Raw genomic sequence first — 72,089 nt, forward strand, 5'->3', positions numbered from 1 at the left:
CTGTTCCCCTTATTTTGGCTTGTCCTTAAGTGTCTTTACCGAGACACAGCCGCGTCCTTTCGAACGCCGCGCAGACGTTCTCACCACTCGGCTATCTGGTATCATGCACGGTATAACGTTCGCGTTTTGTCACTTCAACCTTTTTCTAGATCTCTGCTATGTTTGTCATATACTGCTTTTTCGTTGTGATGTTCAGAATTAAAAACAAACTAAACGGCCACAAAAATGCGCAGCCTAACGATTGAGTCACTCGAGGTGAGAATTTAGCTTTAAAAAAAATCCACCTCTTGGAAGGATCGAACTCATATCCCTGGGAGTGCGAATCAGACGCAGACCTCACGCGCCACTGAACCGCTTGGCATAAAAAGTTGAATTTAGTTATATATACAGCCTTTTTTAAGCAACAGCGCGCATGCGCATTAAAAGCGACGTAAAGATTAGAAAAAAGGCATGGATCGGCTGTATTTACGGCGCCGTAAATGCAGCCACTTCCTTTAAAAAACGTTTTTGGACATAGCCTACTTTGTACTTATACGAGGCGTGTCATATCACATTCCATACTTTTTGCCAACAACAATCTGCTCCAGCAACTCCTTGTTATTAGAAATTGGCAATTAGGTTTATCTTTAGGCTAGCTGTGGCCGTGGGATTTGACTGTCATTTTACTAAGTCTGTTCCTTTCCTTGGTCCACTGCGCCAAAACATGAAAGAACACTCTTTCTACAAATGCATTGCAGGGTTGTCAGACAGCTTTTGAGAAAAAGAGCCAAACAATGTCGAAAATAGGGCCAAACTGGGTAAAAAAAGAGCCAAATTTTTCAATGATGTTAATAACGTTGCTAATAAAACATAATAACGTTAACAACGTCAATAACGTTACAACATTACAACAACACAGTCTACAATCTACAAGAACCACAGACATCTTATTATAACTAGACTGCGCTTCTCGTATTTCGATTGAAGAAATTGAAAAAAGGCGGCGGCCATTGTTAGTGTCTCAAACTCGCGTGAAAGCTGCGCTGTTAACGATAACATTTCTGAGCTGGTTGCGCTTCTGCAGAAAACTAACTTGTTAACTATAATTTAGAACTTTGGTGTAATAGAGGTTTTAGTCATCTATGAAATGAATAAAAGCATGTATTAAATTGCACAGTAGCTTGCATTGATTTTAAAGTTGTATAAGCATAACGTTTATTAAAACCAAGTCTCATTTTTCAAAAAAAGTTTTGAAGTTACATCGTTTTAATTTTATAAGCATAAAATTTACAAGCATACCAATCGTAATTTTTTATGAAAATATTATCATGTCTAAGCATCCCCGTTTTCAAATCACATTATTTCAAGTGAACAAGGATTCCGTGACCGGTTTCGCTCTTCTTAGAGCACATCAGACAGACTCAGGTTTCGAACCTAGACCTCCTGGTGTCTACAGCCAGACAAGTCTGATATTTTAACTACTCGGCCCACCAATGTTCCATGTTTCAATGGTGGCAGATTAGGATTATGTCTGCTTGAACCCCTCTACTCGACAGAGCTTATGCGATCTCATAGTAGCCTATAGTATATACCCAATTAAAATTCACAATATGTCACTCTACAAATAATTTTATTTATTTGGAGTTATGTTTATGCGTCTTGCATAGCCTACAAGTCGCAATGCACATAGGCCTAAGCGTCTGTCTTCATTAAGCAGATACAAAATAGGCTACAAGGTAGGCTATAGGCTGTTTGAAAACTGGAACTAAATTCAAAAATAGCCTATCATTGGCCAACAGTGCGCATAATCATAATAATAATAGGCTAGTCGTGTTTTTATTTAAGCCCATGCGGCAGTTAACTTTTCGTATGTTTTTCAAATGATTACCTTGTTCAAATGCTTTGGAAATGCCTTAAAACGAGTGGGGACAGCGTTGTCTCGTAAAGTCACTCGCTCACCACAGCGATACATGAACTCTTCCTTGAAATGATCAGAACAAATAAATGTGTGTTTAGAAGGTGTCCAATTGGCACGCTTGACGTTCGCAATCCATAATTTTCTTCGTTCTTCATTGGTTGGAAATCTAAGCAACGTAAAATAGCATGATACGTTATAGGCTAATGTAGTAGCTAGGCTATATATTGAAAGCCCGATTTCACATTTGTTTTGTTTTTTTATAAGAAAAGCGCCACAATTTTTGTCCAAAATATAACAAAAAAAATTACAAAAATATCCGCCTAGAAGGAAAAGAAATTAGTCAGTGTCAGTCCGAGGATAAAAATTCAAAACCAACCAACCAGTGTTATCGTCACAATACTAGTATTTTCTATTTTCTCATAGCTCGCTAAAAGTATCACAATATTTCCATACCTGTGAAATGAACGCGGAAATGTTCTCTTCGCAATTGTCATACTATACTATAGGCCTAGCCTACTATATTATATGTAAAACTTGTTTGTGCGGAGGTATATAAAGCACTTTCAAAATAAAAGAAAAAGCAAGCAATTACGTACGGTAATTTAAAATTAACAAATTCCAACAATATGTTTGCGATTGTAGAACAGCAAAGGTGAAATCATATAAAGATTTCGTCATACTAGGTGAATTGCGGAGATATTTATTAGTTGTTATCTCACAGCAACTTGAAACTGAAGCTATATCTTTAAAAGTTATTGTTGATGAAATCACACGAATTTACGTCATAATGCAACGTTTTGCTACAACGGAGAAAATCGAAAGCCATCAATCTCTATTGAACAGAATCCTGGTAAAAAGCTGCGGTTGTGTTGTTGCATAGAAAACTATTTGTTTTGTCAATTATTTGTTCACAACAACTGAGTTTTTTAAGAAACGCAAATATTATAGGAGAATTACATTTTGTAAAAAGTTAAGTTGTGTTCAGTCGTGTTCTCATTGCTGAATTGGCGCTCCAGTTGTTTCAGGAACGAGGAGGCGACTGATTCTTAACTAATTAATTCATCTACTTCTACTTGTTTTAAAGTATCAGGTTTGGTGGCCGTGCTTAACTATACTGTATATTTATCGATTCATATACCGCAATATTAGATCCTTTCATGCACGTCTTAAACCATTATAGTTTTGCCACCTTTTCCTTTTGTTGGTTTTGTTCCTGTATTTCTTTTTCACAATATCATTTATTTTGCATTCTGACAAGCAAAAATAAATTGAATTGAATTAAAAACAATGAAAATTCATTACGGGTCCCTACAAAAGCATTGACAAACGCGCGGAATAGGTACACTAATAATGGCTGACGTCTGAACCTGCTTTCTTCAAAAACCGTAAACGAGAGAAGTGACGATGCGCGGTCTAGTTATAATAAGATGTCTATGACAAGAACATTTCCAAATCTTCATCTTCTACAGTGTTTCCACTCGAATCTTTGGCATTGGCATAAACATTGTCAGCTAAACACTGTCTAAAAAATCGTAATAACACTTTTCAGTCTCAATATCCGAAAGACATTTATTTAAATAGCTAGTTTGATAGTATGTGCCAACTGGTTCCAAAAGAGCCAAATATTGAAAACAAAGGGCCAAGGGGCCAAACAATTTTTTGGGGGGCCAACTACCTCTAAAAAGGGCCAATCTGGCAAGCCTGATGCATTGCTGACTGGAAAGGAGAAAATGATGCTAACCAGCATGTAGAGCAGCGGAAAAGGGTTGTTTCCGGTAAAGATCTTCATCCACTTGACCTCAGGTTCATCCTTGCTGAACACATCATCTGGAATCTTCTTGAGCAGCGTTAACAGCCGAGACCTCATCGAACATCTCATCTTTTGTAAATTGGCGTTTCTTACATCTTTCATTGCCATTAGTGGATCAACTTGCTTCGCCAACCCCTTGACTTCCACGTATTCGATTGCTTGATCTTTCAGCAGGGTTCAGATGATGTGCGTTGGATGCTTCTCAAATCGATACCACTTGTTGATATATTCCAAAGTAATGTTGTAAAACTCCTGGAAGCTCGCTTTGAGAACCTTAGCATGCTCTTCATCGACTGTTCGTAGTAGTTCGTCTGTTGTTGCTCCGAAAAACAATGAACACTGGCGTTGCAATATTTTGATCTTGAAAAATTCAATTATCTCTGCCAGTTCTGGAAACAATGTAGTTGACTTTTGCAGGAGTAACAGTGGTTTATTGAAGAGCAATAAAGCGCTGTGGAGGAAGGATACGATGATCAGTGACTCTTCTGATTTAAAGAAATCCTCCAATATTCTTCGTGGATCTTTCAGCGAAAGAAAATGCGCTTTGAGTGGTTCCCAGAGATCGATCATTTGCTCGAGTACAGCATCAAGTGTGGTCTATCGAGTCGGCGTGTGTGTTGGTAGAGTCGAGTCGTTGCTATCAAGCTCCTCACAGAAATGCTTGAGCCTCATCGTTCTACCAGTTTGGCTTTTGAAGTGGCTACCCAATCTTCAGTAGGCCTATGATTGTTTCTATGTCAAGTGTAAGGCGCTCTGATCCCTTCTCTGCTGTATTATGCAAAATATGAACAGGGCAGCCGACTGGGAACAGAGCGCCTTCAAAGAGGAGAAAATAAAGTTTGTGATCTGTGCCGAGGTCTCGCCTGGCATCGATCGCAAGTCAAAAAGACGCACTCACACTTTGGCGTTGAAGAATCTGATGACTAGAGGAAACTAATTAGACTAATTTTAGTATATTAAACGATCGAAGCTTTGTAATTGTTGAAAATAAGACAAAATAAGGACGTAAGTCGAAAATAAGGACATTTCTTAGAAATAAGGACATTTAAGTTTTCTAAGACCTGGCCCTTCAAAATAAGGACAAATCTTAGAAATAAGGACGGTATGGCAACCCTGAGTATAATCGTGTGTTTTCATTCAATCTCCTGAGTCGTAATGCTTCTCCATGTATGATTGCCTTAAATGTAGACAGGCGCGGATGTAGGATTTTTTTTTTAGGGGGGGCCCAGTAAATGTGAAAATAAATTAAAAAGTAAGAAAAACATAAAACAGATATGAACAATCAGTGGCGTAGCCAGGAATTTGGAGGGTTTTGACGGCCGGCGGGCGAAGCCCGACGGCGTGTTCGCTAAATGCAACACCCAGCGACGGGGGGTCTGGGGGGCCTCCCCCAGAAATTTTTGAAAAATTACTTTGAATTTGGTGCATTCTGAGACCATTTTCAACAAAAATATGGGTATAAATATTTCTGTAAAATGGTGCTGTCCGGTGGCATAGCAAAAGGATAAGATCATGTTTTCTTTGGCATTTTTTCGGTAATAAAGCTAAGTCTCTATGTTTTCTTGTTGCTAATTCCTGGCTGAGATGTTTGAATGTTTGGTATTGGCAAAACTCGCTCTTTTAATGCAGTTTCGCTTAAAATTAGGCAAACTTCGTTATAGAGACATAGAGACTGAAAGCATCATTCTCAATATCGTGATGTCACACGCGTGCCAAAAGGGGGGATTGTAACCCCCACCCCTTGGCTACGCCACTGTGAACAATGATACTACGACATATACGATATGCTGTAAAATAGACATTAAAACAGCCATGTCCATCAATAAATTTTGCTGGAATAAAAATTGCTAAGCATGCAAAGTAAACTTGAAATCTGGTTTAAAACCCTGTATGCAGTGTGTCCATGACCAATTGGATATTTGTATGTTTGCAGACATAGCCTATAGCCTACGGTAATTGATTGAAATTATGATGAAGACTAAAAACTATAAAACAATTTAGGTTTCAGATTGTTTCAACTGACGTCATTTGGCTCAGCGTTGGTTTCAGCTGAGCCAGCTCCAACAAATGTTGCTATTAAAATGTATAATCGATGGATAATTTTAACCTTAATAATAACAAAATAATAAAATAATCCCCCCTCCCGGATAAGTTAAGTCCGCTGTGGGACTAATATCAGCTGTTTAGAAGCATATCAAACCATTCAACAATTTTTCACAAAATTTTGGGCCCGGGCTCCCTGGGCCCCCCCATAAATCCGCGCCTGAATGTAGATGTAGGGTGATTGCAGTAGCGTAGCCAGGAATTGTGAAGGGGGGGGGGGGGTTGACGGCCGGCGGGTGAAGCCCGACGGCGTTTTTGGCAAAGGCGACACCCAGCGGCGGGGGGTCTGGAAGGCCTCCCCCAAAAAATTTAAAAAAATTACTTTGAATTCGGTGCATTCTGAGAGCATTTCAACAAAAATGTGGGTATAAATATTCCTGTAAAATGGTGCTGTCCGGTGGCATGGCAAAAGGATAAGATCATGTTTTCTTGGGCATTTTTCGGTAATAAAGCTAAGTTTCTATGTTTTCTTGTTGCTAATTCTTGGCTGAGTTATTTGAATGTTTGGTATTGGCAAAACTCGCTCTTTTAATGCAGTTTCGTTTAAAATTAGGCAAACTTCGTTTTAGAGACAGAGAGACTAAAAGCATCATTCTTAATATCATGACGTCACATGCGTGCCAAAAAGGGGGGTTGTAACCCCCAACCCCCTTGGCTACGCCACTGGGGTGATGTGATTTACCATTGAGGTACAAACGTTCTATAGCTGTTTCTTTGGTGTAGTTGGTGGTAACAAATTCAAAGTTTCAAGTTTTACAAATGCGGTGGTTAACATTTAGAAACTCAATATTTTTATCAGTTTAGGAGGTGTTGATTTCTCTGAAAGTAAGTTCCAAGTCGTGATTTTGAAATGCTGTAATTAAGTTGTGTTTTATCAATTCTGTGGTCTTTTGGCCAAATGATATCCAAATTATGCCATCTATAAAGCGTTTGAATATTTCTGCTTGTTTCAGTGTGTTGGAAGCTGTTTTGATGACGTAGTGCATGGAAATGTTGGCGATCGATACAGAATGGTTGTCACTTGTTATTATACCCTCTGGTTGCTACTTGCTTGTAGAAACTCTCACCGTTTTGCGTGATAACATTGTCAAGACAACACAACGTCAAATCTGTGAGTGTTTCTATTGCAATCCGAGGATCACCGCTAGACGTCAGGCAAGTGTCAAGCTTTCTACGCAACGTTGTCACAGAGATAAGCGTTATGCGAAGAAAGTACCGCATAAACTTCACTTTGCACAAAAAATAAAATTTCTTTGTAAATGATTGAAAATTGTTCCGGACCGCTGTTTCGTGCCACAGCCAAACGCCTTTGAAAATCGCCAGATTTCTGGAGTTTGGCAATAAAATTGCTAGTAGGCTACGGTATGGCAATCTTGTTTTCATGTGATGAAGCAGGCTACTTTTGTCGTAAATAAAATTACGTCTAATCTGTTTCGGATCCGGATCTGAGATATCTAGAGATTGCAGAATCCGGATCTCAAAAATTAAAAGCAGGATTGGATCAGGATGCAAAAAAATCTTGGATTCGTACACCTCTGCTATGGATGAATAGAGGGGGGGTTAACCAGATTTTTTCCAAATCAAATTTATTCCTGGTTTTAGAATACAACAGGACATTCTATATACAACCTCTGGATTTTTTTTTGAAATTTCCGTCCGAACCTCTCCCCCACCCACCACCCTTAAAATTACTTTTTACGTTTAATTGTCTATCATTGCATGGACGTCACTTTTTGTTTATGGCATTTAAAGTTTAAATATCATTTTTACTGTACAAAAACATCTCAAATATGTTGCAAGATTGCCGTAAAATTGTTTCTGGTCTTGCTTTCATTGTAAAACACGGAACAGTGGTCGCTTCGATTTGTGCACATGACTACGCGCATGCGCAAAAGCGTGACATTAATGTAAGCAGCTTGTATGAAGCCGATTGTAGTTGAGCCGCCGTAAATTGACCAAGACCTACTTTTCAAAAAATAAAGTCTCTTTTAGCTTGTTTTGTTATGATAACTGATAAAACGGCTTTGGCTTCTGTCTGCAAACATTTACTTTGCATTTTCGATTCAAGCCCTCATTCTGAGATTCTCTGTTCAATCCCTCTCCATCTATCCCACTTGCAGGGGCTCCGGACACTTCCTGAAAGTGGGGGGGCAGGGGCGCCAGAACGATTTTTGACTGCGCGGGCAAGATTATGAAAAAAGGGCACTTTTGTTGTTAAAGGGCCAATTTTTTTAAAGTTTCAACATAAGATATAGCGATAATGCTCATCTATCAGCTCATTGTCGAGTAATGATACAAGTGTCAGGTATAAAAAGAACAATGGCACCATGCTATGTTTTAGTGAGGTAACCTATACTGTGATACAGAATTTTGTGTGGTGAATATTATTTTGAGGAAAAAATGAAAGATTATACTGTAATTAGGCTAAAAGCGAATAGCAGAATTTGTTATAAATCAAATTGTGCACTAGCTTAAATAACCTTAATAAGGGCATCATTGCCCCCTCTTCCCCTCCAGGCTCCATCCACAGAAAAATGGAAGGCAGAGGGGGCAATTTAAGCAGGGGCGGAGCGATGTTTTGACATCGACAGGGAGCTTATTGGATTATCGCATCACATAGGCTACCCTTCTGGGAGGTCGCCCCCCAATCCCCCCTTTGCATTAACTTACTGAAAGTTTCAATTTCTTTAGCCTATACATCGTCTTCGGCGGCATGTTTAGCGCCGAAAAGTTTTGCTTTTGATCACGATATAAAATCGAAAAATTAATTCAAATTGCTAGCAAAAGCTCTTTATCATTTGCCACATTTTTTGAGGTTTTGGGACAATTTTGACTGGAAGAGGGGACGTACGCAAAAATCCCTCTCTGTATTCGTCCTTGGCTCAAGTCCTCAAAATTTTGCACTTCAGACTCTAAAAGGTTAGATTTAAACGGTTAAAAGCGTTAATGTCAAAGCTTTAATCTATAACTTAATTTAACTTACAATTAGGCTAGATGAATTGAATGCAACACGGGAGCCTGTGCCATAACATCTACAGCGAAAGGAAAAGTTTCAGCATCTAGGCCTAGAGTCTAGGCCTACGTTCAACTCATAAAAATATAAAATAAAAGCTAAAATGCATTAACTTTTAGGCTACAACAACTGAAAATAGGGAAACATCTTGATCGATACTATAGGACGGCCTACTATCTGCGCCGTGTAAGTAATAACACTAAACAAAAAAATGCCATAAAATCCAAGTAATACCTTGTACCAAAATCTCCCAAAAGTATAAAGAAATAACACTAGGCTATAAACGAACACCTCCTCAAACAGCAGAACAGTCTAAAGTCCCTAAAGACTTTAAATCTTTGTGCATTGTTGAAAACAAATTCTTTGCAGATTTCATCTACACTTATAGACAGTTCATCCAAATACACTTGATGAAGGGGCGCCGTTAATCCGTTATGTTCCTTGATATTTCCAATCAAGCAGGTTAGCGTTCAAGTTGATGTTTGTGACTTAGACGCGAAGGCTGTAAATGAAAACTAATCGGCACATATACATAACACACGTGTTGAACATCTGTCTTTTTTGCCAATACCATTACTTTCTGGTGAATCATCACAATAATCAATAAATAAAATCTAACCCATCACAGCAGCCTATGTGCTAGTTTGTAAACGGCAGTACTTTAAATTTCTTTCGTAATTTCCGAATAAGTGGGTCAAAAGGGTTTGATATCAATTCTGAAGGTCAGTAGGTCTATGTGCTTTTTTGTACCGGTACCGTAAGTGAATATTCTGTGTCGAAAATTCGTCCACCAGTCTATCCTCAAAACACGTTTTACTCAGAACTTTTTTTTGGAATTTATGGTTTCATATATAAGCCTACATCGTTTTGTGTACCGTACCGGTAGTTTCAGAAATAAATATTTCATATCCATATTTTTTGCTTTGATGCCAGGTTTTTAATTTATTTACCCCTCCGAAACTCGATCTTTAAAAACGTTTCAATATCTTTTGGCCTATTACTTCTGGTCTTCGTGAACATGTTTACACCTAAAACTGTAAGCTTATTAAATTGCAGCATTATTGCGTCTTCTTTTAGGAGGGGTTTTCTTATGGTGTTTCTGTTAGATTAGCTTACTTGAATAGTGTTTTCTAATAAGAATTAATTTTCAAGAACGGAGGCCTATGTAGGCCAAAATTGAATAGCGTATTAACTTGGAAAAGTGTCGTAGATTTCAATGTCTTTGAAAAAGTGATAAATGAAATTCTAGCAATTCTACTGGGCAACAGCACAAAGTTTATTACAGTATTGCTTTTTGTAGTCTATTATTCCAATGCAGGCTAACACTATAATTTAAGAACTAAAAATAAGTTAGGTAAATATTTTGTTAACAGTTAACCCCTTATGTAAACTGTCTTGCAAAACTATTGCCTATTGCTCTATTGTGAGGTAGCTTCGGTTGTAGTAGGCTACTATGTTTGGGAGAATAGCGTTCAATATTCACAAAGTTGCAGATATAACCAGTAACCAGAATAACCTTTACTGTGGCTGTTTATATTCGTTTTCATTTGGTACTTGTTCTTGCATTTTTTAAATTTGTGCTTTTACTTGTAAAAACTGTCCCATAATGTGAGGTTGCAAAGTTAAATCTATTCGAAAGCGTGTAAAGTTGTATGTCAAACCTAAGCTGGTTGAGAATAACAGCAATGGTAACCAATTTACCAACACAGCATGCACGTCGAATAGAAAGTGTGGTTTAGGCCTCTTGATCACAAAATCACTTTTTTTCAAGTGTGCAACATGCAATATGTACTATGTAGCCTGTAACTGACAATTGCTCATACCTTAGTCAAACTTGATTTAAGATACATAAGAGCATTTCTTCTTTCGTCAAAAATTCCAGCAAATGATATGTTTGTGCACAAGCGACAGCAACTTTATGTCACCTTCAAAAATATTTTTAATTTAAGATGTTTTTTCGTTGTCATCGCTTGTACACCTGGTTTGTGGGATGTCTAAGTGTTAATCGTTACAAGAGTGAATCACTAAATTTAAGTATAATGTAGAACGCTAGCTTTTTACTGTAACTGCAGGCTATAACATTTTTTAAACAGTGAGAAAATAAATATTGCAAATCGACAATGAATCACATTCTTCAAAACAACATTTAACAAATTTTTGTTTTTTTGAAATCTGTGTCCAAGATGACGGCAATAACTATACGTCTTAGTTCATTTTATTCGTGGCAAACCCAGCAAAATTATGATCAAAACATCATGACTGCAGAGGTCTATGTCCCTTACATTGTTCAAAGATGACGATTTCGGTTTTTCCGTGTTTCGCAAAGGCGCCTGTACGTGAGCTTGGATTGCCACCACGGTGTAATCCACAGGCAAGAAGATGAAATTCAGTGGCACTTTTGCATTTTTCATCTACCTTCACAATTATTAAAATTCTAAAAAACTTTGTTTGCTTGATGTTTTGAATCATCTCTTCCTTTCCATCAACCCAGCTAACTTGATTCTTCTGGAATCTTTTTTTTTCAGTAGTTTACAAATCTAAAATTTAAATGTCAACGAGGCAGGAAAACTTATTCCACCAGCGTAGTTTGAAAAGAAAGAGTGGAGAAAGAGACAAAAACGTCAACGCTAAAGACGGGCTCGAAAATGAAGCGAGAGCTTTTAGTAGTCTGCTAAATAAAAATATTTAGCACGTTTGTAAAACGCTCAAGAATTGCAACTGCACCATTACATCTTCCTTATGTACAGGATATTGAAATTCAGGAAAACATTGGTTTGCCAACAGTAGCCTTCGTTAAGGTCGTGTGTTATAACGAAAATAAGTCGTTTTTTTAAATCAAGTTTTGCACGGGGACAGGCATTGTTCATCATACAACATATTTTGGTGATAACTCAATTTTCACAAAGTGGAACAAGAAGCTTTTCAAGTCAGGTCTTTTATGCAATAAATGTTGTCAACTTAATTATAAGATCAGAAAGAAATGTGAAAACTTATTGTAAAATTGCTTAGTTTATCTTACGTAGCTCATTTATGAAACAACAGCTGAATGAAATACGTTATATCCGTAGCCTACTCAATACTCATATAGAAAAGTAAAAACTGAAAATAAAATAAAAGTGTAATGTAAATAATTTCAATATTTTTTCTAATTAGCCTGTGACGATTTCAATGCAGATTTTGGTCTTTTAACACGCACAGACCCATAAACTAAAAGATGACGCAATTTCTAATGATGCATGTCAGATTAATCTGCAGTAGAAGAGAGGAATAGGTTTTGGGTTGTTTTTAATAATGTATCTTCATACATTTAGACCTTAATTTTTAAGCGACGTTTTGACAAGCGTAAAATAGGGTGAACTTTACAAACAAGGTATGAACTAAAATGACCTCCTGCCACAGCGACTGACTAAGGCGCATTGTTGTCAGTTACCATCATGAGGTCGGATGCTTGTTAATGAAGTGTTGTGCCACATTTCTGTTACTGATCTCAACAAGATAAGAAGCTTAATTTACTGAAGCGTCCTTTGTTTGCACTTACCATTGCCAACACAGTTGAAACTGAATAGGGTCTATCTAACAGCAAGAGCTTTGGATGGATGAATGTACAAATACTTAATTCATTTACTTAGACTGACATTAGTTCATTGATTAGTTTAATAATTCTGTAAATTTTTGTTTTGAATAAACCAAAGATTAATTCTAATTTACAAAATGATTGAATTGATTAAAAAATCCAATTTTTAAGAATCCTCGTTAACCTTTCCTTTATCCTTTCATTTTTTAGTGTCCCATTCATTGCTTCAGTGATTGACATATTATTTTGGGACGGACTATTAGGCTACCTAATGTACGTATGTTGTTTTGTTATGTAACTCAAAAAATATTTCAGAAAACTACGTTTGTGCATTGTGCTACGTCTTTATTGTTTAACATCAATTATTTAAAATCAAAAAAGAAATATTGTGAATTTCAAAGTAATGAACAAAATGTAAAAATATGTGGCATCTATGAATTATAAGAGAGAGACTCTTTTTAATTTATGAATTTTCGCAAGCACAATTAAATAAAAAGCTTAAAGATCAAGATATTTTTTCACAAGCAGGATATGTAGTTAGTCTTGCGACATTACGAGTTGTAGGGGTCTTCTTTCACATATGAATTCTATAAACAATAATCACAAGAATGAAGTATCTCCTGACAGGTGTCAAACCCACAACAATGTTTGATATGAACGACTCGGTTACATGTTTTGTAATACAAACGAATTTATTTTCGCACGAGTTAGTTCAATCATAAACAACTAAAATCGATTTCGATCAGCTAGCAGCTACATCGTCTTCAGTTAAGCTTATTCAAATAGAATATAAACTATAAACAATAACCTTCCTTTCTTTAAAAGAAATTAAAAAAAAATTGTTTCTATAACCTTTTTTTTTTAAGCAGACAGCAAGAAAAAAAACCCAAAAACAATCATTAGCTTAAGGTTTCGGTGGACAATGAGCTGTCCTGAAATTGAAAAACTAAAGGTACAACTCTATTATCACGGTTTTAAAAGTTAACTTCAAATTGAAGTCGAAAGCTATCAGGCACCAGCCAATACAAATTCTGATTGAACGATTTTATGGGGGTAAACCTTCTCAGGTTATTCCACTAAAATATTTTCTTTTCAAATATCCACTTTATAAATTTACTCCTTTAACGTAAAGACCCCGACTCCACGACTCCAACTTCACAGCCCTGGAGATAACTTGAATTATGTGATTGATTATAACGATAGCTTCCTGAGTGGCAGACAATTGAGTAACAAGCATCTTTTGATGAAAGTGATATATTGAATCTACCTGTCAGAGTTTTTATTTGATCCATTTAGACTGGTAGGCTATATTTTGCTACTTTATCGATTCATTTCGTCAATCTACAGTGGCTTAATTTGTGAAACAAATTGATCGTATTACCTTTATTTTGCAAAGTTTTCAGTTGCAAACAAAATACTAAAGAACCTGCTTCTTCATTTTCATTTCAGTCGTTTACCTATCTGAAATAATTTCATACTTGGATATCTTGCGTGCATTTGGTACCACCGTTTATGCTTGAACAACAAAGGCCACCCAACATAATTGATAGTTGTAAAAACTGTTCTTGAGATGTAAATTTAATATTTGTTGATGTAAATCAAACTCAAATTAGTAGATATTCTATCCAGTACATTTTTTATGGCTTGCTTCATTTTGCTTTTTAAATAAACTTCACACACATTTGACGAGCTCCATGACTATTCTCATAAGCTGTAAACACTTGTAGCTTTATATTTATGTGAATTCACCAATGATGGATGGATGGTTGGTTTATTTATTGTTTATCAAGATTGTCATCCATCCATTAACCTTGCGATGTTTGACTGTAGCTTGCAAGTATTTCTTGTTTACCGAGGTCGATCGTACTCACTCCACCTTATAAGTTATAATAATTAATGTTAAGGCACAGTAGTGGCCTCGAAATTTACTCACAATTAATACAATCTCAAGATTTTCGGCAATGAGTCTCTCCAGCAGGTTTTCACGTTTGAACTGAATGAAATTCTATAAAAACAGTAAAAATTGTCAAATCATTTTAATGTTGGTTTTTATGTGTAATTCTTTTATTTTTGTGACAATGTTTGTATGGTTTAATCTCCTCAAACGTCATAGATTATTCCTGTATCAGTTGGACGTCATCTGAGATACTTTGGATATCATATTTTTGAGAAGATTACTACCAATGAACGACCAGTTCAGTTTTTGCAACACAACGCTTTTAGATGATGATAGAACGTCGTTTGCTGAGCAATTTTGCATGAAAGTTTGAAAACGATTTAAATTGACGTGGTCATGGGAAATGCATTGTAACATGCGGGTCTTGCAATTCGAGACGACGTTTATACTGACATTGGTACAGCAGAGCTACCTGCTCGATATGAAATAGGCTAGAGAATGACAGCAAAAATTTATAAAACTTAGAATGTTCTCTTGTGATGCTCAAAATCAAAGATTGATGCAAGATCGATATTTTAACAAAACGATTAATTCACTCTTCAGTGTTATTGCATGACCCTATGTTAAAACTTGTGGCCCTTTAAGCAAATGAATTTTTCTAAAGAGTTGTATTAACAACAGGAGTAGCTATCAAACACCGGAAAGTCAATAGGCTATAACAAGAACATTTTGCAACAGTGTTCTTGCTGTATTCTTTCGTAGATATCGAGTGGTGGATTAATGTCTGGGCGAACGTCCCCCATAAAACACTCGAAAGCAACTTTATTTATGGTGGATTTACAAGGTCGGATTAATTTAAACCTACAAATCAATGTGTATGGTTAAAATCCCCCCCCAAGGCTGGTTGCTGGATCTGTCCCTGTAGATATCACTTGTGTCTATCGCCTTTGCTTTCATTGGCAGTCTCATCAGACAATGCATAGCCTAATGTTGCTTCTCTTCATGCAAAAACCCTGTTTTCTCTTTTATGAGGTAATAGATATACTTGGGCATTGTTTTAGTTTGAGGTGATTTTCACACTAACTTTTTATGCGGTGTAAAATTACAAATCAATGCTTTGTTTTTGTTTGAAGAGCGTTTTTATAATACTTTCAAAACGGGTAACCGTTTGACTCACAATGTTTCGAGATAAGTGGCTGAGTCACACAAACTTGCCATCGGAACTCTTACAAGTGTAAAAGAATAAGTTTTCCTGCCTTTTGCAAAACTATGCAATCCAAAGTGACTCACTACTGGAATGCATACATTACTTGATGTTTCGTTAGAATGGAGCTATTATTAAATACGAAGACCTTCTAACTTGCATGGAATGGCGTTGTTGTAACGCTCTGATATTTATATTCGCCACATAAAGAGTGTTACGTTTAAAAGTGGTGATGATACACAAAACTAGGCTTACGATTGCTTACACAGATAGCAAAATTTTTCATTTATACATTGATTCTACGTCTGCAGACGTTGAACCAATGTAAAAATGACGGATTATGCTGTTGGGTAGAAAGTTTCCCATAATTAGCAAGTAACAAATTCCAAACACGTGAAAAAGTGTTGATGATGGTTTTTAGAGCAATTTTGCAAATTCCAGTGGATTTAACTAAGAATGGCTTCACAGGTTATTTTAACAAAGACAAAACTAAGAGAAACATAATGACGTGGTGTTTCTTTTTGTAGAATTTCTACGTTTTGCTACTTACTTTGTGTTACCGTACACTTCATTTCTACCTTTCCATATTGTTACTGGCACAACTTGAAACGAAATGCGTGCAAACTATAAATAGCTTGACTTTCTGGTAACTGACTATGGGTTTTTTACCTTACCTATCACAGAAAATTGTAGGGTATGACAGTTGAAGTCAAACCAACCTTTGACGCGTTAGACAATTCTCCACAGATAAATATACGACTGATGTTTTAACTACAGTACAAACTTAAAAGTTAATCTTAGAAAAGTTCAGCATGCGTTGGTTATCTGTTTATTTTTATTCATTAATTTGCCGAGTTTTGCTCTGACAGTAACAACGTTTATTAGATCGTTTTTAAACGCTTTTATGTGCAAGTAGTTGAAACGATATTTCATTTTTTTATGCCTAAGCATTTTGCCATATCCAGCATATTATCTACAGCAGTGGCGTAAGGAGAAAATTTTCTTGGGAGGTAAAAAGTGAAAACAAAATTGCAAAAACTTCAAGAACTTTACTCTGGCAGTTTCGATGACCGGGCCTGCATCATTGGTTCAAGTCTTTACATGTATGAGCAGCTGTCAGGATTAAACTTTCAAAAAGGCTTTCTTAGTCCGAAGTAAAATTTTCCGGGATCATCAAAACAACCTTCTATGCCACTATCACTATTTTTACGTTGTGTCCAATTCTGATCACGTAGTCAGTAATCGCCGAATGCTGTCTTTACTGTAAAAGCACAACAACCTCAACCAGTGGCGTAGCCAAGGGGGGGGGGGGGGGGGTTTGGGGGTTACAACCCCCCCTTTGGCACGCGTGTGACGTCACGATATAGAGAATGATGCTTTCAGTCTAAAAAAAAATTGCCTAATTTTAAACAAAATTGCATTAAAAGAGCGAGTTTTGCCAATACCAAACATTCAAACATCTCAGCCAGGAATTAGCAACAAGAAAAGACCGAGACTTAGCTTTATTTCCGAAAAATGCTGAAGAAAACATGATCTTATCCTTTTGCTATGCTACCGGACAGCACCATTTTACAGGAACATTCGTACCCACGTTTTTGTTGAAAATGCTCTCAGAATGCACCAAATTCAAAGTAATTTTTCAAAATTTTCTGGGGGAGGCCTCCCAGACCCCCCGCCGCTGGGTGGTCAAAACCCCCCATTTCAACATTCCTGGCTACGCTACTGACCTCAACTCAAATAGTATTGAATTGTTTAATCCGGCGAGCACTTTAGAGTACAACAACTGCAATACAAAAGTAGAAACGAAGTAACAAAGAAGATCTAAAAAAAATCAAACGCTCCTAATCGAGGGACGATAAATCGTCTATTTGATACATAAATTAATCACCAAACCAGCAATTACTGTTATTTTATGTAATTTTAGCTTAAAACAACGCAGTTGCTGGCTGATTTGTCTGAAGTAAAATCACAACGGATTTCAGTCAAATAACCCAATGCATCGCACTAGTTGCAGCAAGATGGGAGACAGTAACACTTCAAATTGCAAAGTAAAAAATAAACAAAATGATTGCAGCACAAAGAACGAGGCTCCATTTTTTTTTTGTCTTGACAAGGCCACGACGTCATTTCATTAAATATGACACTGCATAATTTAATTGTCTCTAATCCGCAATTTATAAGAAATAATCATCACACTCACATTGCAATGCACTCCACCAAATCTATAATCATTTAAGGAGTGAAAACTTCTGAAAATTCATAATTAATGGTTTGTCATCTTGATTATGACATGATCCAGCAATGCAATTGATGAAGCATTGAGGCAATAGAAGCTGAGGTTAAATACGTAGCATCTTTTTAGGCATAAAATATTAACATCAATCTGAATTTGATTGATACACTTTATATTTTTCCCAAAGATTCAAACAAATATATGTGAAATATGGAGTTAAAGTACATATATTTCTTGAAGGTTTGTTGACACAGGCTTGCAAGAATATTGAAAAATAAAACAACATAAAACATTATTCAAAAAAAAGGTTTGCTAATCCTGCTCAACAATTGCTTATAAATACCATCACACCATTGTACATAAAAACAAAATGAACAATAAATTAGACGTCACGATTCAACAGCACGTTTTTTAGAAAACTGTTACAATTCTCGCACAGGTCTTGGAGGACAACCCTCCAATCAGAATTGCTAGCCTCTCTTGCATCGATGAAATTATACAAGGGTTTCAGAATACATATTTAGCATATCAACTGAATCGGTACTATGCAGCGAACTTAAACCAGTGTCTGAGTCATTGTCATAGTTGCCAGGCACAACGTTCGACCTTTTAAGGTCGTTAACTGAAGATGGAGCATTATTTGCTCGTAGATCTCGACGGTTAATTTTCGAGGTATTACTTCCAACAAATGGTAAACATGGTGCTGAAGCAGGAGAAAACAGAGCGGGGGCCGCAAGTCCTGATTTTGGAAAAATGCCCGACGACGATCGACAACTGTTAAGATGTTTTTGTTGTACATTGGAAAAACTGAAGTTTTTGTCAAGTTTATCACTAACAAGATCGCAATGTGAATTGTGGATCACTGGCTGTTTTACGAAGTTATTCAAGTGACTGGGAAGGGAAGGAAGTCGGATTTCTCCTTTGCCAAAGCTGCTCGCTCGCTTTCCAAATGTTTGTGGAACAGCAGGAGCAGGTCGTTTGTGTCGGCTACTATTCCTGCGAATGAGCCTTTTTTGTTGCTCCAGATGATTTTGATCAAAAGTCGATGATGCGTTTATTCTGGGATTTACTGGCGTAGAACTTTGAATTGAAAAATTACTTTGATCTTCGGTTTGATTTACACTTGAAGGCGATCGCAAACTCTTCAAAGAAACCTTTGCAGCGTCTTCTGAGGTAGTCTTTCTTAGTAGTGGAAAAAAGAATCTTGATTTTTTGCTTCCTCTCATAACATTATCGCGGCGAAAGTACGCTGAAGAATGAGCTGTGTCTTGGCTTTCGTTGCCAATGGATATAGGCCGAGGGCTTCCGCCGTCGCAGCTGCTGTTTCTGCTTCCATTGTCGGTACTCGCGCTATCGCTGTTAGTGCTGCTTCCAGCAGAAGCGTTTCCTGAATCGTCAGTATTGCAGGAACTGTGATTGCGTGTGGAAGATAAGAGATCTTGTATTTGTTTTGAACTGGGGATGGTTGATTCTTGGTCTTGTTTATTGGTTAGAAGGTACCTGAAACTGACACCTGTAGGGATGGCATCCTCAGTGGAAATGATTGCTGACATTTCTTTTATTGAACCAACATTTAAGTTTTGAGATAACTCATCGTAATCACTGTCATTGCAATCGGGAATCGGGGGCATTGGTAAAAGTGATGTCATAGATTTGACAGCGGGTGGTGAAAATGGCATCTTTATTGAAGGAGAGGAAAGAGGAAGTTCAGAAACATTTGATAGAATTCCAGCGTGTTTTAACCAATGGGGTGGCATGGACGGTACATCCGTACATTGTGGATGAACCTGATGCTGCAGTTCCTGTTTGCAATGTTCACACCAAAGCCATGGAGATAATGCATGATGCAATGCCGTGGTGGTAGGTGACATTGGATTAAAATTTTGTAAATTATGCTCGCTGCTCAGTGGCTGGTGAATTTCTTTTTGAATAGGTTGACTTTCACTACGCATGTGGTTAGTGGTGTCCATATCTGCGCATGACGCTAAGTATTGTTGTAAGAAAACTTCATCGTCATAAGCAACCAGCAGTTCCCCATAGTCTTCCCATAACTGAGGAGGAATTCCCTCTGAAGATTGTGCAATTTCCCGAACCAAACTCAATAGAGATTCTCCCTTCGACTGTAATGTAAATAAACAAATTGGATATTTGCAAAAAACTCTAGCATCTCCAACCCCAACTGTTAAAATCAAATAACTACCATCGTTTGTGAACAACAGAGTTTATTTGTAAAATAGAAAATTAATGGCTATGTAGCATGAGAAAATGAACAGTTTACATGTCAGTTTTGTGGTATATGTATTGAAAACCAGTGATACCGCTTTATAGGTTGAAGCAAACGGGCTTCATAACATTATAAACTATATAAGTAAATAAATAATTGTACAACAATAAACCCGCTTTTGGAATTTGGAACAAAACAGATGGTTAAAAAATTATCTTGGAATATAAAACCTGATTGTGGAAGCCAGGGTTTTACCATTGACGATGAAAATGTCCAATAAAGTAAAAGTACAAACAATGCATACCTGCAATAATCGTTGGGAAGAACACATCAGTTGATTTACTTCCTCCAGTTCAGTAGAGAGGCGCAAGTTCAAGTACAAGTTTGCTTCTAATTCAGTTCTCGATCGTTCAACTTCCAAAGCTCCTTTGACGTCACCTTGATTGTTCTTAGAACTGTCCTCAGATAGAGAACTAGATGTCTTACTAGTGCCAGTGGATACCAGCAAAGAACCTTCTTCCTCGTCACTGGAATTGGTTTCATCATCGGCAGTCTCTAGTCCTAATGTTGTTGCCGTTGATTGGTTCTTTTGAGGTATCAGAAGGTCACTGGATGATTTCCACGGTTCGTCTCGGATGTCTTGCAATGTAATCTCGGCACGACGTTTGCATTCCTCGATGCGCATTTGAATATCGACAACACGCTCACAAGCTTCAATGTATTCTGCGAGAGATTCTTGGTCTTCACATTCGCTTATCCATTGGGTTGAGCACGTTGGAGACGAAACTGCTTGACTTTGCTGATCTGGAAGAACTCTGCAAGGACCAGCTTCTTTGGAATCAACGGATCCAGAAAGATAAGTATCCTGTAAAATGGAATTTATGTTTAAACTTTTGATTTGCTTTCACCATCATCGAAAAGGTAATAAATTACGTATGATAACTCGCTACATAAATAGTAGGCTGCATTATCAAAAGATTCAAAAAGTTTACAAACATACCTGTACATAGTTTTTTCCTTGTGTTTGTGTTCTCCATCTGTGCACTTGAGCTTCTATTCTTTCAATTTCTTCATCTGTTGATTTAGTTTTCTGATCTGCAGATTGAAGAACTTGGTCTTGTGATAGCACCAGTTGTTTCAACTGTTCTAACGTCTTTTGTGAGGTCGATTCTGCACAAAAACAAACACGGGATCATTGCTTTGTAAAGTAAATACGAATTGCGTTACCTAATATGAAAGAAATATGTGTGGAGTTTAATCCTTTCCTGCTTATCGTGCATTGCAAACAATGAGCTGGAATAATCCATGATAAGCTGCCAGGTAGGAACGTGCTTTATCGAAATGTCCATCATCTCTAGCTACTGGTCGAAATCATCAGATTACTTCAGCACACACATATGTTGATAAATGAGCTTTTTAAAAATACGCAATGAAAAGAGCAACCATTCTAATGTTTGCAAACAGTGTGCAATCTGCTACTTGCAGGTTTGTAAGAAAAACGTAATGCAACATGATGTTCTGCATTGCTGCTCACCCCACAATAATGAGAAAATAAGTGAGGTCAATGTGATGGAAGTAATAAGAAACAAGTTACTATTGCAGGCGAACAGTCATATTTTGCGTTAGACTAAAAATTCCACTGGTTCTTGTTGCTAAACACTTCTCGCGTTAGAAAGGAATTGAAAATAATGGTTAATATAAAGTAAAAAAAAAAAGTTTTATACACTTTTACACCGCAGTAACAGAATTTTTAGCATATCATTCTAATGCAATGAAGCCTATAACTTCAGCTAATATCTCTGCAATTCATTTTACCATCAAGAAATATTTGGTTACGTATAGTCTACGTTCACCTACTTGATATTGGTCTCTATTTTGAATAGAACACTTAATGTAGCCTACTTGTGAACTTTCAACACAACTTTTTTATCATTTTTCACATGACCAAATTTATACTTTGGAACTTTTACATTTTTTTCTTATATGAAATTATCGTTACACCAACGTGTATAGCCTACACCCTGTCATCGATGTCGTTGCAACAAAGAGTGAAGATATTCCGTTGCGTGCAACAAGAGTTAATAATGGTAAGTGCTAAAATATGTCTTATCAAAACCACGTACTGTACTTCAATATTACTTGACACACAATGGCCGGGTTAAAAAGGCGTGGACAGCGCGCCGCTTATAATTTTGGTTGTTTTTTGCCTACACGCATACAACAGATCATTGATATGGTTATGTAGACCAACGTGAGAATCTGTAACATAGCTATTATCTCCATTTCAGCAACCTAAATGTACATTTTAGTGGGATCGCTTGAGTATTAAGAAGCTCTAATGAAAACTCTATGCATGTGTATGACTTCTGAAAACGTTTGGTTGTTGGGCAATGACAACATTAGTTGCTCTAACTGAGCATGTAATACAAATCTAAAACCTTAATTCTTTGTTTAAACTTACACTACATCAAAATAAACTTACACCATCTTGGCTTTCTATGCTACTTATTGCAAAACTGCTTAATCTAATGAATATTAACGGAATTTGAAGCGTAGCTATTGTGCTAAAGCAGTTATCATTCATTTGTGGTTAATCTAAATTGAAAATTAAATAAAATGATCATATATCAAGAATTTTAACTTGAGCTTTTTTAAACTGAAACAGCGCAAACTACAATAATTCTATTGTTTTCTAAAAAAAACGCTTGTTTCAACCAAAAGTATATAACATGGTTCAAAACGTAACTCTGTGAACACATAAAACTTGACTAAGTTACGATCTTTTTCATCGTTTGGAGAAACAGAATGATAATTATACGATATGGTTAAAGCGTAGTTGTTGGTGTACTGCGAAAGAGTTAACCAGGGTGGAAGAATATGTTAGCGAGTTTTTCACACAGTTACACAACGAGCACATAAAAGCGACGAAAGACGTTCTTCAAAAATTTAAATTGCCGTGCCCCACTAAAGATCTGCACTGTCGATAGCGTTTTACAGCAAGGCTTTTCCATCATTAACCTCACATGAAAATCAACACCTACTTTAAAAATGTTTTCCTTTTTATAGAGCTTTTACTTTTTCAGCTAAGTTTAACTTCTCATGAGAAAGTTTATTAAGAACACCATAACAGAGCAAAGTAACTGAAAAGACCTCCGCGTATAAAGTATAGGGTTGGGTTGGTGTTAAAAAATCGAACTTTAATCCGCGTGTTCTTTTAATGGGAAGTGTTGACGTATTGTATCGTTTCTTTTGAAATATTTTGTTATGCCGGATTTGCAAACGGATATCCATGTTTAAGCAGAAATAACTAATGTTTAAAAAAAAAAACTGCTAAGTTTTGCAAAAATATTAATTTTTATTCAAATTTTAAGTTGATGTTTTTCCTTTATACTTTTTATACAAGAAATAGGTCACAAGCCCATAACAAACACAACTTCAATAATAGCGAATAATAATCTACTTGGAAGTGTCTGAATTATTTGTTTTCTAACAAATAATTGCAGCATCTCACTCAATACATTGGCTGATACCAGCGATAACTTTATCTTCACTTTACTATAGCAATATCGTGTTTGATTTCAGGTAATCCCGGTAGCTTTTCTGGAGAGGCAAACACTAGACAGCTGAAGTGCCACAAGCTAACAAATAAACTGTTAATTTTTGCACTTTTGACTTGTGTTGACATCCGGGAATTTACGAAGCCACATTATCATCCAAGAAATAACTACAATGTAAAAAGAAAATAATTGGGTATCACGACTTGCATATTTTACAAACAGCAAAGAGTGCAATGCTAATATTTGAGGTAGCATGGTTTGTCAATTGATGATAAGCTGTTTTTTAACTACAAAATATCGGCTTTGGTGAAGCAACGTATTCCAATGTTGCATTGGCCTAAAGTTTTAAACTTTCCATCAGCGAAACTCAAGTTCCTTAAATCACTACTTTTTTTAACAGTTCAAAAGCTAGGATAACCTACTTGCTTGCAGAAAGCCTTGTACTCTTAGCGATAGATATTTATTAGGGGCAACAAGGTTAATAGGGATGGGGGCGCCAATACGTGCTTAAGCCAAATAGACATACAGTCCACTAATGGAAATACCTAAAAATCAATATCTAAGTAAACTATGCTGTGACATATTTGTAAATGACCATAGTGTTTGCATACGGTTATCACTGAAGTGTTTACATTTATTTTACACCAGAAATACTGCTGAATTTTAGTTTCATAAAGAACATCAAATAGGTAAAATATTAACAATTCAGTTCGTGCATTTTTTTGAATGATGTTTTACTTCTTGTTAATTCCAATTGCAACAACGCATGAATATTTTTTTGTGAATTTTTTCTATTACATAAAAAATGAAGGTTTATTTCCGTTCCTTAGGAGATGGACTGTAAGCTGCCCGCCGACACTTTATCTTTAAAGTTCTCTAGTGATACGAAGTGCTCTCACTATTGTTTTTCTTGCGTTAATAAAATCGCCTACGTATGTTATTGTTGGCAAAGGAAAAAGTTGTCTCCTTTCGGATATGAACGATATCAAAGAGAGTTACTAAGCGATGGAAGACTGTTATGACAACCGTATCAGGAAATATTTCATAGGTTACACATGGCCATAAACTTGCGCAAGATTAGCTGTAAAGTGTGGAAATACAAAGCTTCGATATGTTTAAGCACACACACCATATCCGCCAAACTTCCCACTACACTTTCTCGAGTTACTGAGGCAACGGTAGCTGTTGTTAACATCGAGTATTACACGCTTAACTCAGACATCAAAGTCTGCGCACAACGAGATAGTGTAGTTTGTTATCACATGACGGGATCATCATTTGATAGGATCATGGTTTTTCGTAGACTCACTTTTGCTGTATATGAATTAGAAAAACGTTTCCACAACAAAATGATACAAACGCAGGACTTCAAGGAGTCACTGATCAGCACATGTGTTCTCGAACGGCAACACGCGTAAATAAATAAGCAAGATATTATTAGAAAGATACCAGTTGTCCACGCGCAATCGCTGTTTTCAACAGTAAAGATGCGTTGTACTTTAAAACAGAACAAAAATTTGACTTTTGGTCTTTGAAACAGCCAATAATTTTATAACAGCAGGCCATATTCTAATAAATGTAATTTAAGTTTTATAGGGCAGCCATACAAGGAACTTAACCTTGCTCTGGTGGGCTCAATTTGCACAAATTTAAAACAAAACGAAGAAGAGAACTGCAAATACTTTTCTGATCTTTTGATTAGTGTTATTAATAGATTTGTGCAAAACTTCTGACACTTATAATAAGTTCGTTTTATACTTATGCTGTGAGTCATTGCATTCTGCACTTGACCTCTTAAATGTCTCTACTTATCAATCTTGCGTTTGTGTTAAAGAATATTTGTTGACCCATCGCAATAGATCAAGATCTGATTGTTTCTTGCCTTATTTTAATCTGATACCAAAGCATAACGAATTACGGTTGGCTTGTTTTAGCAGTTTTCACGCTTGATCTAACTAGCATTGTCAGTGGTCAATCAAGTAAGCCAAAGCTGCTTTTCTGTCACCATTCCGCCATTGCAACTTGGAATATTTTTACAAGTTTAGGCCTACCATGTTTTTTAAACAGGCCATTTTTTTCAGATAGGCTACCGTTGCATGTCTCCCCTTTGTTTCATTCATTTGTGTTGTCAAAGAATTTCAAATGTGTATTTTTATTGATATAAAAAGCTACCAAAGCTTCCAATCTAATCCCACATCTACTGTAAAACTGATTGAATGAAATGTATGTCTTCATTCGTTAGATGACAGCAAAGCATCTAAATTACAATTTGCTTTAGTTGCTTCTGAAGACTTAAGATATTTTGATTTGTGAAAAGTATATTATCACATTTTTTCAATTCAGTTGTATTTAGGCGTTTCTCTGCCTACCCTTAACAAACCCAATGTCTTATTGCATCAAGAATTTATTACCTTCTATTTTTTTGTAAAGAAATGACAAAAAAGCGTAATTTTGTTTTTTGTAAACGTGAGCTGTTCCTTTTCAACCACACAATTGCATATTCACATTTCAAGATTGCTATTCTCTTGGTAAACTCAGCGGGTAATAATGACTAGTTTTTGTTCTACAAGATATGCGTTTTAATGACGCCTAGATTTAAACCTTCGGTTGATTTACACATAATTAATTAGAGGCGATTATTATTGAAAATATTCATTGAAGTTAATTGGATTGCTTTTAAAGTTTTTTATCGCATTTGTTCACAATCCCATTTAGGTTTTCATTTTCACAATTCTAGACCTGATGTCTGAAAGAGGATGAAATAACGTAATCTCTAATCTGGTCAGTGATAAACAAAGGGACAAATTACAACTAGCGCTTTGATTAAAAAAGACTACAAACTGTTTTGTTTATCGATTACGTCTCAAATCTTTATTTTGTATGCTGTCGTTATCCAAGTTGCAGTTGTGTTTGTGGATAACTCACATCGCTTGCCACACACGAACACACACGTAACATTTTTGTTATCTTCCTTATTTCCAGCCAATCAGGTGCCTTGCAGATCGTACCGCTTTCTGATTAATGGCAATTGCAATAAAAAAATTGAAATTTACTAAATTTAAAAAATGAATGACAGTAACTAGAAATTTCCGGTAAGATACAATAATCAACGCTTTTTCATTAAAACTATAACCGGAAATTGATACGTCTTTTTACAGTAGTATACTCGTCATTTGGTAAAATCTGCATTTAAGCCGGAGGCAGCCAATACCAAAATAACCACAACTTACCTTCCATTGAATTAGTGGCTTTGCAAGGCATTGCTTGAGACGACTTCTGACATTCCTTAGTTGCTGATACTCCGTCTTCCACGGGTTCATGTTCGGACGTAGTGATGGAAGCTTGTGCGGTGCGTTTGTTTTGGTCTTGTAAAGCAGTTTTTTTACTTCCAATGAGATTTCCTTTTACTGGTGTTGGTTTACTGAAAAGTTTTGCATTGCTTTTATGTGAGGTATTGGCATCTTTCAAACTATCTCTGGTTTTTAAAGCAGCAGATTTGGAATGAGTAGCCGATGGTTGTGAAGTCTTCTTTTTTTTCTTAAAAGATCCAATGAAACTCTGAGAAAGTGAAGGCCCAGTTACTTTTTTGAAAAGCTTTGAAGCTTTTGATTTTTCGCTTGTTGCAGCTTTTGCTGCTGCCTGCGCAGCAGCCGCAGCAGCCCGTTTGACAAAAAAACTTTCATTGTAAATATCAGCACTGCTTGAAGTCTCGCTGCTGCTTGTTCCACTAAAACTGCTTGCGTTTGAAGTTTCACTGCAGGTTGTTGTACCGCTGCTAGAGTCTGTGCCGTTTGTGATGCTTCCAGAAGTCTTTGCGCCACAGTATCGATTGACATAAGGACGAATTGACATCGGGTACTGAGTGATGTGTTCTCGGGAAACCGATGCTCCAAATTCGGCCAAAATGGAAATTTCGTCGTCGGCATCCTCTCCTTCGCTGTGAGACTCGCAATCAATTTCTGACACTGTGCTGGGTGTCCCCGTGGATGTTGTCGTACTATCTGTACTATATCGGCTGCTACGTGCTCCATGTCTGCGGGATTTTGATACGCGACCATGCCGTTTACGACTGTGATGTCGCCGTTGCCTTGAACTTGACCGTTGTTTTGATGGTGATGAAGGGTGGTGATGAATTTCGAGTTTTTGCTGGGCAGATAACACTACGTTCTGGTCTGAAAAGTCATCGGAATCCTCTTGCATTAATGATCGTCGTCTGTGATGTGGTCGGCGGTAAGTACAGCGTTCTTTGTTAAATTTCTTGTTGTCGAATGCAGTTCGCATGAATTTACTTTCATGCCTGAGAATGCATTCGGGGCCTGTTACAACACCATCCACAAATTGTTCTTTGCTCAAAGTGATGTTGGAATTGTCATTTGTCTTTTGGCGGGAAGACGTGGCTCTATCTCCAACTGTGCCGTTTCGCTCAGTAGAACGCGGAGATTGCTTTCCGGAGTTATTGTTATCGTCGATATTTTCTTTTGTGTGCTGATTTAATACCGCCCGCTGATATTGCATTATACTTCGTCTTATACGCTTTTTTTGTCCGTGTGAAAGCTTATGCAGGAAATGAGACGGATCAGCCGGCGATCTCTGCTGTTCGTGGCTCATCATATTGATCAAATTGTTATATCGGTTTGGTGAAATATCTTCACTGTCATTCGTGACAACACGAAAGCGTTTGTTTTTATCTTTTTTCAAAGTGAATTTCACGTGACATTGTTCTTTTCCCCATGCTTGCCAGACTGCCAAGATCCGGGTCTGAGGTGGCAATGACTTTTCGCAGCCACGCCAGTTTTCAACAATCACATGGCTTTGTATCAGCTCGTGAATGTCTGTTGTATCGCTGATATCAAGGTCACCAGGATGACAGTCTTCGTCCGTCTTTGTCGCGATGTTACTTTCAGTTTTACAGTCTTTCAATAAAGCTTCCAATACATCCTCACATGTGGTCTTGCGAGTAAGTCCTGATATTTCTTTATCTTCGCTGCCAACACGAACTGTGATTGCAGTCATAACGTAACTTTTTATTCAACTAATTTTAGTGAAGTAGATGTTTTTTATAATACATTTAAATTACGTCTTCACAAGACAAAATAATAGAAAAGGTCAAAACGTATAAAAAAGTTTATTAAAACAAGAAAAAACTTTCTTTTACTGAACTGACAAGCAACTAAATCGTTCACTAGTTTAGCTTTGCCGAAACTGGTTAGCTGCGCTTGACCTGTCATAATCCGTTTTCTGAAATAAACCGCATTTTTAAATAGTTTATTTTAACAATATTGTTTGGTACATCCAGAAAAACTTTAGAAATACACTCCGCTGTCTAATGCTTGTTAAGATGTTTAAACTTTAAGCTTGTTTAGTTTTTACGAGATTACTTCCTGTTCTTGCCAAGTACACTTCGTATATTTACGAAATATACTGAAACACCAAAAAAACAACTTTAGCACTGAATTTAAAGGCAACCAACGACCAACTTATAACTTTCAAACTGACAAGACAAAGTGTGTGAATCGCAAAATAGTGTTCAGGCTTTGCCTTTTTCGTCACAATTCGATTCGTTTTTCCCATTCAAGAGAGAATGCCTTTTTCGATTTTTGTCCCACGTAAACCGCCGCATTTGATTTGATCCGCAATTTGGTACTTGGTTCTTTTGCTCAATAATTGTCAGCGTTCTAATTATGCTGTCTTAAATTTGGCAGAAAATCAATTCTTTTTGTCATTTCGTATGTGTGTGCATTAGTGTGCTGTATGTACATTGTACAACAGTGGCGTATATTTAGGGTGTTCAAGGTGTTCACTGAACACCCCAAGGAATCCAGAAAAAAAGAAAATTTCCATCGGTTGTCGATGTTCTTTACTTTCATGATATTCTAACATCTTGCTGCATGCTGATTGCTTTCTTTTCAATTGCAAAACTCGTTCCCTTCTAATTTTAATACTCCAACGTTTGAGGTCATTGCCTTTAATTTTTTTCGGTCATTACCTTTAAGCTGGGTGTGCACTGACAGCTTGGCGAGTGCTATTTAAAATAAACAATTAAGAAAAATGACGTCACAAGGCAGCGAAAACAGCAATGGTTTTAGGTCAGCCAGGCTGTGCACTCGCTGATCTGAACACCTTAGCGCGTCATTGGGGGAATCCCACGCAATAGCAAGTTTTAGCTTGTTTAGATTAGAGTTTGAGGTGATCAGAGTTGGAAACAAGATAAGATAAAATGTTTTTTATGCACCAAGTGCCAGTAAATTAGGACTAGCTTGTCTGAATCTGCAACAAAGCTTATGGCAACAGCTTTATTTTCTTGTTTATTATCGAGTTGCTTTGCTATTGTTTTAACTTTCACCTGTTTGTTTTTAATTCGTTTGTACATTTCTCAAGGTGTTGCGACCGTGCCTAATCCTTGCATGAAGTAAATCATTTCCATCTCGAGCACGTTTTAACTTTTGCGTTTTTTCAGACTCCTGCTGTGTTATGGCAAGTAATATTGTTCGTTTTGATGGTCGGAAATAAAAACTGAACTGAAGTATGTGACTTATTGATTTATTGATTGAATCTTTATCCTCGGACTGGGAAAGCTTCTTGAAGAGCTTAATCCTGGCAGTTTCGCATACTTGTAGAGGCTTTGAATCATTGACGCAGGCCCGGTCACCGAGATTGACAGAATGAAGTTTCCGATTGTTGAATTCTTGTTGCCAGGGAATTATTCCATCCATTAGATGCCGCTGAATGGAGAGCAGTCCTTAGAATGCGTTGCTCAAGCGCACACCCCGAGAGTCGAACCAGCGCCGCCTGATCTTGAAGCTTCTTCGTTCCAGAAGTCACGCGCTAACCAACTGAGCTATCGGGGCGGGGCGGACTTCACAAATGCAACTTAATGTTTGATATTATTAAGTCTTTCATTCAATAGGCGCTGTCAAATAAATATCTATTTTGTATTCTTCTCCATTCCGACAACATTATTTTTGTCAGTTCTGTTCATGTTCAGAATTTGTGCTGAAAATGCTCTCAGAACGCACCAATTTCAATGTTAATTTTAAAAATTTTCTGGGAGAGGCCCCCCAGACCCCCCGCTGTTGCTTTGCCGTCACTGAACACCCTGTCAAAGTGGTCACGGTACGCCACTGTTGTACAATTACACAACTGCACATTCCATCATCTGTTTAATATGTTGCAACATAGTTCCGCATCAGAAAAATCTTTTCTGCAACAAAACAGCAACATTTTTTGTTGACGTGGAGGCTTTATGAGAAGTCTACATGCTGGGTAGGGTGGAGTGAAAACACTTTTTTCCTCATTTTGCTTAGCTTGGGGTTGGAAAACTTGCCAATTACTACCAAAAACAGTTGTGCAAAATTAGAATGTAATCTGACGACATCTTGATCTGCCACCAGCCACTTGAAAATTTACTATTTCCTTCTACATTAGGGTGGATCAATTTAGGGGGTGTAAAAATTTTTTTCTCATTTTGCTTAGCTTGGGTAGCCAAAACTTGCCATTGGGTATATAGAACACTGTGTTAAAAGTATATTTCGATCGAACAAATTTTTGATCTGCAACCAGGCCATTACTTATCGACTAAAAACGCAAAAATACATGCAAATGTGTTTGAATTTGACGTTAGCATAGAGATTTATTGCAATGCAATGGACATGATAATATGCATCAAACTTCCTCGCTTTAGATCAGTGGTTCCCAACCTGGGGTTCGCGGACCCCTTGGGGGTCCGTGAGAAAGCATTTGGGGGTCCGTGATTACCTTGATGAATTTTGGAACAAAAAACGAAAAGCGATCTTTTTACTTTCATTTCTCTTTTTAAATGCAAATGTGTCAAGCTCAAGCCCGCGAGAATAAATTGTAGGCTACCGGCATGCATTCAAATAAATCTAACTGCTGTTTACAGTGTGTACATTGACCTTAAACTACATCTCCACAACGCATGTCGATTACAGTCAAATCAGGATTGGCTCGTCTATTACGTTATAGCTCGTGTATTATCGCCTGGACGTTGAAGATGACATGCGTGTTGCATTGTCAAAAACTCAACCACAGTTCAGTCGTTTAGTTCAGGAAAGGCAACAACAGCCCTCTCATTAAATTTGCTTACGTTGAAAAAGTTTCGGCATGGCACTTTGGGTCACCTTAATATTCAAATACTGCTAACATTTCTTGAACAATTCATTCATTTTTTTATTTGAGCAACTGTTTAACCTGATATTTGCCGCAGGAGTCATAACGGCAATGCAATATGACACAGTACAGTAGTTGAGTAGCATAATTACAATAGTCAATAGTATGTTAATTGAGTTTCAGGCCAAATTTAGGTAGGGGTCCGCAGAATTAATAATTTGTCTAAAGGGGTCCGTGACAACAAAAAGGTTGGGAACCACTGCTTTAGATGAAATACTCACGTTTCGATTCGAACTTGGGCATTTCTTGTCGTGATTCAATGCGTGAGCGTATAAATCCATCTCGCGAATTAACCCCGCACACCGCTGCTGAAGCTTCCGTCACCAACTTGACGCACCTTTCCACCACCAGTGTGTGACACGGAAATTGAGGAAATAAAAGTTCTGGAGTGTCCTTAGCTGTCGTAGTTCTTTGTACCCATGTTTCTTGTTACAGGAGTCTCGGTAAGATTGAGAGCCTGCCAGTCAACCATATCGTAGGATTCGTTGGCGTCTAACTTTAATGGGCGGAATGCAGAATCGTCGCATTGTTCTCTATTCGCGATGGCTTGATCGAGCTTTCTGAATTTACTTGAGTCCAAGCTCACGGACTATCACTACCAATGGAAAATGTAAGGTGGCAAATAAGAATCACGCCCTTGCAGTGAAGCAGGAATTCAGCTGGCTCTGGAACGCCCCAAGCGCAGATGTCCATTTGTCAGCCCCCTTCAGCACCAAGAGAACTTGCATCTGTCATTAAACAAGTTAAAAATGGGAAAACACCAAGGGCCCGATAATATCCCTCCAGAATTCTTAAGGCACTGTGGTCCCAAATGTTTGGCACGGTTGAAAAGCTTCTATTCTGCCTGCCTGACCCTCCAGACCATACCTAAAATCTGGCGAAAAGCAACTGTAGTGACACTACTTAAACCAAACAATCCAGCTGATGATCCCAAGAGCTATCGTCCAATATCACTATTCTGCGTCCCATATAAGATCCTAGTACGGCTCCTGCTATCTAGACTCGAGCCAGTTGTTGATCCCCAGCTACCAAAAGAACAAACTGGATTTCAGCACGGACGCTGTACGACTCATCAAGCAGTGATGCTGACCGAGAATATAGAGAAAAGTTTCCAGAAGGGCAACAAAGCAGGAGTAATCTTGATAGACCTCACTGCTGCCTATGATACTGTGTGGCACCAAGGGCTAACCCTAAAGCTCGTCCGCATGATCCCAGACAAAAAGGTAATGCGATTTCTCGCCAACATTCTGGAAAATCGGACCTTTTTGCTGAAGACAAGTGATGGGCAGTGCAGCCGGCCCAGCCGTTTAGGAAACGGTGTTCCGCAAGGATCATGCTTATCACCTCTACTATATTTAACATTTACATCAGTGACATGCCAGAGACTACGTCACGCCAGTACGGCTATGCTGATGATCTGGCACTACTCCATTCTGAATAGTACTGGCATGTGGTAGAGGAAGCAATTACAGATGACATGGCCAAAATCGCAGACTACCTGAAGCTTTGAATGCTTAAACTGAGCCTGGCAAAGATCTCTGTCACACCTTTTTACCTTTGCAACATTTAATCTACACACCAATTGTCAGTCTTAACGGAAACCCACTCCCACACAATCCATGCCCCACCGACCTAGGAGTGAATCTCGACCGACAATTAATCTACAAATACCATGCTGAAGCCTTCCATGCTAAGCTATCAGCACGCAACAACTTGCTGAGATGCTTAGCTGGAACATCCTGGGGTTCTAGTACATCTGCACTCCATACCGTACAAGTGCTCTTGCTTTTGTTTACAGCACCTCCGAATATGCTTTCCCCACTTGGAGCCGCAGCGCACACACTAGCAAAATTGACACTGCCCTCAACACCACCATGAGAATAATCACTGGTTGCCTGCTTCCAACTCCTACCGACTTTTACCGGTGCTATCCGGCATCGCCCCAGGTAGACTGCGTAGGGAAAATCACGTACTCAGTCTAGTTTTACAAGCTATGTCAAGGGATGACCATTGACCACCTCCTCAACTAGATTGTCCTAAATTCGCACCCTCAAAAGCCCCAGGGCTTGAAATCTCGACACCCCTTTTCTCGACATGCTGCAGCTATCTGTAAATCCAACTTCCACATTACCGAAGTTTGGAACAGTGAATGGAGAAAAGTTGCGAGACCAACCCAATTCACAGTCCCTCCCAATACCAACACTCCACCCGGAGCAGAACTACCTCGGAAGGAATGAGTGAAGCTCAATCGCTTGCTGACTGGAGTGGGCCGTTTCAACAGCAACATGTTTCAATGAGGCCTCACCGACTCACCATCTTGTGCATGTGCCTCAGAATCTCAGACTGCATAACACATTATCTACCAACGTCCTGTATATCGACCCCAAGACAGGTCTCATGCAAATACACGATACTGTTCTCCAGAGAAATAGATACTTCGCACACTCAGAAAACATTACGTTGGCCATGATCACAGATGAGAGGCAAATAATCCGTGAGCTTGGACAAGTGAATTCAGAAAGCTCGATCAAGCCATCGCGAATAGAGAACAATGCGATGATTCTGCATTCCACCCTTAAAGTTTGACGCCAACGAATACTACGATATGGTACGATACGATATGGTTGACTGGCAGGCTCTCGGTCTCACCGAGCCTCCTGTAACAAGAAACATGGGGGACAAAGAATTACGAGACATGATTGCAGCTAAGGACACTCCAGAACTTTTATTTCCTCGATTTCCGTGTCACACGCAGGTGGTGGAAAGGTGCGTCAAGTTGGTGACGGAAGCTTCAGCAACGGTGTGCGGGGTTAATTTGCGAGATGGATTTATACGCTCACGCATTGAATCACGGCAAGAAATGCCCAAGTTCGAATCGAAACGTGAGTATTTCATCTAAAGCGAGGAAGTTTGATGCATATTATCATGTCCATTGCATTGCAATAAATCTCTATGCTAACGTCAAATTCAAACACAATGCATGTATTTTTACGTTTTCAGTCGATAAGTAATGGCCTGGTTGCAGATCAAAAATTTGTTCGATTGAAATATACTTTTAACACAGTGTTCTATATACCCAATGGAAAGTTTTGGCTATCCAAGCTAAGCAAAATGAGAAAAAAAGTTTTACACCCCCCTAAATTGATCCACCCTAATGTAGAAGGAAATAATAAATTTTCAAGTGGCTGGTGGCAGATCAAGATGTCGTCAGATTACATTCTAATTTTGCACAACTGTTTTTGGTAGTAATTGGCAAGTTTTCCAACCCCAAGCTAAGCAAAATGAGGAAAAAAGTTTTTCGCCTATCTAAATCGATCCACCCTAATGCTGGGCTTACGAAAATTTCAATTTTTACAACCATGTTGCAACTAGGCTGAACTCATGAAAGGTCTTTGGGAAAATTTATCACTTAAGAAATAAACTCGTTTATTGCAACTGATTCACTTCATAAACTATGCCAACATTTGATTAGTTGAATAACTTTTCTTGCAAGTGTTGATAAAATGTTCATGTAAAGTGAAGATATTTATTTTCGTAGATGAATCAGACCTTCATGTCTATCTGATCAAAATTGTCAATCCGTTTTCCACCCAGTTTTATCAATTCCGTTTTGTCAATTCCAAAACAGCAGGTGAACTAATCTAACAAAGACTGATTGACTGGCTGAGCGGAATGTAGATCTGATTAATCCGATGCTAATTGTATCAAAGGGCTGTGCTAAGTATAAAGATGGGAAAGCAATTATTTATACACTTTTGGATTTATTGGATTGTCAGCATCATGGTAATATCATAGAGCAGATTAAATAGCGGCGTTTGAAGACTTTTTTTTACTTTCACTTACTGTAACTTCGTATCGCATCTACAATAGTGCGCTGTACTCTTTATCAAGCTGAATATCCAATAAAGTTTTATGATATTTTCTTCCCTGTTCTGTAATTTAACAACTCAAACTGAACTTTTTAATAGAAAGAAAAAACGTCTTTTGATTTTTACTACACGTTCGGGAGCTGAACGAAATTGGGACACCATATGGCAGTAAACCTTTTATTGGTTTCAGTTGGGAAAGCGATTTGCGTCTAATGGAGAGTTCAAATTAATGCCGTTAATTGTGACGAACTGTCTTGTTTGAAGATTCTGTTGAAATATTTCTGTCAATTTGTAGTATGGTAACGTTATTGCAACCAAGAATTTGGTCTTTGTCAATTCTGCATTTTCTCACGTTAGTCGCAACATGCCAGCCAGAGAGGCCACAATGAGTTCATTTACTGCTCTCAAATTCACCACCCTAAAATTATTCAGTTTTAGTCAAGTGGTGAACGTGCGTGTGTTTTATTTTTGTGTTATATTGTTTTAAGAACTCAAATGAGTTTTATTTTGAAAACCTCAGTTTTGAGACGAAAGCAATTACCTTCAGCGTCCCAGTAAGTACCAAGTTGGAAAACTAAAATTACTACAACTGTCGCTGTAAAAAACAACACGAGAAAAAAACAAATGATGTGAGGAAAACTGAATAAAGCGGTTTACTTATTTAAGTATAAAAAAATTAAACCTAACAGCACATCACGTCGGTCGACACATTTCCATTGGTTTAGCTGTAGATAACTTACTTACATTGCCGAACGGATTTTCAGATTTTGCTGTCTGGGAAGTCATCTCTGGTCAGTGACTCATTTGGTTGGGGGGAGCATTCCAGAAGCAAAAATATTTAACTTGACATGAAAATTTAGCTTGGCTTTAGTAAACTTTTGGACTATGCCTACATGACGTTAGAACATTACCCATTATTCAATAAACGCATTTGTAGTAAAATCTTTTCATTTTTAGCTTTCTAACTTAGCCTATTTGCAAACGTATACGACAGAGTTTCTTAACCTTTTTCACGCCCAGGGCGCACCTGCAGACCGCTGAAAATAAGGTGGTGCACAGGGCGAGCAAAACGAGGCCGAATGGTTTTATTATTTCGGCATTTCTTTTGCATTGCTTGCAAATTTTTCATTACATAGAAACACCCTTCAACGCAGAAGGCATCGCGCGCTTCTTTAAATTAAACAAGCCAATCACAATGTTGGCAAGACGTAAATACAACACTTTGCATGCAAGCTCGCTCATTTTGCACTTCGACGCTTTCTGTGTTGTAACAATTTCCTGCATTTTTCTTATTTTTTAAGAAACCAATTTGCCACGGTGTTCAAATGAAAAAAGGAAAAATAATTTTTCTTTGGCATAAAACAAAATTTTGTGGTAAGTCTGAAAGCTTTTCAACATAAAACCAATAACTAACTCATCAAAATCAAATATTATTGAAAAAAGTTGGTCATGTTGACAAGTGATAAATGTAGCCTACTAAAGTTTAGATTAGCCACAGGTCAAAAATAAACCTATTAAGCTTATTCAAGCGGATGGTTTACCTGGGTCTACAGTAGTCTATATTGCTTCATACAGCCCAACCATAGGCTCATAAACCAAAAAATTATTAGTCGGCGAAAAATTAGAAGTTTGGATGCCAGCTATAATTGCTGCTTTCAAAACAAGATTTCTGTCTTTTTCAATCTCAGTGCAGAATAAAATCATTCAGTCTAATAGTTACATTAGCTCTGATAAAGAATAATAAATAATGTAAGAATGCCATAATGACAATAACAAAACGATAATATTCAGATATTTCACTCAATTGGTGCAGTTGACTCCTAAACGAGCGAGTTTCAAAACAGAAAAGATTTAAATACATAAATTGCGCAATCTAAATGACCGGTGACCTCCATAATCTCTACCCCCCAACACCCTTGATAGTTCAAAATCTACAAAACTTTCAAACCAATCTTATAAAAAAAATCTTTAAAAGTATTTAAAAAATTGGCACGGCAAAGGGGCACGTGCTCCCCCGTGCCATTTAGACACTACGCTCCTGACTCTGGTATAACCTTGAACAAAGGATTGCACTGTATGTGATTAATCACACAAGCTGCTGCATTACGGCAAAATGATCTATTGACGATTTATTTCGACCACTAAATATGAAGAAACTGAAACAAGACTTGAAGCATTGCAAACTAAACTGCAAGCTTTTAGGCTACTGCAATATCCGTGAAAGATCAAAAATAAACGTAACAGCTGTAAAAAGTTTTTAGTTGGGAGGTCAGATTTATCATATCTTTAGAACCGCACTGTCAATCGAATTAGTTCTGTATAACATCAAGTCTGTAAATCATGCTGTAAATAGATTTCATCAGACTCACATTGGCGAAGCACGACACAAAACACTTCAAATTGTAAACTAAAACTGCCAGTCGGGATCTCTGGACTTACGCAATCCGAACGTCAGTTCTGATTAATAAAACCAAATGCTGTAGGCAGAAGCTTTTCTTACAATTTCAGATTGAAAGCAACGTATATCTTACAGCTTAGAATCTTGTAATCTTGAGATAAACACAAGCTAAGCTCCGGCGACTGCATTACGTATGCTTAGTGAATGCAGGGAAAGCATGCAGTCAAAGCTAGACAGCCTATCAATCGCTAATCCTCACCATGGTTTGTTTTGTGATAAAGTAAAATACTATGAAAATCAACGCAAAAACGTTTTATAGTCTGACTGCATGATTGAGTAAAATACCGAAGTTAAAGACCTAAAAATGATGGAGCTGTCAGGTGGTTTGAACAACGATAACAATCTTCCATAGTGATTTCAACAATCAACAATTACCCAGTAGTTACGTCAATGTTCGGCGTTTTGGCTTTGTACAGACCTCACAGCTTGTACAACCATAATCCACGTTATAACATGCGCTGAAGAAATATGCACAAACACTAAACGAACTGATTGACTGATGTCATATGCAAAACCATCTCTTTACTGAAAAATGCATGAATAATAATCTTTCTGCAGTGATGTAATGACAGAAGTGTTGACTTTTACACTGCACATTTACAGTACGTTTGCACAAAATTTGCACAACGTTTGCACTACGTTTGCACAACGTTTGCACAACGTTTGCACAACGTTTGCACTACGTTTGCACTACGTTTTCACTCCACAAAAGGGTATTGAAATTGCAACGGGAATAGAAATGATGAATCAGAAACTTTTCTCTGTTACCTACTTAACCAAAGTGCACTTACTGCAGCCTAGAGTACTACAAATTCAAAAGTTTTAAACTTATTTTAGCTTAAAATAGCAATACAGAAGTTGAGTGACACAGAAAATACACAGAAGAAATGCGAAAATTCACTGCTCTTAGCATTTACGGAACATTCTTTGAAATAATACCATGGTGTTGTTTAATTTAAAAAAAATAATACAATTGTTTGCAACTATAGTACTGTACATTGCGTTTTTTTTTTTTTTTTTTTTTTACAAAACAGCAGTATTCTGTATGAGAAAATAGTGCTTTCAAGACAAATGTATTTAACAAGTTATGGATATCTCAGACTTGGTAAATAATAATAGAATTGTTCAGCTTGAAATTTACGCTCTGTTAACCTTCCTTAGCACTGTACTGTTTGTTTTACCTTTTAAGACGTTTCAATTTGACGGATAAGGCAATAGAATAAATCTTCGTTATCAGAGTAATTTTTACCTTTTGTTTTTGTAATGGTGCTAGAGTGTGTTATGTGCTAAGGTGCACACTTCGAACCAATCCATTTATCACCATTTTTTTCCAACTGAGGTGCCAAAGCAAAACGACGTAACATTCCACGGAAATTAATGCAATTGGAAAACTGTTGACCAATTTCAGCATTAGATCGGCTCCAACATCAGACGTAACTTTGGCTTTCGCATGTGTGTTGAGGCTGGAAACTGGTAAGTTTTATTTTTCTCATTTTCTAAATTAATTCAGTAATTTTGTTAAAGTAAGTCAGCATTTAACTTTTCGAAGTGATAGGCTACTTGATACGATTTGGAATGTAAATTATTTAAATTGTTGTTTACTCATATCATACTAATCCTATACTCCAGTAGAAAGGAATCTGAAAAGGGTCGTTTATAAAGCAAGACACCTACGTCTTACATTACAAGCAGAAGCGCAGACAGGGTGTCTAGGGAGGTACTTTTGAACTTGAGCCCGGAATGATTTTACGGACCGGAACTTTTCTTAGGGAAAAGGAAAGTTTAAAAAAACACTATACAATATTTAGATATAGTGCGTTCGTATCCAATTTCCTTATTGTTTGAAGACAATTTCCGCATATTTAAGGCAAAACCACTGCAATAATCTCTTTACTTAACAGTTTGCAGAAATATTACTACTACGTAGCCGTTAAACCACAAGTACAGACAGCACTTGCGATGAAAAGTGTGTAATTTCCGAAACGGTTCTGCGCTTCTTGGGTTTTGCTCAATAGGGCTGCGGGCCTATTTTTTTTTTACATTCTACCGGATTGGGATGATATACTCTTTAACATGACGTAATTGTTTCAAATCGAATCTTGATTAAACATGTCGGTCAAACCAATAGACACAAAAGAAATAGACCTATTGCATTGTAGGTTGTAGGCTACTGTTGCAGTTGAAAACCAAACCCGATTATTAAGTGTTAATATTTGAACTTTTACCTACAGTAGTGTACAAATTTGTGCCACACACAATCATGCTTTAAAAAGAGAAAGGAACCAGCTTCATGTTAAACTAAAAGCCAATATGTTATAAAGCTGATACTATTTTCCGCTACATTTCCCCTCTAAAAGGACCTGAACAACTCCTAGGTCAATACTACGTTTTTCGACAAAGGAGAAACAACACTTTGTGTCAAAAACATTTGTTATGTTTTGTTGTATTTTGAAACAAAGTCTGCACTATGCGGTAAACGATTCGAACTGTGGTACTCTCCGATGTCAATTTTAAATCATGAGCTAATGACTGCTCTCACCTTTTCACCTATCCTTGTATGGGTCCTTAACAGTTTTAAAAATAAAAAACGCAAAGAGTTGAGAAAGTAAAGAAAACTGCGCTTCATTTAGCTTGGGTGGCATGAAACTTGTTCTTAGCAAATAGTGCGGTCTGTTGCATATTTGATACAAATTGATTGAATCACCCATTAGACTAGTGTTTTTCAACATTTTTTGAGTCACAAAACACTTTATATGCATTAGAATAATCTTGCGAAACACCAAACAAAATTGTATAACAATGCAACAAAATAAACAATACAACAACAATTTATCCACTTTTAGTTTTTCTCAGTGCAATATCTGGGCCTGTTTGGATGAGCACAAAGTTGATACTCGGGCAGAAATTGTAGAAAAACAAGAGCGAAGCTTTTGTACAGTGATTTGATTTTTGGCCCGTGTTTTATGGGACACTAGTCAAACTAATAAATTTCTTGCGGAACATTTATAAGACAACCAAAGCAACAAAATATATCAAGACATAACAGCTGTTGGAAAAAGTGGAATTTTATAGCTTGTGCGTTGAAAAGCAAGCAATCAAAAAGATCTAGTGTAAGCAAAAAATGTCGTGTAGTATTGTAACACACAGTAGGCTACTGTGTGGTCATAATAATCTTGCTAGGCTTTTGGAAAAGTAGAATTACATCACAAATGAACCTTGTTATGTAACGCAATCTAAAAAGTACACTTCAGCTGTAAGTTACTTTGAAAAGTTATTAACTATTACGGAAAAGTTTCAATTTACGTTGCTGACACACAATGAACTTTTTTTACGTTTAAGCTTCGAATACAACGCTGCGTGTTTGAATAGCCACATCAGCAATTTCAACACTAAAATATTGAAATTGTTCTTACTTCGTAATATATTTACCTCATAATATCAACCTGCAAGATTTGGTGTTTTCTTGGTTAAGCTGCCTTTTGTCGATACCAATAATCCGGTGCAATTATGATTTGCAAAGTATGTAATGGCAGGTGTAGCTGGCAGAAAAAAACTAATACATCAGCCAGTGGCGTACGCAGGGGAGGCCATTGGGCCATGCCCCCCCCCCCCTGAAAAATGGTTTAGTAGTTAACGACGTAGATTAAGGTATTTAATATGTTTTGCATTGCTCTGTCAAAGCAATTACTGTAACAATGTTGTTTTATAGACTAAGCCAATATTATAGACTAAGGTTTTAAGGTTTTAATATTATAGACTAAGGTGTAAAATCAGCCATTTCGAAGATAAAAATTGCAATACTATCCGACATGGTTGACATAGCATTGCATATGCGTGCTTACAGCTATACATTAACATACAATACCATTTCTGACCTTGAAATCTGCAGAGACTAGGGCAGCAAACTTAGGATGAATGTATTGCTATTGTTCAATGTTCATGACATTAAGAAATACCAACTTCAGTATAAGAAATACGAACTTCATATAAGAAATACCAACTTCAAAATATTAAAAAAAATTTATGCAAAATTGACCTTAACACGCAAATTTAAACATTTTATTGGCCCCCTGAACGCAAAAAAAATGAAAATATTGTTGTTTAAAAAAAGGGCATACCCATGAGGGGCCCATTCAAAATACAAAACTAATATTCATATAAAAAACAATATTTTATGCAAAATCAACCTGAGCACCAAATTTAAACATTTTGTCGGGCCCCCCTAAATTCAAAAAATTGAAAATTCTGTAATTTTAAAAAAGGGCATAGCCTAGGCTACCCATAAGGGGGCCCCATTCGACATACGGAACTAATATAAAAACAATATTTTATGCAAAATCGTTGAAATCAATTTTTTATTGCCTAAATTTAGACATTTTGTCGGGCCCCCTTGAATTCACCGGGCCCCGGATCAATGCACCGGTTGTCCCCCCCCTCTTGTGGGCCCTGCATACAGTAGCCGAGGAGAAAGGAAGCCCGCCGAACACTGTACGAGAGCAAGAGCCATTTTTCTAATCCATTTTTTGCGTCACTGCGTCAAAAACCTCCACAAGCATGCGAAACTACCAGGAATAACCTATCAAGGCTTTGTCAATCCGAGGATAAAGATTCAAAAAACAAAAACCAAACCAATTTTCCAAATAAAAAGCGTCAACGTGGACTTTGAGGTAGGCTACAATATCAACACTTTGAGAAAAAAAATTCTCGTCGAAAGTGAAACTATTATGAGTTTAATGAACCAAACAAGTGAGTATAGAGCTCTGTGCATTCTGCTTAAAACAGCAGGAAATCGCAAAGTGATTATAAGCCGACCACAACAAAATAAGCACTGCAAAGGACACCAGACCCACGGAATGTCAATCTACCACAAAACTTGCCTTGGCAAAATCCAATGCCTGAGTATTTGGTCAGTAAGTTTCATGTGAAACTCGTATTTTGCCAAAGTAGACAGTGTGGCAGATCGATGTACCAATAAAAACAAACAATGTACTTTACTGAACTATATACATTCAAGTCGACTGTAGGTGTAGGCTACAATAGGCAGAATGTAATTGTACCATAGATACATTTCAAAGCCTTAAGATTTCGTTTCAAATAGGCCTAATAGTTTGTGGCTTTTGGATCAAACAGAATGCCTTAAAAATGCTCTGTACGTCTGCTGTATTTGCTTCTTGTATTACTTGCCAGACATTCATTAGCACGTGGTTATTTACGTTGAGTTTAATACACCTGTTAAGCAGTCACCATAATTTCGTCAATGACGTCATTCGTCTGCTGTGGTTGCGATGGCTTAAAATTGTTTTTTCACAGCATAATGCGTGTAATCAAATATTGTCACCTTGAATACACAATGTCGTAAATCACGTTGATTTTCATCTGTATAACCGGCCGTGCAAAGCAATATAGTGACACAAAAAGTACTAGTGTGCCATCAGTGAAATTTTTAATTGCTGCTGAAAGTTTTCTCACGATGTTCTCGTTATTAAAGTTTGTTTTTGCCAAGGTTATTGCTGCTTCGTTTTTACAAGTAGGCTACGTATAATTACTTTCAGTGATGCCATTTCAACAAAAGAAAGATCTACCCGTTTCAACAAAATGCGCATTTTTGTTTGGTTTACGTTCAAACAACCTTAAATTTATCCTGGCAACTTATTGCAGTAGACACAGCTGTAGGTTACCAAATTAAGATTTTTAATAAAACGAGACGCTACTATAAACATTATGAAGTAGCTATTTTAAATGTATCTATTGCAAGCCAGAAAACTAGTCAAGGGTAAAACTATCTTCAGACTGGTGCAGAGTTAATTGGGTAGTGAAACAAAATCACCCTCACAGCAAAACAAACACAATCATGGCATACAGACTGGAAGCTTGTTGTTTCAAGTAATTAAGCTTTAAAATTTATCACGTGCAATGGTTTAGAATATATTGTGCTATGTGTGTACTATAATTGCACTACTTTTAAAGTTTCTGGGTTTTTTCATCACTTACTTGTATCTAATAAAATTTAGTTATGATATAGCGCCATAGGCTTCATCAAACAAACGCATTTAGAGCGAGAAAAGAGGGAAGAGAGAAAACTTTTATTTCGTCTGTTGCGAGAATAGCACGTTACAATTATACACAATACGCATATCAAAGCACCATAGCAATCTGGATACCACAACAGACAGAGTATTTTGATCATAGATAGTTTTATTTTCCTATCCTGTTGGAATACAGATTTTTTTCTGTGGTTGCATTGGATTCATTCTTCAAGCGGGCAACAAGAAGATACACACACACAAACAAACTCAAATAAAATTAAAAAATGAATTATCTACCAAAACGCGCTAATTCTCTTGCTTGACCCGCCATCTCCTAGTCTGCTCCAAGATCAGCAAGAGGAAAGTCGAGACAGGCAGATCAGCTTGAGGCAGCCACTAACCAAACATTTACATCCACAGATTATCATCTACCGCGGTGGGTCCCTTCGGTCGTAGTGAGTCCCTCGCCTCCCTGGTAGGTATCTTCCATGTAAGTATGGTGTGCCTGCTGAGTGTTTGGGTGTGTGGACGGCTCCCGGAGCGGACGCACTAATGATGAGACAGGAAACAAATCCATTTTATATGGAAAATTGTAAACCTGCAAGATGTAGTGGTATCCATCTTGAACTCTGAGCGTTGCGCAAAAAGAAAAAAAAAAAAAAAATTGGATTCATTAAGTTTTGAAGATTTCAATTTTCAAGTTGTCAGCCTTTGACGTGAACGTAGTTGAACTCTTGCAAAGGTTTCCATTAAAGTTTAGAATTGTTTACATTAACATTAGTATATTAATTTACGGTTTTATTGAACTTGTCATCACTTACATGGGTAGTCTGCCATTTGTATGAAATTAACAGTGCATAGCCCTCAGTTTTTTTTGTTTATACGTTTGATGGTTTCACAAATATACATTACAGCATTAGGTTTCATATTGAGATGCAAAAATACAATTAACTATATTTTCAACATGAAAACAAACCGAAGGTGTGAATTAAGTTTACTCGAATTAATTTCGGTTGAAGCACTACAAAAGAACATAGACCTACGTATTGGATATCTTTGAACAATCTCCACACAGTTTCGCCGCTTTGGGTTTGTTCCTAGACTTTTTCTAATAACTCACAAATGGTTACATTGTTTTACTTCCAATTTTGTGAACACTCCTTCATCAAGATGAAGAGATAAACAAGCACACGACCTTTTAAAGCATAAAACTTAAACGAAATTGCGTTTCTTAATTTTGAATAGAACGCACGACTTGTTCATTATCACATGTACGCCATAATGTGGTTTTCCAAATTTTGATGATCCTGCGAGCACATGAGAAGAACACTTGTTCATTTTTTCTCTAACCGTTTAATTTCATGAATGTTCTGTTGTGACCGATGTTGCTTGGATTATAAACAGTAAGCAGAAACTCATATTTCTGTATCATCAATATATAGTTATAAATACGGTCCGGTCAGCAATGAGAAAGAGTTAATTTTTTACTCACATATTTGCAAAAGTTAGGTTACGTTGCTCTTAAAAAAATGAAATCGTTATTGTATGTCCATGGAGTAAAATAATTCTAAAACTTTAGTGTTTTATTTTAATTTTAGATCGATAACAGCAAATAAAAGAAAAAATTATGTTAAATGATCTTGCAATCTGCATGTATTTTGCACCTGAAACACGTTTGAAACACATCATTAAAACCTTCCTCATTTCAAGCTTGAAAGAAATCAGCAATAATGACGATTGCTATTTATTGTTGTCACAAAAAATGAACTCCTTCTGATACGCATGATATGCAAAGGTTATTTTGTATCAAACCTGAACGTGGCATTATTGAAAGTGATTATCACTTTTTTTGAACATTAATCACTAATCAATATAAAATATATGAATCTACAACGATTCGCCGCCACTGCCCAAGGGTGGTAAAAGGCAAAGCCCCTCGACCTCTGAAGTGGCGAATATATTCAGTTGCATTTTTGTAAAACGTTCCGTATAATTGTAGATGAAGACGATACTATTGTCCATGTGTGTTAAATATACCATCAAATTCCAGGGCGACGTCAAAGGTTCCAATGAAAACCTTTAGGTAGTTTTATTTCAGTTTTATAAGTTTGCCTGGCATTGCAAAAGAGGAGGTCAATGAACGTTGCCATTGACTAGTCACATTCATGCGCGTTCAGGACTTTTCACATATGATCTCGTTTAGTTTAGGCCCATACTATATTATGGTGAGGAGGCCATGGAGGTATTTATTTACTTCAATCACTATTGAAGCAGTGCAAAAGATACAATGTACAAATCCCCATATACGACTGCTATCCCTCAACTAAGCTTCTGGCCAGGAACAAACTTTTATTTGTCCTACCGCGGGTTCTTTTTCACCTATCTACCATTGATGATCGAGAATAAATATCGTTTAACTATGTCACTGTGAATAAACATACTTTTTTGACTGGGATAAAGGACAAAAAAAAAATTGGTATTCCATCGTAGAGTATAGACACTTCTGCTCGCTAAATCACGACAATCGAAGGTGATAATAATATTTCCTTTGTGTGAAAGCGCTTTGGAATGCACAATATGTTTATGACAACAACAAAATGATGTTGGGATTTGGCATTTTGTAAACAATCAATCAAATAGACTTCGAATAGTAGCCTATCTCACAGCACATAAGTTAGTTTGGTTTTGTGTAGGAAGTGCTATTCGTTGTCATATCCCAGGCAGCAAAATCCGTCACTTTTACATTGATTCAACCTCTGCAGACGTTGAATCAATGTAAAAATGACGGATTTTGCTGTCTGGGATCTTGTCGTGGCCGACTCCTACTTTTGTGCAAAACACAGCATTGCCTGGAGCAGAAAGCATTCTCTTCCTTTGTTGAAACTTTGTTCCAGAGCTTTGAAATTTGTATCATGTATCACCACTTTTAATCGTTTCCTGTTAAGATGCTTGATAAGTTCAGGTATATTTTATCAAGTAAGGATTGATTTACACGTTGATACTGTGATTTGGTTTCCCAGCAATCAAATCTTTTTACTATCATAATGTCATGTGACAGTGGAGAAGTTCTATCAATCATAAAGATTAGATATGTTTTACCTGAAGCGACAAGCAAGACTAAGACTGACCTGTTTACAATTTGCAAAACGTTGTGGTTGCTGTTGCTACTGAACTGGTCTTGAAAATGCTGCAAGTGAAGGTTGGCACTTGAGATAAGCTTTGCAACAAGATATCGTAAATTACATATCTCAAATGACACTCCTCCTTCCGTTACAATTCTTTCGTGATAACAGCAAAATTTGCTTCAAACGATAGTTTAATTCACAACTGATGGTCGATATGAACCAAGTAGTAAAGTTATATACAAAAACCACAATATGGGCTAATGACTAAATCGTGTTAAAATCTTGAAATAGAGATAAATCAAGTGTTATCTGCGAAAAAGGTTGCGTTTTACAATTACATCATCATGACAGAATTTTATCTTGGCTTGCAGTCATTAGGCTTGTGTGTAGCTTACAAACTGCTAAAGTCTGATGTTTTATCTCAGCTGTGTCAACCGCTATGGGTGAGACTTGATTCATTTCACACTTTTAACGTTTATGTAACGTCAGCGGGGTATAAATTGAAGAAATACGCTCCTTCAGTTCACAATCTTCGTTCAAAAATCAAGAAAAAATAATTCACAACATTGCAGTTCCACCTATCGTTGGTACGCATCTATATTTATAGTTTTAAAATTAGCAGAACAGAAAAAGCCATAACCTACCGAAGTATTTTAACTTTGAAGACAACGTCAATAAACGTAACAAAGAAATTTTGAAAATTTTTGTCAACGACCATTTTTGCAAAAATATAAGGCATTTATTGTTTTTTGAAGTGCTGTGTGGCTTGTTTCATAATTTAAAGATAAGTTGAATTTATCGATTGTAGTACTCTACAGAGCCTTTTCAATAAAGTTAATTTTTTCCTCAATAAAGTTGCAGAATAATACTACAAAAACCGATAGCAGAAAACAACATCATACATAAACTGCAGTCAAAATGTAGTGCGTTTTTTTGGGTTGGAAACAGCAAAATAACATGGTTATTGAACGAAATGGTCTCTAGCAAGATGACTTTTACATACAGAAGACAATTTTCAAAACGTAGGTTAATTTCAATATCATTTTAGTTGGCCCAATCATCTTTGCCTGGATTCTATTAATTCAGTTTGTTTTTAATCCTGACCACTATAGCAAAAAACAACACATGCCAAACAAAGCAAAGGTCCTGAAAAAGGTAGAATCGACAAAACTCGAATATTATAGCGTGCTTGAGCCAGACCAAAATCAAGGTAATAAGTGAAAAATTTTGCACGGTCGCAGCACGGCCAATATAGGCTATTGATTCTTTTCCTCTTACGGTATTCAAATCCCTAGAAAAGATAATTTGCAGGATCAGACATCATCACCTGAAAAAAATAAATTTCTTTTGCAATGCGTTCAAGCTGCTCAGTGCTCATCCTCTTGGTTGCACTGACGCAACCTATTAAACATTTTAAGTCGTTTAAGTTTGAAATTTACGTTTTCTAGACACTGTCTTCAAATAAAGAGGCAAGCGAGTTGTTTTGCAGATATTTTTTTTTTTTTTACCAGTTATGAAACATTGCATTTTGTGGATAATTGCTCAAACTTGAATATTCCTGAGTTTGTCTACCGCAAAATAGAAGCTCAGTAGGTCACGCAATGCATTTAAAGTGTTACGCACTCCAAAATGAGTTTATTGGAATTAGCCCACTAAACATCAATTAAACTATAGTGGTTAAACCTTTACACAAAATTGATAGCTACTGCGAACACTGGCAGCTTCCATCAACTCTGGTAGAGTAAACGAATTCATGTGATTTCCATTACCAAAAACGGCCACCTAAAGCGACTTGCTTTAGAGAAAAGGGAGTAGGACTACTCTTTGCTGGGGAATTTTTTAAGTTTGGTTCTGGATATTATGCGATTATAGATATTTTTTGGGAAGATTTACCGATTAGTCATTTTACTTTAGCACAAAGTAAATAATTGAATGCTTTTACTTCTGCAAAGAGCACTTTGAGATACTTGCATGAATGATACGGGTTTGAATTGAAAGGATTATAACATCGGAGACTCAAGATGCTACGTCACTCATATGCAATCTGACGATTCTCTACCTTGCAGTCAGCACGATTTGTAATCGGAGCTATTAATTTAAATATTTTCGCGTCTTATACATGTGATAAGAAAAATCAATTTATTTGAAATTATAGCCTTCACAGATTATAACTCCATTCCTTTACATGCAATTCAGAGATTCAGCAGACTGTGTTTTTTTCTATGTGGGCACTTTTATTCTAACAAAAAAAAGAAAGGTTATCGAGAAATTATAACTTTAAAATTGATTTTGATATCCAGGTCTAAAGTCAAGATTTGTTTCACTAAAGGTCAAGAACTCTACTTTTACTTAACCTAATCCGCATGAAATCAAAACATGGAAGGCCGAATTGATTTTTGAGAAAATGCTGTGATTTGTTTGTAAGAGAAGTCTAACAAATGAAATATATTTTTTATCATTGCGAAAAAATCTCACGCTTATTTTCATTGTAATAGCCTAAACAATTAATCGATAAGACTTCTAGAACTTATGACTGTTTGTCTACCCTTAAAAGGAAAACACGACTGAATTGCAGACAACGTTTTCAAGGACTTGCTTATCAAAAACCACTGAAGTTTTCCAATGTAGGCTATCACTAATGCCTCAACTAGGCTAAACATGCAGTTATGGTCCGATATTCTTTAACTAGTATAATCGCATGCGTTTATGAAGATTGCGTTTGTTGCATATTTGCAACCGCGGAAACCCCTTGTAAATACGGTGGTAAACAAAAGATTAGCTTTAGGTGTGGACTTAGCATGGGTCAGGTAATTGTAAATTCCTACACCACATACAACTTTTGTATGGTTTGTTGATTCTGATTGGGTGTAGGCGATTTAGCTACAACAATAAGCCGTGTAAATATTTATGAAAATATATATACAAGTAAATCAATACCACAAGCAGCCTACCGTAAAAAAATTTGACTTGTCTATATTGTAGGTGAAAGAAATTAGGATTAAATTGGTGGCGATATTTACCGAAGTTTTAACAGTTTGTTTAAAAACATAAAAAAAAGAATGTTTTCACTTTCAACTAACGTGTTTCTGTTTAAAAGCTAAGAAGCGCTTTTATAAATTTAATTGAATAATGGAAGCAAAAATCTGTTTTATCTCTAGAATCGTTTCACGATATCTTAGTATATCTATATGCCACACCCACACCTACAGTAGTGGGCCAATGTAGTCATTCTGCACCATGGTGCGTAATCATTGCACAAAGTCCTGTTAACTTTTATCGAAGGATTTTACCATTTCAACGTTTTTAGCAGTCGCATAACGATAAAAATGGTTAATACATTGAAATTAGTCCCTTAAACGTATTGATTCTTTTGACCTGCAGAGTTGACATAAGGTTTTGTTAGATGTTCTCCATTGTAGTTTTATTTTGAAAGCTACCGAATCGCAAGCGACAATTTCTTTCAGTAGATTAGAGTTTACAAAGGTAGACTATCTCACCAGTCTAAGTTAAACTGAAATATTTTCAAGTTTTTACACAGGATACACAGCTTTTACAAGCCTGATACATATATATATAATCGATGTAAAAACAACCGGAAATAGGCCTGACGGCTTGGAAAAGGAAGACAAAAAAGCCATCGACTTACGAAAATTGACGCTCTTGGTTTACTTGTTATCTACATTTAAATCAACATAGGCTACTGTACATACAATCAAACCAACTTCATTTGGAAAAACCATATCGGTTTAACGAGTCGTCTGATGATCAGGATCGATAAAAGGAGTAAAACACATCAAAATTTTTTCAGATGTCGGATGATTTTTCATCATCCTCATCATCAGAGGTGGTTATAGGCGAATTTTTCGTAAACAGTTCTTCGTAAAGCAATTCTTCGTAAGCAATTCTTCGTAAAACAATTGTTCGTAAACAGTTGTTGGTGAAATGAAATCCGTAAAAGAATTTTTCGTAAAGCATTTCTTCGTATACATCAAATCTCCATTGCATGCACGAATAAATGCTTTGGGAAGAATTGTTTTACAAAGAATTAACTTTACGAAGAATTGTTTTACGAAAAATTGCTTACGAAGATGTGCTTTACGAAGAACTGTTTACGAAGAAAACGTCGGACACCATCAGAGGTCATGTTGAGAGCCTTCCAGAGGCGACTTCCGTTAATAGTTTGCACAAGACAAATAGCAGCACAACACTTCAAACATCATGAGGATGACAAAACGTTTAAGCTAAAAGGAAGGATAAATAATCGGCTCAAAGATGAAAACAACCAGTTACGGAAAACTTGATGAAACCAGTGACAAATCTAGAAAGGAACGACCGCTCCTCTCAAAACACAGAAAAGTAACTTTATTTACGATGTATTTGCAAGGTCGGATTAATGTAGAATTATACTTTATTGTGTTTTGTTAAAATCGCAGCTCCTCCAGAAACACATTCTTACACAACAGTTCTCTTTTCTTGTTTCAACAACGACACGAGTGTTACTAACAACAATTTCATTTGGCTCAACAATGGCCTGGTAACCTGTAAATAAAGCAACGCAAAAAAGCGGTGTAACCATCAGGTTGACTCATTTTTTATTTTCTTCCTAATATTTTGTTTTGAACTGTAATCATGTACTGTAAGAATTTTACAAAGTGGTAAGGATATACTCACATTGTTCAAAAACGCTTTTACCGAATGGTAGGGTCAATGACTTCCACATTCGCAATCCAACTTCCTCATGTGAAGACGCCATTCTTACACAATGGCTTTCTTGAAAAAGATCGCGACTTTCACCATGCTGGAAGGTACTTTAAACCAAAGTACACAGTCCGGTCGTAAATACCGTAACATGAATGCTGACTATGTAGCTCTTAAACATGTTAAACTTAATTAAGGTTTCAGTTCTCTTTCAATAACGCTATCTTAAGAGTAACGCTATTGGGTCGGTACAATGACTTAGTTACAAGAGCGGCCTGCACAAGTCTAAACGAAATTGGTACTTGATTTAAAAAGTTAATTTCACTATAAGAGACTCTATTAATTCGTTACACGAAGTTAAACTATAGGCCTACAGTATAATGTAATTTTTTATTTGCTTATATCGTCAAACATTGTCAGTCATTTACTCGTTATTTTATATCTACGTCAACACTGAACTTTACCTTGCCCCCTGAAAGTGATCAGCAGTTTTACTACGTTAACTCTTCGCATATATTTTGTTTACTCAGCAGTAAAACTGAGATATAAATTTAATGAAATATGCGGTGGTATTGTTCAGTGGAAGTAATCAGATTATTTCTCTTTACCACAGGTCTGTTCTGATGGTCATAAAATGAACTGCGTATGTTTCATGGAACTGTTAAACACAATTCACTTATAATCTTTTGCTGGTAATTGCATTCTTGCGTTTTATTAAATGGATGACCTAGTATCATACGACTGTTCAGCAGTAATACTTGTTGCTATGCAAATGGGTTAAGGTCGCCACGTTTTTCATTTTGTTAAGTAAATAAACTGATATATATTTGGCGGTGAAATCGATCTTATGACGAACGTATTGCATCATAATTACGACTTACAATACTGTTGGTCTAAAGTTTGGATTCATCACCTGGCGGCAGGCGTGTCATTCCTTGTGTTACATTTCAACTCGTTTATTCAAGAAATACTGAACCACGTTTCTGTGGTTTATCATAGAAAGTCGTCCAATAAATTAACTTATTTATTTAGCAATGGAACATTGCTAAAGTTGGCAACCACAACGTGATTCTATTTAGACAATGTAAGTGATAGTATTCTTCCGTTGACGGCATTGTGCAAACATTGCTATGGAGAAAAGCTTGAATTTGACCAGAAAAGTTAATTTTGAATTCTAAAAATTTCCAAAACCTTCCAACAGTCCAATCGATTTTTGCTTTATTGTTTTGCTTTCAAGGTAAGTTGCACAAGGTAATCTACAAAGCAAAATAAGTGAAATCAATCAATTTGTTCTACTGTGTTACCACAAATTCAACAAAGTATAGTTTCTAAAAAAATATACGAGGTAAAAATTAAAGCTCAAATAATTAAATAGTTTAATATGTGGCCTGGGTGTGTTTGCTTCTCACCTATTTTTTAACAGATTGTAGCCTTTTTATGGCTTTTGTGCATTTTGAGGCCCCATAGCGTTATTTTTATTTTCAAGATACACACTTTGCATTAGACTAACTTTTTCATATTAAAACTAGATTTATGTTAAAGTTCTAGTTACAAAGTTTGGTTTGCAGTTAAAGTTAAGTTTAAAATATCGTTTTTTTTTTTCATACCACAGAAGGATTTCAGCATAATTATTTGTCCACGAGAGTTTGTAACCTAAAATTTCGAAAATCCATAAGTGTTCCCACCTTCTATAAGGCACATTTCATCTCAAACTCTAACAACACTAAAACACTGGAATAAGTTAATTTAATAGCTAAGTATCCTACTGCAGGTAAGTGAATAATATGCTTACTTTGGAATATTGCATTGCTGTATTTTTTAGTTTTTGAGGGGCACATACTTCTAAAATCTTATGCTAAAAACGAGTGCCCACTGTCTTCGGGAAGGTTAATAAAATGTGATTTAACAAACAAAGCGAACAATTTTTTTCTGAAAACGGTAAAAAATACTTTTTTTTCTTTTCCTTTTTAGGAGTGAAGGGGAGGGAGATACAAAATTTAGCTCCTCTGGATCCGCAACTGGATGTTCCTGTATTAGAGAAAACATTCTAGCTTACATAGCGTAGATTTTGGTACACAACAGTAGAGGTTATCATAATATGCTTTTCAGTCGATCCTTAGGATTTAAAATTCGTTTTCTAAGTTTGATGGACTTTTCAATTTCTCGTTGCTGGACCAGCAGGCTCTATAGAATTTCCTGTTATTTCCTGTATAAATCTTATCGTGACGTCACCAAATCAGTCATATCTTGAAGAAATTGATTTAGAGTAAATATTTCTGAAGTTCAGGTAATGATCGTTGATATCGCTCATGCAATGAATACCTATTTTAAACAATACTTGCAGTCAAACCTTGCTTAGTTATCCTTTTAAATCTAATCAAGCATTTGGAAATATTCTCCTGACTTCTTCCCATGATTGAATTAGATTTTTCCCGAAGCAGCATACGTTCGGATTTAGAACAATCAGAAAAACACAATTTCCAGTTCAAGCCCTTCGTCAAAATGTTTGAGTCCATATTTGAAGTTTTTAGTTTTCAAAAACACGTCAGAGCAACTTATAAACAACATGGCAAAAGATTTATCTCGAAAAGAAGTGGGTTTTAACTTCATTGCTGCCTGTAGGCCTACCTTACCAAGATCATCGAAAGACCAATATTTGTAGATAGCTATAACGTGTGAAAAGTCTTAAACCAAAAGTTCCTCAACACGATTTCAATTGGTTATAAAAACAAAATTTTCTTGATTTATTTGTGACGTAATAATGCCATCGGGGCTAGTTTGGTTAAGTCAAGCGTACTCAACTGTGACTGATTCGTGCCTTTCAGTCATTGCACAATGTGCTATCGTAATTTTAATCCTCTTAATAAAACTCATGTCTTACGTGATAGATTAAATTGATTTGAAACTATAGGCTTCGACGGCTATCATTGTTTTTGATAATTAGATTTTGTCGGTGCCAAATTGGAAGACTGATCAAAAAACCTTAACATCCAAAGCTTCACGTTTATCACTGCACAATAAACCACTTAGTATATGTCACATTAATCTCTCTTAATCCAACGCAATGTCTCACAAGCCGACCACCAGGTAGTCACATGCAGATTCCATCATAGACGTTTGTTCTTTTTTTTTTCAATTCAGCTGAGTATGATCGACATATCCACTTTGAAAAACTAAATGAGACAAATTGGAGACATCTCACGTTATATTCAGATGGAGTTGTAAGAAGATTTGTAAATATTTTTAATCGTCGTTTATTTTTAAAGTTTTCAATCACAAACATTTTTTGTGCTGGTTATTTATAGGTCTTTCAATCTAATATGGCATTGTTTACTTCAACTTTAGAATATTTATAATTGTTTGTTCACTATGATGTGAGCCTGATTATCTCAACAATAAGTATTACCCCTATTCCAACAAATTATAGGCTACTGACACTGCTACTTTAAAGTATTTCCAGAAACGTATTTCTTCAAGCAAATTCATAGGAATCGCACAGTCTAACACAGTGATTGTATGATTGGTTGATGGCTTGGGCTGTTCGAAACAAAATTTTTCATTAATGATTTGATTTGAAATGAAATCAACATGAATTTTGCGGTAAATACAGAATGAGACTGTTCTCCGGACATTTTAATTATAAATTAACTCCTTGCATTCTTCCGGTGATCGTGAACTGGACTATCACTAGTCTACAATCAACGGAAGAAGGCAAGAAATTAACTTATAATAAATTTTGTGTCAAAAAAAAATAAATAGTTTTGTTTTGAAAAGCTAAAGCAATTGGCAAATCGTTTCGAATTCGTACGGTAACAATAAAAAGATTTTTCGTCCGAACGAAATATTGTTTCAAATTGCCAAAAAGCACTCAAAATATTTTTGTGTCGATCATCATTCGTGATTATTTTTCTTCTATTCATCAGTTTTGCCAAAAATTCAAAGGTTCCTGTGAGCTTTCAACACAACAACGTTTTATGTCATTTTCTTTAAATTGAAAAAAAAACTTTGTGTGTTTTGCAACAGGACGAGAAGGAACCGTTTCAACAATAGACACTCTTATCATTTCTAATTTACTCTTTGAACCATATCCCATGAACGTATTGTAACGAGTTAATGTACATGCACAGCAACAATCTCTATCAAGCAAGTAGCCTAACTGTCGAAGGATCAATTCATTTCACTTCAGATTCGTTTGGCTTTTTAAAATGACCGTTGCCTAGACCGTGGTCGCCATGTCTATATCGAGCGGCTTTATGTAGATATTTATTCAACATTCGATCAAAGGCCACCTGTTTTCACTACCAAGATCAAAGAAAACACCAACACCCTTCACGCACTTGAGGATTCAAAAGAGTTCTGAATAGATATCGCTGTCAATCTAGACATGGAAGCTTTTTTGATAACAAGGAGAAAAGTTATCATTGTCATCGACAATTGGCTTGGTTCTACTTCGTGGGAACGATCCATGGCTAAGGCTAAATAAAGCAAAAGTCAAGCATATTTTATTTTGATTTTAGCATGCAGATTTAGTTCAATGTAAGCTTAACTTTTACAACTGGTATCAAACTGATCTAAATATGTAAATCCTATCTAGCCTACTTATCAAAACAATCTACTAATTAGGGAGCCTGCATTGACTAGTCATATCTAATTAAAAAAATAAACTTTTATTAAACATTTTGATTGTTCTTCCTTTGTTTTATTGTTTTTCGTACCAAACTCATGGATTTCTGTATCAAGCGGTCCCAGTGCTTCGTCCAGAAAAAATCTTCAATCGCCGTAATCCAGCATAGGTCTACAGTACGATGGTGTCGTATTTTGTTGGCTTTTGTATTATGCGATATATTTTCAAAGAGTTATTATCTTAAAATATTAACTAAATACTGCAAGAGAGTTTAAATAAATAGAGTCATGACGAAAAACATACTCATAGATTAGTAGATAGTTCTTTGGTGAAACTGAAAAGGTGCAAAAAAGGTTCAAATCCGTGCCACAGAAGCTGATTAGACAATGGATTGAAAATTGCAGCTGCAGTTAGTTCTAGTTTAATCATTGAACGAATGGCGTTGTTTTATTCTAGGTGTAAAGTCACGTCATGGCTTTGTTGTCCACAAAAGCACACACACATACAAACCCTGATTGTCAACATGTCCGATATAGGCTGTTAATAAACTGATTTAGCTAAATTATCATTGCGCATTTGTGGAACATGACATAAGCATAAGCCTATTCTCGAAGCGTATGCAGGCTTTGTATTGTTCTTCGACATCAATCGTGCAAGAGAACAAACTCGAAAAAAATCTCCCGCCTCAGAAAGATCGTGGGTGGGGTGTATGTAAATGTCACACTTTAATGCGAAATACTGCAAACAATTGTGTGAAGGTGGCAAGTTAAACATTAACATTTCCTCTCGTTAAATCATTGTATGTGACCAAACTGCTTCGCCAATATGTCGCGGACCGACGAAAGAGTAAACTAGGATTTTTTCTACTTCAGATATGAGTCAGTTATGTCTGTGCTTTTTTACGTTTATACATTATATAGATTTCATGGGTTCTTGCAAAACATTTCCTATCTGAAAATGCTGACTGGCTTTCTTGACAAGCAATTTGTTAAGAAACTGATATTTTTGTTTTCGTCTTCTGTAAAATAACTTTTGTAAACAGGAGAAATGTTACAGAGCTCCACTTTCTTTGATTCGTTTATTCGTAGACTAGACTGCAGACTTTTTCCGACCGTGGTTGTTGGTTAGCTTGGCGATGCTATTATCGAATTATGGTTGTAACTCAACGTGGTGCAATGAAATGATTAGGCAGAACTGACCAAAAGTAATCTTGCTTAAAAACAAAGAAAACAAAGTTTACTTGAGTTTATTTCAGATTATGTCAGCGACAACATGTTTTTTAAGGTGCGAAAGCAATTGTGTTATTTTTTTTTATCAAACGATGTCAAAAATAGTGAAATCCTCTGTGAATGTATCAAGGCATCATTTTCAATACTTTGGTTAAGCTAAACATGTAATTTACTCAAAATTAAATTCAGCAAAACAGCCATAAATGTGGTAGCACTCGCGGCATGTGATCTTCATACGTGTTTGGGGTTGTGCTTGTCGTTTCCATTAGTACATATGGTAGAATTCTTAATAAAATACACTAAGAGGTTAGATTGTTGGGCAAATGCCAGCATTTGATGATGCAAAAGAGCAGTACCATCCATATGGTAGGCTATAGCTTGCGACCCAACCCACAATCTTTATAATACAGTGACAACCATTTTATTTTGCATTCTTTGTGACAACATTCAGTAACACACGTGTAGTACCATTACAATCGCAAAACAGCAATGCATATCACAACACATTATGCATAGTCTACCAGCGATAACTTTGCATACATTCTCCATACGTTCAGTTTTAACAGGTGTTCACTTAAGTAATCTGATTTTTTTGCCTCTATTTATTGCACATTGCCACTTTAATAAAAATCCTTTGCAGTTTTCATCGAATAAAAGAATGGGTCAGATTTTCCTCGAAAAGCCGGTTCGATTGCAGATCGTGGTTTTAGTGCTTTGATGCTGTCTATTTCTATCGTAGTGGTTATAATCTTGCTCACAGCGGAAATTATTTTGTGACTTTGCAATGGACACCTCCAATCGCTTATAGAAGCTACGCCTTGGTTTCATCATGATCGTCGTAAACACTTATGAACAAGACCATTGTGGATGACCTGTAGCATTGACAGTTCGGCACGATCTCTCGGATGGGGTAATTCTAGAAGTTTGCAATTAAAAATGGATTTCTAATTTCTGCTAAGTAAGTTAAAATCTTCAGTATCCGCAACTGTGGCACATCAAGTTTGTTTCAGTTTAAAGTTTATGCCTTAAAGGTTGAACGTGTTAAAGTAGACGACTGCATGTAAAAATAAATACCACAGTCCATGATCAGTTAGTAAGTGCTTTAAAAATTCTGTTATTGTCAGTGAATTTTGTTCAATCTCCAGTAAATGCTCATTCAAATACAAACTTTAAATCGTCCGCACAGTGCATGTCAGATGCGCACTGGAAGTAGGCTCTTGGGGGCTCACGAACACCGCGTATTCTTTTGCTATAGCATTTTTGCATCCAATCCATTTGTTTTAAAGACAGTCCTTGCTCTTTGGTGGGAAACTACTTTTTTTTCGATATCTTCACATTTATCTTTCAATTTTTTCTTTCTTTGAGAAGTTTCTTGTTTTTTTATTATATTTTTTTTGTAAAGGGGTCTTGTTTTTATAGGTCTGAAGATCTTATTGCTACGGATATCAGGATATCGGTCGTCACTGCAACGTGTATCAGTGAAGTTTGCAAAATTAATGTATTTTTAAACGATTTTATGTTAGTCAATGCTCAGCAGTTTCTTTGGCATACACATGCTGTCAACGCTGTTTTTGTAAAACTGTGAAATTACAAAGCTAACTGTGTGTCCAAGATAAGCGATTTATATGTGGGTCTACTTCAATCACTGCATGCTTGAATTTCAAGAGACATTGAGTTGGCACAGTTTTAACTTATCAAAACTAACGTCTTTATTACGGTGTTGTTTTCAAAGAACAGTGCAAAGCGTGAATGCCTTCACGCTACATTTGTCTGAACAAAAGAGCAGAAAAATCGTTGAAAGTCTTTTTGCGGTCAATGACGATTACAGTTTTCAGCACATTGGCTTTTATGGTAAGTGCCTTCATCTTTCAACAGAATGAACTAAGTATCACTCGTATTTTTCCCGGTCTTTGGCCAAACATTTCTACACAACTCTAACCCTTCATCGACACATCGTAAAAAAATATGAAACGATATTCGCATTCAGGAACTTTTATATATTAAAGATAAGCTTATGAACGTTCAAGAATTGAAAATTCAAGTTAGAGTTTCATGTTTTATTTTCAGTCACAGGCGCTACATACAAGACTGCGAGTAAAAAGAGTGTGCAACACTATGGCGATTTTTAGCTTGCCTTCAGATCCCGTTTCACGGTGTTGCTTCACTTTTCTTTAACGTTAAGTAAATATGTGTTACCTTGTCAGTTTCCAAGGAAAGTAGACAACGTCGGCTTGTGAATTTGGGTACATGAGCCGTAAGGTGATCTTTGAACGGACGTCTGTGACGCAGTTAGGAAATAAGTTGCACCTAATTATGCACACTTGAACTACTTTGTTGGACAAACAAACCAAGGTTATGTTTTTACAATTCCTTTTTCAGTTACTTATCTCTTCAACTATGCTCGTCGTAAGTTACGAACACTTTTACACCAGAATACAAGTTTGAGCTGGACAACTTTTAACATTTGTTTCTAAACACTTTTAGGTAAGAAAGGTTTTTGTTCGTTTGACCAAATAAGTAAGTTTTTATGAACACTTCTTTTGCAAAAGGTTTCCAATACAATGTTTCACCATCTTGTGTTGACCACACGGTTGATTACAATAATCTTAACAGCCGAGTTAATTCAATGGGAATTGAGATTTAGGATGAAACGTTCACTTGACAAGTAAAGCTATTTTCGAATGCAAATATCCCACCAACGGTGAAGTCATCGATTAATTATTTTTGCTGACGCTAGTTTACTTCAAGTAAACTTTATAGAAACAACGTTATGATGATGTTGTGCAAAAATTAGCATGACAAGAGGACATCAAAAAGATATGGTAGCCGAACAGTGTGCCTGCTGATAGGGGATCAGTAAAACTAAATAAAACCCATCGCAGGCTAATCAACCTGAACAATATAAACTGATGAACAGCCGTAACAGAAATTGTAAGTAGATCAATTAAGTGATTCAAAACAAAAAAGTGAATGACACTAATCTGTATCCTTATTCTTTGACTTTAAGATTATTTTTTGATTTTAGTCTTATTCTTGGAGAAAACGGATGAAAAAAATTTTCTCACTAAAACATTGGATTTGAAGATGGACGAGAAAAAAAACAGTCACTGCAAAAATTGAGCGCCCCAACAAGAGAAAACTAAACCGAAATTAAATGATAACAATTCTTCAATTGCGATAAATTATATTTGTTGCAAACATAAAAATACCATTTCCAACAATTGTGCAAACTATATGTTTGGGAAGATTCGTTTTAGTATTTGTACAACTACACTTGATGCACTGTTTGTCTTATCATTGCCAAGAATTTATCCAAGTACAGTTATAATTTTGTCACTTTGTCTTTACGTAACGTGGTCTCGAGTTTAAACGTTCTTCTATCAACTCTATGCATTTTTGGTCGTAATCTCCTTAATATTTGCTGGGTCATAGAGCAAGCTTACAAAGTTTAAAGGTTAATATAGGGATTATCCAAGCTTGGACACGCCATTAGCTTGGAATTGATCAAAGAAGCTTTGTCACGAAACTGAACTACCAAAAGTTACTTGATTTGCATAGTGAGTGTACAGTCTTTTTTTAGTAACCTGTACGTTTCAATAGCCTCCCCTTGTTCATAATGGCTTACCGGCCTAAACCTAAAGAAAGTAAAAAAAAATAATAATAATAGCAATTAGGTTAAAGCTAAAGAGCGCCACATCCATGAAGTAAACTATGATTTTGAGTGCGGTTGCTTTCTTGACGACTGTGATGAAATAAAAAGGCTTATTGTGACGTTGTAAATGCGCAAAGCTACCAAAACGTGTTGGATTTCCACCTAAACTGTCGGAGATGTTTAGAAATGAGATGACCTGTTTCCAAATAAATTCCAAACTGATGAATTCTCTCATTCCGATTTCAGTAAAGCGTAACTACTGTAAAAGAAAAAAAAAATTTTCTTTTCAAAGTTTTGAAAATTAAAAGATATGATGGAGTTAAACTCTTGAAACCATTGCAAGAAACAATTAAATCTGTTTGTTATTTTGTTGTACAACTACAGGTTTACGGTACATCGGGTAAGCAAACGTCCTTACTGCAGACAACAACTGTTAACCGTACAACCGTTTATCGTATAAGACTAGAATGATCCCAAGCTACTGAATGAGCATTTGTAAGCGATTCGATTAATCGTATAGAATTGTTTTGTTCATTTGTACCTTCTGTTATATAATCGCATGAACAGAAGGTGTGAAACGTGCAAACTGAGCACCAAGTATAAAATTGCTACAGCAGAGTAGCCTAATTGTTTGGTAACAATAAGAGAATAGGAAGCTCATGATGCAAAAAACTAGTTCCCATGACTAATTAACAGTTGTTGTTGTTGTTGGATTGCGCTTAAGCAAGCGATAATTAAATTATCACCTGCAATGATATGGAGCGCTGAAAAAGTGCAGTTTCCATATCGCCTAATCTGGTCTGGTCTATACTTTTAATTGTTTAGTTACTTTAGTTTAGGCAATAAAACATTGCAAACTTTTTCAACCTAAAATGTCTGGACACAACCAGTAGATAGATTCATCATTTAATTTGTTCTGATACCAGACTGTTCAGTTTTAATTGTCGAAACTGAGCTAGGTTGCCTCATTAATCTGTTTTGTTGCTTTCAGACTGCAGTCGAGTTTTAGTTTTCTCAACGGAAGTTGTTTGTATGAAACCATTGCGCTTGGTGCAACCCTAAATTACTGATTGGGGCATCTGTATACATCGGTTAAACGGAAATTTAGGGTTTAACATAATTTTAACGTAATTAAATGTATTGTTCACAAGAATTATCTTATTCTGCGTCTATTGTGGCAACATACACAGAACATACACAAATAGAAAAAAGCAATTCCTTAACTGTAAAACAACCTCAGTGGGGAAGCAATGGGAGACTTGTGCAGTCATCAAGTGATTGTTTTGATTTTAACAATTTATTTTGCCAAAACCGAAACATGTGGCCTTAATTGGTGTAAAATAGACGTCCTTCTCAACGTCGTGCAGACATTCTCACCACATTGTTACCAACCAACAAACATCGTCAGCTCAATGGATCACTGACTATGTCAATTCCAAATTTTGGTCAGCAAGTAGTCTATCGTCAGAAAGCCCGAAGTCTATCATGAATCAATACGGAATTTGCTTTCAATAGAACAAACGTGTGCTTTTACAGAACTTTAATAATATATTTTTCAAACATTATAAATTTACTTGTCAGTCAAGTTCATATTTGTTTACTAACTGCTGTTCATATTGATAAAAAAGCGCTTAATTTTTTTATGAAATTCTATTTTTTTCTATTTCAATTATACTTTTTGTGAAATTTCAAAAATTCGTTCAAGTTGTCCCCACATTCTCCAATAGTACACAAGGCACGTTTGCTATATAATCTATAAGATATGTTAGTGAATAAAAGTTACTTTTCTGTGATTTAGTGAAAGCGATCTCCCCAATTTCCCCTTTCCCCCTGGATCCGCCTCTGCGTTAACACTGGAATAGACTAAATTAGTTGTTAACTATAGTTGAGAGAGTAATGTATTTACTTCGAAATGAAGCAACGTTATTCTGCCTTTAAATTCACCTACGAAAACACGTAAACCACTTGGATTGATTAAATGTTGTTGAGCGAGCAAAAAACAAAATCGCAAAAAAAAGAAGAAAATTACATGTTGTTTCTGTGTTTTGAGTTCACGTGACTAAGTGCACCCTGGATCCGTTCCTGGCGACTGTGATTGAACAGACTGGTCGTCTGCGTCGACTTGCAATCAAACGTGTAGAAACGCCTGAGCGGTTCATTCTTAATTATCTATTCATTATTGTGTTGTTCATTGTTAGTTGTTGCTCATAGCGGAGATAGAAAACGACGCACACAGAAAATCACCAGGTGTGAACTTGATTCATGACGTCACAACACGTAAACTCATAGATCACGTTTTTGTAAAGATAACAAACGCACAACAGGCATCTTAAAGTGACGATTAGCGATGACGTATGGAACTATCTTTGGGAAAGGGTTAATTTTAAAGGTTACATTCAACTTTGATATAACGTTTTGGTTATTTTTTTCATTCAAAATCGTTTTTTCAAAAACTGACAAACACTTTTTTCTTTTGAAAAACGTTCAATAGTTATCTTAGAAGTTAATTCAAAGTGTTTCCAATATCAAAGTTATGTCAACGCACAACGTGCGAAGAACTACATTAAAAGACAGAAACACAATGTTTTATTTTTCTTTCTCGGCAAGGTATGACAAAAACAATGTCTCTTAAATGTCTTTTTCAGCAGGTTGTGTGATACTCTGAATACTTGTTTCAAACTTTCGCATTTTTATACAATGCAAGTCTTAGCCCATGTCCAGTTAAGGTGTAGGCCTAAATACTTTACGAAGTAGGCCTACCATGTGCTTTAGCAACACGCAATTTCCCTGATACGCTATGACCAATTGACCATGTCATCAACTGAGAAGCATGACAGAAATAATTCACTTTTGTTAAAAAGTTGGTAAAGTTGTTGTTAGTATTTTCAAATTTATTAGACTGCAAAAAGTTCCATTATTTTCTGAATGTGTTTATTCCTCTATCTAAGCGATTTGTTGAGTAACAGCGATGACACATGTAGTTTTTGGTGCAGCAAAGCTCTTGTCAGAGTGTTACAATTCAAGACAAACTACCGACGGCGACAAATCGGTGTTTAGTTACAACAGGTTTTAATCCAATAACCTATTAATCACATTCAGAACGTTTGCGTCATTTCCAATTGCGTTTTTGACTCTCGGCGAATATCGTAAACATTGATGAGAGTGCAATAGCAGATTATTTGACGAAAAACATGTTATTTCACATCTTAGAGATGAATAAAAGCTTTATGCTAGTTCATGAATTTCATAGCAACCACACACTTCCAAAAGCTATATAACAAATGTGTGACTGATTACGTTTTTAATGAGCTTACGTCTTTACTATGTGACGCAGTTTTCACCAAAAAAATTTTTTTTCATAACTTTTGATTTAATTTGTCTTTCCACATCAAATAAGAGGATATAACTCGTTAAAGCTTTCTACAAATTAATGTTGACAACAACATTTATCTTTACTATCTTAGTCATAACTTATCGTTTGCATTGCGAAATTTTAATGTGACGTGTGCATTCCCAAATAAATTGTTTCTAATGATGTGAAAGCCACCTGTAGGCTATGAAACATAAATAGATGTTACGCATTTTAAACGTTTTGCGTGCAGATTTCTTATCACTACGTAATATTCGTGAAGTAGAAATAGATTAGGCTATACACACACTAGAACGTTGTGTAACATGACAATTATTGTAATAATTTGCTTTTGTTTGATTTTGGGCCCAGTACCAAAAAAACAATAAAATCTCAGAGTTATCATTAGGCTACAACATAACAAATCACTTCTTAAAAAAGCAAGAATTCCCTGTAGGCCTACATCTCAAAGAATGGAAAATTGCGAAAATACCAGAGCTTAAATTTCATCAAAAAAGGAATACCGGTAGTTGTTTAGAACAAAATGGATTGGATGAAACAGACTGCAGTAGCCTATAACAAAAATTACCAGCTGTTTCTTAAAGGTTTTGATCTCTTTTTAAAGCGTAGGCTAAAAGGAACTCTTTAAGATAGAATATTGTTGAAAAATGTATCGCAATTCTTTGTTCTTAAAAAACATGTTTCAGAGTCAGGTAGTCAGAGGTTTCCAGATTGGAAAGGGAAAAAGACCTATAGTACGATATTCTGCATGTGTAGCCTATTACAGTATTACGCTCTCATACAATCAAAGACAGGGTTTCAACGGAACGAGCTTTGAACTATATTCAAAACTAGGCAGTTCCCATCTCCAAATCATTTTTTCATCAACTGCATGTATCAAATTTGTTGCAGTGTGGGTAAATGCAACCAGAGTATTTTCGTGTTTTTTCGTCTTGGATGAAGGAAGTGCGCCACATATCGACCAAATCTTTATACTGTATTGACAAATTAAAGCTTATTTTGCAACGTTCCCATAATTTCATACAAACCTTTTGATACAAAATTGCTTCATTTTGAATAAATATTTGTATTGTTTTTTCGCGTTTTAGTTGCAACACTCATGCTGAACAAGTCTGTTTTAATATGTACCATGCTATGGTTTGCTGAATACTACCATGTTGGGGAACAAACAACTCTAAACGATGTCACATTTACTATCAAATTTTCAAGAATTATAACCACCAACTTGGGTGGCAATTTAGCGTTGATGTGTACGGTCAACAAATTTTTGTCTTCTTGACAGTCAATAAAGCTAGGACCTTTTTCGCAGTTTCACCAGAGCCTTGATGTAAAGTTTGGCTTTTTCTGAAGTGCAACTAACACAGTTGACTTTACCAATATAAGAAATGCTCTAAATTCTAGCCACAGTTATTGTATTTGTGACAATACTCAACACTGTCACCCACCCAGGTAGCGTACAAACTTGAACTTGTTGACTTCTTCAACGCCGTCAGAACTAGTCTTCCAGTAAAATTTGTATGTTTAGGCAATCGTATTGTTTTCAACTCAAATTTATTCATCACAGCGATGATGGAGGCTCTTGTTGGGTAGTTGATTTGCTCAAATACACATAGAAGAATGCTAAAAGATAAAGGCTAAGTCAGTTTCAAACTGATTGGAATTAAATTAAAAGTTGGAGCTAAAATGTTTGCACATTTTAGATTTAGATAATAGTAACTTAATCGTGATTTTCGACCCCCAAAACAAAAGCGGCTGCAACACAAGAATCACACGCAAGTGAAAGTCAATCAACACGGTATGTGACTGCAATGCAGCTCAAATCAGTGTTTTCGAGTTTATAAATGCAAGAAGAATTTATCTTATATTTAAAACTATTTGAAACTGTTTTTGAGCATGATTGACCTACTGGTAATTTGTGAGAAAACGTTGTGGGATGTGTTGTGTATATTGCTGGGTGGTTCAACATTTTGCATATTTTTTAATGATTATCATTTTTAGAAGTTAAGGGAGACGTGCCCTTTCGTCCTTCTTGAAAGCAGGCCGTGTTGTGGATCACTTCAGCGACATAGAGACTGTATCAAAAATTGTTGAAGGAGTAGCCTAAGTTCTTTTTTCGATGAACAGTGATTCAGATTGACTGCGATAAACAGGTGAAATTACAAACCGTTTTTCGGACAAATGCTTTGTGTGCTAATTTGATCGTTGATGGTCTACGTCTCAAGAGATTATAAAGTATGTAGGCTATGAACGTTTACAAAGACTTACCAAATGATGTTTTACTCGGAAAAATTATTTATTTCTCAAATTGCCAACTGCTACTCCGCGAACGACAAACCGACTTCAATAATAAACGTCTGTGTTGTTGTGTGCAAAATGGCGTGAAATTAATCTGATGACTTCGCTCATTACATTACAAATTCTTGACAGTATGATAATGAGTCGAAGGAGAACTTGTTCTTTTTCCTTCCTGTTGTTGTTATTTGTAGCTTTTGTGTTATGAAAGTGAATTTGCAGTGTAGGCTATCGGGTTGTCTGGACGAAACTCCTTAATTGACCATTGACGAAATACATGCTACATTAGCAATAAACTTTTGTCTAAAGAACAAGTCCCAGAAAAGTCACATCTTTCACAAGTCATTGCTTTTCACGTCACAGCGGCAAACCAACTGGTTAACTTGATTACATATCAGGCAAAATTTGCTTGCAGAAAACAACTTCTTCGGAAACCACCACAGTGCTATTCGGATGACAAAAACAGAGAAAATGCGAAAAAGACCATCCTAATTGGAGCAAGGAGAATTGTACACAACGCACCCAGCACACGTTCGCACCTTGTTGTGTTTCGTTTATTTTCTTCATTTGTACAACAAATTGCCTTATTACATTTTATATAGATGTAGGCTATGTTTATGAGTAATAGTCATAACCATAGCATTTATGCATTAAAAAAACAGCTGGTGAAAGCTTGGAATTTTTTCACACGTTTGACTAATGAAGACGTGATATCATCAATGTATTTACGTTTGGCCAGGGTGAGATTCTACTGAAAAGAAAAAAACAATTCAATGGAACCAACAACCCCAGAGTTTTTTGCTGAATTTAGAGAGTTGAGAGTAGAACTTAACAGTTCTATATATTATGTAAAGTTTGATTAACCACGTTGAAAGAGGTTGAAAAAAATAAATGGGGCAACAATTTAAAAAATAACCACTATAATTAAAATGGAACAGCTCCCCCTTACGACATAACTTTCCAAATGTTAAGAAAGTGAACTCTAGCAGCATAGAATACGCCACTGTAATTACATATTGAAATGGGCATATGATTCAAGAGCAACCTAATGCAGATTAAAAATATTTACTCATTCTAGGTTTAAATGGTATTTTTATTTTTATTTCCAGGAGTTGGAAATACCATTTGGGCCCTGGTACCAGGCGAACATTTCATAAATCAAATTGTTTTCAAATACTGAACGGTTTCGTGTGGTGTATATCACCAATTTACTGGCATGACTATCGAATCAACCTATAACTTGTTGTTGTGTTTATGCTGTTCACACTTTCAATCGCTCAGCCAAATACAGGTCAGATCCGCCCAGGTGGATATTTCAGCGGCATCTCTCCTTTGCGTCATCGCAACTTGGACGACAACGCGTTTAGTTGTCATTATAAACAATACCCAAAACCTTTGAGTTGCTGCGTTAAAATTTGGCAATATGTGAAAAAATATTTCAATTTCAGCGCACAAACAAGGCTCATTATTGCCGGTTGGTTGTCAACATTATACTGTAGAGTGAATCGATGTCAATTAAGAAACACAACGGATGTAACTGAGTGAAAGTCAAGTTTTTGTTCGCAACATTACGACGAACAAAATTACAGTAATTGAATAATTTGATGATGAAACCGCAACTTCAAGTTTTTGTATACCGTGAATACTGCAGAATAGCAGTTATAGCAAAATAGCAAACACATTATGTGCTGGCACGTGTGCAGATAGTTTTGTAAATTTTTTCTGACGATCTTTTGCCAAAATAACCTTAACATTGTTTTATTTGCAGGTGTTCGGCTGCATTTTGTGGGTGGTCGTCAAATGATTTCAGTCAAAAAGTTCTAAACAAAGTCAAACTTAAATGGTGCATACGTAATTTTGACAAGGGAAAGATTAATTAAATTTTGGGTATATTAATGCACAGTTGCACAAGCTTACGTCATTTGTAGACCACTATGAGTTCATAGCCCAAAAAAGCCAGGGCTGTTCAAAAAAATATATATATATTTACAAACTATTTCGTTTCAAGGCAAAAATTTTTGACTTGCTTCTTTTCATTTTAAATGCATAAGTTTTTCAGTAAATAATTTCATTGTCAATGAAAACAAAGCGCGCGAGAACCTTCGCAGGCGGAAAACAGATTGCTTCTATTAGCTATTTTAGGGCAGTAGTTTTTAACCTTTTCCAGCACGGGAGCCAAATTCAAACCTAAATTTTGTAAAGAGCCGAAGCAAAAGAAATGCAATTAAATGCGAAACATGAGGGATCGTGAACTTAATGTTGGCTATTGGAAGATGGATTAGGCCGATTCAAAAACTGGTTAAAGTGATGGTTCGTCAATCGGTTGTGACATTTGGATTATATTTCAATCATTTTGCTGAAAAGTGCTTCACACATGTTAGTTATGCTGAACAGAGGCATTTTTCAGTGCGTTGGCTAATAAGTTAGGGTACTTTTCTTCTGAGATTCGACTCCAAAAGTGAAGTAAATAATCATATTTGAATGCCTGTGTCAACTTAACATCTGACTGCAAATTTAGCAGCTCCAGCTGAAAATTGTTGGGGTTCGTGGCTGCGTCTACTGCCATTGTTGTTAAAAATATTTTCATCAGGAAAGAATTGATACCGTTAATACGACTTTCAAATTCATCAATCATGTCTCTAAAAACAGCAATAAGCCTTAAGGTAGTTTCAAATGATCCGTTGACTTGTTACTCTGGCTTATGCGACCATAGCGTAGTTTAACCACTTAATGGCAGTGAACATGAGCACGTCTCCATATAGTCAGTATCAATATCTGCCAGAAGTAGCTTAAACTTGCGATGATCAAGGGCATTTGCACGAATCCAATTTGCTGTTCATCTTACGATTTCTATCACATTACACATCTTCAGTGACTTACAATGATACTTTCTTTGTGTAAACTGCAGTAGTGCCACATCACAGGGGTAACATTATGCTCTCACGTCATGCGTTAGCGAGTCCATGAAGACCTTGATTCTTCCTTAACGTGGAAAGACACTCATCTGTTGCAACTGAGCTCAGCTTTGACGGGTCTTAATGTGATTCTAGAAGACTTGAACGACATTCACAAAACATATATAGCTTATCACTTTTGTTGTGTTGTGAATGGAACGCAGTGAGAAATTGCTTGCAAATGTTAGTCTGGCATAACTCCATTGATAAACACAGCTAATTGCTCAGTATCCATAGCTTGGTGAAACGTTATTATAGGCATTTCTTTGCTATTTATAGCACGTCTTTGGTAGCACGTAGCTATTATGTTATACTATTACAACATACTATTACAACTACACTATTATAGCATTTCTTTGCTAGCACGTAGCTTAAGTTATATGACAAACACGTATTCTTGCCAATTTGGGCAGTTCTTCCAGCTAAGCTGATCAGACAACAAAATCTCTCACTTTTACATTGATTCAACGTCTGCAGAGTTTGATCAATGTAGATTTTGCTGTTTAAGGCATGCTTGTAGTGCACAAATTGCTCTCTTACGACATGTAGCGTGCACTCGTCATGCGACCTTTTAAAAACTAAATGCAAAGTTAATAAATTATTGTAACTGTCTCCGCCAGTTACATAAGTTAATAAATATTTCGCAATATCCCAAAGTGTCTTTGGCTAGCTGATCGTTTTGTTTTGAATTAGATAAAAATATACACTAATTTGCTGTTTCTCATGGGTACGCTTCTCAAAAAGGCAACCGCCAAGACAGAAATTTTCGTATTATTTGCAGAGCATGTAGTAGCTAACCTACTGTAATACCTCAATGAAGCGTTACCACTACTACCTATTGCATTAATTTTACATTTTTACTTCACCAACAGTTTATTTTGATGACATCAAATGGGCTTAATTTGTCAACAATGTTTAGTAGGTTACAATTTAAATCACTACAGTAGAACAGACTAATTGGTTATTACTTATTATGCGGTAAAATTCATGCACAACCATATTGAGAGACATTTCTTTGTACTGACGGCTTAAGGTCGACTTTATGAGCGTGCTCCACCTTTGTGGCGCAAGATTGTTTTTGTCGATAATTTCTCCCGGTAATTGTATTTTTTCCATGACTTCAATTGATTTTCAAACGTTTTCTTTCAACTTGAGCAGATGATATAGGCCTATGAGCCTTCACGTGTTCATTGTTGAATATGTATATCCTAAGTGGTGTTTTGATACCACGACGTAACATGGTTAAGTTATGTAACCTGTTGCATAGGCGTAGCCAGGGGGGGGGGGGGGGGGCAAAAGAGGCCATGCCCTCCCCAAATTTTCAAAGTTTGGATTCCGAAGTTGAGCTCTTTGTTGAAAATATAATAAAATTTGTAGAAATTTATATCGTTTTCCAAGACATCTGGCTATTAACACCTCCCAGGACTTGTTTTAGACACACAGAAAGACACCAACAAATTTTGCAAATCGTAAATTGCGCAAAGTTTGCACGATTTACGCTTCTTTTGACTAATCTGTGGAAGCAATTTCAGAATCGCTTACTCTGTTGGGTTTTTGTGTAGTTTTTGAGTAGCTGAGTTTTTGGTGTTCTCTAATTTTATCCGCAGTTTTTGCCCGTTCGTTTGTAATAGCCAGGGCCTCTGAGAGAAATTTTCACTAGGGGTACGAAAAGTCATTCCGGCCCCCCTCTCACTCCGGGCCCCCTTTGTACACACCACACAACATTTTACTGCAGAATTGGACATCTGTCTGCAATAATAAGTTAGGCCTAATATCAGGCCCGGATTAAGGTCAAATGGGGCCCCTGTGCTAATGAATTTTATGGGGGCCCTTACCAGCTTACGTGGAGCGTAATGGAAGTAAGCTGGTTTCGCTTGCAGAGGAAACCGAGCCTTGCTTACATAGCCGTAGGAGAGTAAAACATTTTGGGGGGGGCGAACAAAATTTGCCCAAATTTTCCAAATTTTGCCCAAATTTTGTCTTTGCGTATATATTTTCAAAAACATAAAATTACTCACAACCTCTGAGATAGTGCAGTCAAAGAACTCCACAGTCGTCAACTTGGCGGTGTACAAAAACACAGGCAGCAAAAC

The 72,089-nt window shown here is 36.5% G+C and overlaps 1 protein-coding gene across 1 annotated transcript; it reads right to left on the reverse strand.

The window, feature by feature from the left end:
• Positions 1-17,236: 17,236 nt before the first annotated feature.
• Positions 17,237-28,525, reverse strand: LOC145785436 (uncharacterized). Its single transcript, XM_082597093.1, has 4 exons — positions 26,743-28,525; positions 20,956-21,125; positions 20,260-20,820; positions 17,237-19,851 (listed from the first exon to the last, which is right to left on the reverse strand). The coding sequence occupies exons 1-4, from the start codon at positions 28,523-28,525 to the stop codon at positions 18,226-18,228; spliced, it is 4,140 nt and encodes a 1,379-aa protein (XP_082453219.1). The 3' UTR covers positions 17,237-18,225.
• Positions 28,526-72,089: the final 43,564 nt, after the last annotated feature.

Source organism: Aplidium turbinatum, chromosome 16, assembly GCF_918807975.1.
Source record: "Aplidium turbinatum chromosome 16, kaAplTurb1.1, whole genome shotgun sequence".
Classification (NCBI taxonomy): Eukaryota; Metazoa; Chordata; class Ascidiacea; order Aplousobranchia; family Polyclinidae; genus Aplidium; species Aplidium turbinatum.

Bases quoted from the DNA above. Each gene is read 5' to 3' on its own strand.
- LOC145785436 (XM_082597093.1), bottom strand. From the start codon at position 28,525: ATGACTGCAATCACAGTTCGTGTTGGCAGCGAAGATAAAGAAATATCA. The intron at 21,126-26,742 runs GTAAGTTGTGGT...GTTTTTGTGCAG, and splicing joins AGCCACTAATTCAATGGAAG to AATCGACCTCACAAAAGACG. The intron at 20,821-20,955 runs GTATGTTTGTAA...TCCATTTTACAG, and splicing joins AAGGAAAAAACTATGTACAG to GATACTTATCTTTCTGGATC.